Genomic DNA, 54,508 nt, shown 5'->3' with positions numbered 1-54,508 from the left:
ATTTTCCTTCCTCCGCCACTAGAAGGAAATTAGACCTTGCCTCAGTTTCCCCCTTTCATTTCTGGGTACAAGGCTCCTCCCCATCACTCAGACCGTCAACTATCCCTGCTCCTTTTAATCCAGAGGAACGGCTTGCCTCCAGAAGTTGTGGGTGCTCCAACACCGGAGGTGTTTAGGAAGAGATTAGACAGCCATTTGTCTGGAATGGTATAGGGTCTGTCTCCTGCTTGAACAGGGGGTTGGACTAGAAGACCTCCAAGGTCCCTTTCAACTCTGCTATTGTGTTATTGAAGGTCATGCTGCTATCATGCCTCGATTGTTTAGTCTCTGCACTTGGCAACTTCCCAATTGCCAAATCGGATGGCGGATCCTGTGTTTTTTTTTCTTCCTTTCTCCCCCTGCTTGCAAACATTACAGCCTCCAAATACCTTTTAGACTCCAGCTCCTATCTTTAGCAAAAGGGGGAAACCCCAAGTATTCTCCAGAGTTCCCTTCTTCCTCCTCTGGAAAGAACCAGTTTTTCCCCTTTCCCCTTCTTTTTCTCTTCCTATTTCTCTCTCTTTTTGCACTCCCCACCTGTTTCCCTTTATGAGAAATCAGGTAGCTTCTATCCGTAATCTAGTTCAATCGCCATCAAAGCAGATCCTTATTTCCCCGAACGTGGCTGAAACCAGGAAGATCCCTTCCGGATATGGTAGCCGCGGTGCAGGATTGTCAGTGGGTTAAAGATTTCTCTTCGAGGCAACGATGGGCCTTGCTCACTTCTTCCCGGCAAGCGTGTCTGTTCAAACCCTTGAGAAATAATGTGAACCTGCAATTAGTGCAGGTTCGAGTCCCACCAGGCTCAAGGTTGACTCAGCCTTCCATCCTTCCGAGGTAGGTAAAATGAGGACCCAGATTCTTGGGGGCAATAAGCTGACTTTGTAATAATGCCGCTTGGGGTGTGTGTGAAAGCCCTAATAAGCAGGCATATACATAGAATGAAGGCTACTGCTAAGTTTGTAAAGCCGCCCTGAGTCTTTGGAGAAGGGCAGGATATAAATGGAATTAAAATAAATAAAAATAAAATAAAAAACACACTTTCTCACCAGGTGGGACGTCTTCGTGATAAGTGAGGTGCGAAACTGTGGCCAGAGGGTGGGAGGGGGAGCAGGTAGGACGAGGTGGACATGTTTGCAGCAAGTTTTGTGGGCTTAAAAATGTGATGTTTGACATCCTTGGGCAAAGCATTTTCATTTGCTGTCAGAAATAGTCAATTTACTGGGGAAAATTAATAATAGAATAGAATAGAATAGAATGGAATGGAATGGAATGGAATGGAATAGAATAGAATAGAATAGAATAGAATAGAATAGAATAGAATAGAATAGAATAGAATAGAATAGAATAGAATAGAATAGAATAGAATAGAATAGAATAGAATAGAATAGAATAGAATAGAATATGGGAATGGGAATAGAATAGAATAGACAGTAAGAAAATAATGAATAGAATAGAATAGAATAGAATAGAATAGAATAGAATAGAATAGAATAGAATAGAATAGAATAGAATAGAATAGAATAGAATAGAATAGAATAGAATAGAATAGAATAGAATATGGAATGGATATAGAATAGAGATGGAAGGGACCTTGGAGGTCTTCTAGTCCAGCCCCCTGCTTGAGCAGGAGGACCTATACTATTTCAGACAAGTGACTGTCTATCATGTCACCCCTGTTTCTTCTTTTTCCTAGACTAGCCAGACCCAAGTCCTGCAGCTGTTCTTCGTGTGTTTTAGTCTCCTGGCCTTTGATCACCTTAGTTGCTCTTCTCTGAACTTTTCCCAGAGTCTCAAGATCTTTTTTTGTAGTACGGTGACCAAGAGTACGGTTTTTCCATTCCCATTTCTGTTGCCAAGCAAAGTGGGAGTTATACGAGTAACTTTGAACGGTCACTAGAGGAATCGTCCTAAGTCATTTGCATTTGCAGCACAATCCACAAAATATCTCCACCGGGATATTTATGGCGTACACAATTAATAGAGTAATTTTCATTTATTTATTTATTTATCAAATTTATCTGGATGCTGCCCATCTCACGAGAATAGACTCCGATCCCCTCCCCCCCCTGCCAAAACTAAGCCGGTTAAAACTATTGTTGTTTGTTGCCTGAACTCTTCCCCTAGTTGCACGAACCCCCGTCAGCGATTTCTCTGTACCCACTAAATACCTACAATTTGGATAAAACGTCTCTTTACCTCTGTGAGCATTTTAAAACATTCCAAATTCTTAAGGATGGGATGTTCCCCCCCCCCAGCCGCCCAACCACTTTTGGCAGAGAGAACAAAGCAAACCAGCTCCTTCAATCTCTTTCTCCCCCTCACTTTCTAAAGAGGGCTCGGAAAGAACCACATGCTGCCTTAGATCACTTCTCCCAACCACTTCTCCACTCAAGTACCCATTATTATTATTGTTTTTTAAAGTCAACGTCCTACCTCTTGTTATTTCTCCTCAATTCTCCCCCATCGCTTGATCCAGGCAAAATAATAATAATAATAATAATAATAAGTTGGAAGGGACCTTGGAGGTCATCTAGTCCAACCCCCTGCTCAGGCAGGAAACCTTATACCATTTCAGGCAAATGGCTGTCCAGTCTCTTCTTAAAAACCTCCAAACCGATGTCCCTAAATATGGAGCAAAATGCTTTATGTCTACCCTGTAGAAGTGGAAGGTGGTGTGACAGACTTTACAACAATTCCTAAGGGTTGCAGAACGGAAGACCAACTTTATTGTTTCTCTCTGCAACTTTGCAAGCTAGAACTTGTAAGACAAACCGTATCTGAACATCCGTGGTGTTTCTGGGGAAAGCGAGAAGACATCCTTGGAGGGGGTACCCAAAGTCCATGGAGAAACCTGACCATCCCTTCCTCTGCCAATTTTTCTCCTCCTGATGTAGTTCTAGATTTGGTTGCCAACTGGTGATTGGTTGCGACCGTATTCTTGCATCCGCTGGCCTAGATCATGATGTAGATCCAGTTGATGGAAATACATATTTTCAAAACATTCCTTTGGAAGATAGTGGTCTTCTCTAGGGTGGTGAGAAGGTCCAGAGTTGTGCAGTCAATGATTTTATGTCCCATACTTTATTTAATATCAAGGTAAAAGGTAAAGGTAAAGGTTCCCCCGCACATGCGTGCTAGTCGTTTCCAACTCTAAGGGCCGGTGCTCATCTCCGTTTCAAAGCCGAAGAGCCAGCGCTTGTCCGAGGACGTCTCCGTGATCATGTGGCCAGCATGACTAGACGCCAAAGGCGCACGGAACACTGTTACCTTCCCACTGTAGTGGTCCCTATTTTTCTACTTGCATTTTTATGTGCTTTCGAACTGCTAGGTTGGCAGAAGCTGGGACGAGTAACAGGCACTCACTCTGGTACGCGGCACTCGGGATTCGACCCACCAAACTGCCGACCTTCTGATCGACAAGCTCAGCATCCTAAACCACCTGCAAATCTTTTTTTTGTCCAACTTTCAGGGAGACGTCCAACCTCTCAAGACATGGGGACGATTGAAATAAAACCCAGTCTTCTCGTTGGCCTTTTGTTCACTTTGACACTTTTGTGGCACAATGCAGGTGAGTTAATTTAATTTTGTTTTCCATCAGCTGCTTCCCTGAAACAGAACAAATTGCTGCACCGTCTCCAGAAGTGTCACCTCCATCATCCACTGAAGGGCTTGCCAAGAATGGTAGAGGAGCTGGATGGAAGAAGATTGACTATCCCTTTAGCACAGTGTTCCCACGGATGTCACCCAGAATCCCAGGCAGAATGTGGGAATAATTGTTCTCTCCTGTATTTTCTCTCAGTCTTCAATACTACTCTTTGCATGAGTTTCTCTTTCAACCCTCTCCATCTTTTTTTTAAAAAAATATTATTAAATAGACACAAGGATGTTAGCTTTCCCTCCTAGGGAAGAGGAGGGAAGGTTAACATACTTACGATATTTAATAATAATATTTGAAAGAAAAAAAAGACGATTTAAAAAAACCCTGTTAAATCCCATATATACTTAATGTGCCTTTTTGGAGGATCTGAATTAGAGACTATAAGACCACATTTGATCTGAACAGTTATCTCATGATGTCTGGGATGAGATCTGTTTGGATGTTGGCTTAAGTGATATTTAATTAGATGGAGGATCGAAAGCGGTAGTGTCACGTTTTCCATCCATTAGCATGGAGAAGTAGGGGAGAGACATAACCTAGCTAGAAACAGCCTTGGTTCTTTCAAGAGGCATTAGGGTTGACTTTTGGCAGTCCCCATTGAGCAGAATGCGGTTTGAAAGATACTCACTTGAAGTAATGGTTCAGTAGCCAAACCTTTTTGAAGAAAAGAGACTGCAACTGGATTTTCAGTGTTGATTCCACTGGCCCTGATTTTCACTGGAATTCAACTTTGTTCTTAGTCATCCTATTTTTCCTTGCCTACTTTATTTCCAGGTGCCCAAGAAAATATACGTTGGGAAATTCAACGTTATGACGGCTGGTACAACAACCTCATGTATCATAAACACAACTCAGCAGGTGAGAAAACATGCAACCGATCCTCTAAATGCCCAACCTAGAGGAACGGTTGGTTATTTAAAGCCGAAGTTCTCAACTTGAGTTATTTATCTTAGTGGGCATCTTCTTCTCCAGAGAGCCTTGTTTTTGCATAAGGGGTCCAAAGTAAGATAATTTGAGCCTGGTCATTTGTGCCCTGAGTGAGAACTAAATTCAATGATCCATAAATGTGTTTTCTTGGCTGTCCAAAGTAGTCTCAAGGAACATCTCATGATCTTTCTGCCATATCTTGCTCCATTCCCACCTCAAAGTGACATGCTGATTTCTTCCCCCCATCACCCGTAGGTTCACGGTTATCACGTCTACTTCCTGCTAATTATGCAGATGGGGTATACAAGGCTCTGCAAGAACCTCATGTACCCAATGCCCGCAGGCTTAGCAATGTGGTGGCCCAAGGGGATTCGGACCTACCTTCTCAGAAAAACAGAACAGTGCTTGGCGTTTTCTTTGGTAAGTGGCCATCTTTTGACCCAGACATTCCCTCATGTCTTTGACCCTTTCTGGAAGAGAAAGCTTTTGCTAAGCATGCTTCCACCAACTGAAACTTTGATCGTGATCTTGGACCTTAAAAGAAGGTCACACCTGCTGGTGGATTTCTCAGGAACTCTTTCTGATGGGGAAAGAGGTAAAATCAATGCAGCGTTATTTTCTCCAACTGTCATGATTCAGATTATTTTCCACCTGAACTCAGTTCTGGAGAAATCCTTTAAGCTTAAAAAAAATGCAACTTGAAAAAAAAATCAGAAAATGCATCATTTCAAGCAAATGATACAAGAACATAAAAAGAAATCCTTTGGTGCATCAAAATCCTGTTTGAAAGGAGGGCCTGAAGGGTTCAAAGCACTTGGACCATGTGCGGCAGAAATAGAGTGCAGAACGGAACTGAATTCTGCCCCAGAAGCCAGATAAAACTAAAATCTGTTCCCTCTGGATTTACCCAGAAGTCAACTCCTTCCTCCAGCATTATGCAAATCTATGCAGTCTTTAAATCTTTATACTGTTAGTTCTATTACTCTGATTTCTTAATTCTAATTTTCAGCCTAGAAGTGAGACAACTTTTAAGCCTTGTGGCATATATTGATGCTTTTCTTCTGTTTTCATTTCAGCCTTCTGTTTTCCCCGTAGAGTCACTGTTGTGAGAGGGGCAGTTGTATAAATTGTTAGATAAAGAAAGAATTCCACAGGCTGGCCCAACACAACATGCTGAGCATGAAAAAGGCCAGTCAAGATTAAATTAGCCAAGTTTTGAATGTTTGCAGACACACCCAAGAGATTTGCAATAGACCTGTTTAAGTATGCTGCGTGTACGAAGTATACTATTATGTAAACACATACAACAAAACACACACAAATACGCACACATACACAAGCTTATTCAAAGCACTGGTCTAATATTTTTTTTTCTTGGTGTTTACTAAAAATTGCTTGCTTTACTGGGCCTTCCTTCCTTCCTTCCTTCCTTCCTTCCTTCCTTCCTTCCTTCCTTCCTTCCTTCCTTCCTTTCTTTCTTTCTTTCTTTCTTTCTTTCTTTCTTTTTCTTCCTTCCTTCCTTCCTTCCTTCCTTCCTTCCTTCCTTCCTTCCTTCCTTCCTTCCTTCCTTTCTTTCTTTCTTTCTTTCTTTCTTTCTTTCTTTCTTTCTTTCTTTCTCTAACCTTCTTGGTTTGGGGTACCTGGCAGGCTTCCACGTGCTGGCAGAGATTTCAGAAGCCAACAATCCAGGCTGCCCAGCCGAATTCCTCAACCTGCAAATCCCACAAGGAGACCCCGTCTTTGACCCCGGCAATTCTCAAGAGGTTACCCTGCCCTTCCAGCGGATGAGTTGGGCTGGAGGAACAGGCCGAAGCCCCAACAATCCCCGAGAGATGGTAAAAATGTCCTTTGCTATCTGTGCCACCTCCCTCCCTTCCTCCCTCCCTCCCAAGGTAGAATTCCAGGGAAAAAGGCAGGAATTGGGGAGGCAGAAAGTAGCTGTGACGGCACTTCATGGGAGATTGAGCCAAATTCTGTCTCCCGACGGGTGGAATGCTCAAGATTTATTTGTTTGACTCTGGAATAGTTTTTTTAAAAAAACAACAACTATGACTCAAGGACCGCACCTACATTTAAGAGGCAATAGAAAAGGCAGATGGGGCTGAAATGAGTCGAATAGTTGCTACAGCAACTTTTGCAATCTGCCATTTTCTGGATCTGCATTTCTCAACTTGGGCAACCTCGATGTCAGCACTGCTAACATCGGATGTTCTTGCTTTGACAACATTGGAGATGCCGCCATTTTCCTTCTTATGTTTTACTCTTAGAGTTAGAATTAGGTGATACTGGGAGGGAGGAGGAGGAGGAGGAGGAATGTGCACGGGAGTTTAGCTAGACATAACAATACTGAATCTAGTGTGTGAACCAAGGTTATTGAAATAAGAGATGATAAGAATTGGTTGACTGGAGAACTGGAGGGAGAGCCTGCATTTCAAACCAATTGAAGAATGTGATTTAGGACTGTTAATTAGAGGAGGGAATTGTGCTTTGATACTATGTGCTCAGGGGAGGGGAAATCAGATTTTGGCTTCGTCTATGTAAGTGCCGATGCTATGCTTCTCGATTAAAGATTCTTTAAGGTAAACAAAGCCTCGAAGTTCTTTGAAGAGCTTCATCTGTCGGAACCATGACACTTAAGATGTGTGGATTTCAACTCTCAAAACATTAAGTGTGTTGCAGTCTAACAGGAGCAGGTGTAAGGATACTTACAGGTGGTCCTTGACTTACAACCCTTTGTTTAGCGATCGGTTGAAGTTACAACAGCACTGGAAAAAAGGGCCTTGTGACGGGTACATGCACTAAACCAGCAGAATCACACAATCACCATTTGCAAGCTTTCCCAGCTGGTTTCTGACAAGCAAAATCAATGGGAAACCCGTTTGGCTTCATGATGAGATGACTCACTTTGCAACTGCAGTGATTTGCTTAACAATGACGGGGGGAAAAGGCATCATAAAATCGGCCACAACTCACTCAGCAATTGCCTTGCTTAGCCATGGAAATTCTGGTCCCAGTTAGAATTATAAGTCAAGGATTATCTCTAGCTGGAAAACATTTTTTTTTCTTTGAAAACATTTTGCTTCCCATCCAAGAAGCTTCTTCCATTCTAATGGATGCAATCCAGTCAGTTAGAACGGAAGAAGCCTCTTGGATGAGAAGCAAAACGTTTTCAAGGGAAAACAAAAAACCAAGTCCAGTTGGTTTTGGGGAAAGCACCTTTGGGACAACCATGACCTGGATGATCCATAGCATCTCCATAGACATTAGGTCCAAATTTACTGAGCTTTGACTATCCAGTGTGAAGTTGCTATCTTGAGACACCTTATCACAGGGCTCTTCAAACTTGGCCCTTTTATGACTTGTGGACTGGCTGAGGAATTCTGGGAGTTGAAGTCCACAAGTCATAAAAGGGCCAAGTTTGAAGAGCCCTGCCTTATCAATTGATCCAATTCCAGCAGTCTGGAGACTGAACAGGAGTTAACGGCTCTCCTTGCTCTCTCCATCCCATCTTCCCTTTTGTTCTCCGACAGGTAAATGGGGTGACTGGCTGGTTAGATGGAAGTGCCATCTACGGCTCGTCACATGCCTGGAGCGATTCTCTGCGGAGTTTCTCCCGAGGAATGTTGCTTTCTGGAAAGAGACGTGGCTTCCCAAAGCAAACGGAAGAGAACAGCTTAATGTGGAAGGCTCTCGACCCATCTACAGGCGAGGGTGGATCACAAGGCATCCTTGGTAAGCAAGTCTTCAAGAGGCTAAAAGAGAGAGAGAGAGATGGGTGGAACCCAAGAGTATTTCTTTTTCCGGTCTTTGTTCAGTTTTCTGTAATCAATAATCATGGAAAGTTGGGTGTGTACTTGAGGGCACTAGAATGTTTGGAGGTCACGAGCAACTCAACTCTGTTGTGCTAGACGAGCTTCCTTGATAGGGGATGATCTCTGAATATATTCTTCCATCAGCATCTAGTGTTATTCCCTTGTCCTTTCACCAAGGGAAGAAATCTGGAGGTCAACCCAAAATGTAGTGGTCTTTTTCCGTTACATTTTTGCGGAATATTATATCATCATCATCATCATGATTTTTATCGTGTCTTCTCTGGCATCTGGCCATGAGGATTCACCTTGTTTTTACAGGTCTCTTAGGTTCCTTTTAATGATTCCTTCTCCTCCTCCTCCTCCTCCTCCTCCTCCTCCTCCCTCCCTCCCTCCCTCCCTCCTTCCCTCCCTCCTTCTTCCCTCCTTCCCTCCTCCTCCGCCTCCTTCTCTCCTCCTCTCCTCCTCCTTCGCTCCTCCTCCTCCTCCCCTCCTCCTCCTCCTTTTCTGCTTCTCCTCCTCCCCTCTTCCTCCTCTCCTCCTCCTCCCCCTTCCTCCTCCTCCTTCCATCCTCCTCCCCTCCTCCTCCTCCTCCTTCTCTCCTCCTCCGCCCCTTCATCCTCCTCCTTCTCTCCTCTTCCTCCCCATCCTCCTCCTCCTCCTCCTCTCTCCTACTTCTCTTCTTTTTTCTCCCCCCCCTCCCAGATTTTGGAAATGCCAAAGGAAATGAAAACGTCTTCCTGCAAGCCATGAGTATCATGTGGTTCCGCTATCACAACCACTGGGCAGAGAAACTGGCCAAGGAGAACCCTGGCTGGTCAGATGAGGATTTATTTCAACATGCTCGCAAGAGGGTCATTGCCATTTACCAGGTAGGTAGAGGATGGAGCAGAGCGAAAAAGAGAGGCAATCCCATTCGTTTCATTTTACACTGTCTTGTGATCTTCTCATTATTCTCCTAGAATGTCGTGTTTTATGAGTGGCTGCCCATCTTTTTGGAGAAGACAAGCATCAGAAGTTATGAAGGTGAGGAACAGCAACAGAGCAGATGCCAGATGGAAAAAGTCAGGAGAGCTGCAGTGGCTGAATAAAGGGAAAGGAAGATAAAGGGTCTTCTTGTGAATATAAAGAACTGCCTTAGCCACATTTCTCGTGATTTTATAATTTTATGTAGAGAAGGCTGGAATCCATTATCATCTCTCAGCCTGTATATATTGGCAGTTATCCAGGTTTTCCCTGATAGGGGAATGCTAAATCGCATTTGCTTTCTAAGTTCTTCCATTTAAAACTCAAAACATCACAGGGAGTTTCAAGGCACTCTCTTCTGTACATCTTCTTAGCTTCAGTAAAATCCTTCTGCTAAAGGATTTCTTGCCCTACTCTCTGTGTTGTAGGTTACAAACAGCATGTGGATTCTCGGATCTCTCCGGAATTCCTTGTGGCTTCTGCTCTCTTCCTTGGCACTAAAGTCCCATCTGGAGTCTATATGAGGTAAGAAAAGCAGTTTTTAAAAAAAGAATGCTAGTGAAGTCAGTATTGAGATATGACTATAACTTCAGTATTTAAGAAGGAAGGAAGGAAGGAAGGAAGGAAGGAAGGAAGGAAGGAAGGAAGGAAGGAAGGAAGGAAGGAAGGACAAGGGAGACTGTCTTTGCAGATGGAGCATTACTAGTATTATATATCTCATACAACATCAGTGTCTCTTCCCCTCTTGCTGTCTTTTGTCAAAGGAAGTAGGCAATATACTGACCCCGCACAGAGAACCCTACTCATATCATTTTTTTAAAAAAAATCTTTTTAGGAATTCAAATTGTTCTTTCCGAAACGTGACTGACATAAATGGAGAGACCTCTCCAGCCCTCCGCCTATGCAACAACTACTGGAGCCGGCAGGTAAGGAGCTTCAGAGCCCTACAAGAGCAATTAAACATACATTTCTAGCTGAAGGCACTCAAGAGATAGAGCTTGCAAGGAAACGTCTTGGAGACATGGAATTGTGGTGTCCTATCATGCAGAAAAAAATACAACTCAAAACATAACCCAGGTACAGCATTTGAGTTGCATGCAATAGTCCCACATTTCAACCTTCAGCATCTCCAGATAGGACTGAGCGGATCACCTGACAAAGGTCCTGGACAGCCTTCATCAATTTGGAAACGCTAGAATAGGTTATTGGTGTCCCTGCTTCGTTGCAAGACACCTTGTTGTACCTGTAGTTCACTTGGTGTTTTCACAAAGGTGGGTGTCTTTCCCAGGGACCCAGGACACTTAAGCAGTTGAGCCCCGATAGTTCCTATCACTGTCAGCATTGCTCCAAAGATCAGATTTAGTGCTGATTGCCATCTTGGAACTGACCAGGTAAACTTTGCAATTGACATGTAGCTCAGGCTAAGTGTTTTTTGTCTTGGTCAGAATCCTAACATCCAGACAGCTGAAGATGTCGATGATCTTCTTCTGGGAATGACTTCTCAAATTACCAAGAAAGAAGGCAACACGGTGGTGGAAGATCTCCGAGGTATATCTTTCCATCCATTTATTGGTTCTCCCTTTTGATGGCTCCCCCAAAATTGCAGGAGGTTTCATTCCTTTGGCAGAGCTGAGGGAGGGGAAAAAGTACTGTAACCTCAAAAATTGGGGGTGAACTTTCTTTGCTTCCTATTTGGGGGGGGGGCTTTCAGTTAATTGGTTGGCTTTTCTTTGTTAGGATTCCTTTGTTCTTCATGTGGACATTCTTCCCTTTTGCCCCACTATGGATGTTCTGTCTTGTTCTTCTTAAGATTACTGGTACGGGACGGTGAAGTACTCTCGAATGGATTTCGTGGCGAGTTGGATCCAGCGAGGAAGAGATCTTGGGCTATCTACCTATAATAAAGCCAGAGAGTTCTTTGGACTTCAGCCTGCGAAGAAATGGGCAGATATTAAGCAGACGAACCAAACGGTACCGTCTCACAGGAGCTAAGATGGACATGAGGCGGGATGGAAGGCAGACAGAAAAGCAGCATCCTGTCCATTGATGGCAGGCCTACCATGACTTCCCCTTAAAGCTTAAACATATGTAGAAGCCCAGGGTTGAACTGTGGGGTCCTTGATGCTCTCTGAGCTTGGTGGTTTTATTCAGGACATTTGATTACCCAACTAGGTAATATCATAGCAGTGATGATATTACCTAGTTGGGTAATGAAATGTCTGGAAGAAAACCACCAAGCTCAGAGAGCACCAAGGTCCCCACAATGGACATATGCAAAACTTTGACCTAACACCACATACATCTCGATCCTTTTTCAGTCCCTCACCAGCTTAAACTTAGGCTCATCCTATTTTGACCCCTGCCATGTGCATTTATAACAGGTGAACTCTTCCAACGGATATAGACTTCAGCAGAAAAGAGTTCTCAACTCTAATTTATGTTCCTTAAAATTCCCAGTAGGTAGGAAATAGAAGCTAATGAAGCTCGGTCCTCTTCTCTGTCTTCTATTGGAGATAATGGGGGGCAAAAACAGTGGAGATAATCTGAACCAGATCAAAGCTCTGGAATCTACTAATTAGCAATAGCATTTAGATGTATATACCACCCTAGAGCATTTTGCAGTACTCTCTGGGTGTTACGCTGTCCACATTATTTGCATATTGCCCCCAATAATCTGGCTCTTCATTTTAACCAACCTTAGAAGGATGGAAGGATGAATCAACCTTGAGCTGGTCAGGCTAGGACTCCAGGCTGTAGACAGAGTTTGCCTGCAATACCACACTTTAACCACTTTGTCACCACGGCTCCTATTCCCTCTTGAAAAGCCCATTTATGCAACCGTACTGATTTTATTCTGGCCACAAGGGCCTCTTCCTGTTTTGTACCTGGTACCAAGCAAAAAGGGGACAATGCTTTCCCCCCACTTCTTTTAACTATTCAAGTACGCCCTCCACTCGTTCATCCTGAAACCAAATGGTCTGTTTGCTCCTCTAGATCCTTGAATTAACCGCAGACCTGTATGGGGACAGGCTTGATATCCTGGAGCTTCTTCTTGGAGGGATGCTGGAAGAGGATGAGGCCCTTTTCCGAGCCATCATTGAGGACCAGTTTGTTCGCCTACGAGATGGAGACCGATTCTGGTTTGAAAACCCCAAGAACGGGTAAGACTTCCTATCCAAACAACCTTTTGATTTAAGGCTTGCGTTTCTGTCCTTCCTTTCTTTTCTCTGGGGACGTATGGTGAGAGTGTGGTCCTCCTTCTCTTCTTTTGATTCTCACAATGCCTCGAAAAGACAGTTTGGGCTGGAAAATGGTGACTGATCCCAAACCCACTCAAAATATTTCACGTTTGAATGAGGATTTGAACTTCAGCCTCCCTGTTCTAAGCTGGCATGCTAAGCATAGCCTTACAATTGTGTTTATGCTTAACGCAGAGAAGATCCCACTGAGTCTTGTTCATGCCTTTTGTAGGCTATTCACTTCTGAAGAGATTGTGGCCGTTAAGAACACAACCCTCCATGATGTCCTTGCTGCTGTCATGTACACAGAAAATATCCAAAGAAATGTCTTCATCTGGAATAAAAGTGGGTAATGGCTTACGTTCTTTGGAGATGCAAGGGACAAGACCAAGTCAAGGCAATGTTTGGTACTAAACCTCTTCACTGGTCTCCATATCTATCCCTGATCAAAATGGTGCCATGATGAAGTTCTGTCTTTTCATACTTGCTTTGCAATATTGTACACCAGTATCCAAGGAACAGAGTTTCTATTATGAATCATAATTGCGTTTCGGTCTTCCCCCTCCCCTGTTGCCAGTGGCGTAGCGTGGGGGGTGCAGGGGGGGCCGGCCGCACCGGGCGCAACATCTGGGGGGGGCGCGCTCGCTCGGCGGCGCCCCAGTCGCCCCCTCCCCGCAGCGCTTCAGCGGAGGAGTTAAGCGCAGAGTTTTTGCGCCTAGAGAGGAGAAAGGGGGGCTGGGAATCCAGCTTCCTGCCCCTCCATCTCCCCTTCCTGGTCTCTCGACGCCTCTTACGCCAGGGCTGCGGAGGTTCCTGGCGGGGGAGGGGCGCCAGGTGGGCAAGGAGGCTCTGAGAGGGGGAGGGCAATCAGGAGGGGGGAATCCCCGGGGGGGGAAGGGGAGGAGGGATTCCTGTGGCGGGGGAGGGGTGCCAGGTGGGCAAGGACGCCGCGAGAGGGGGAGGGAATAGGAGGGGCGGGGAGGAGGGATTCCTGGGAGAGCCAGGTGGGTTTCCCCCAGTTGCGCCCCCTCCCCTTCCGAGTCTCCGCCTTTCCTCGTGAGTTTTTCTGCTCCGTGGGAAGCGCTGCGCCTTCGCTTCTCCTCCTCCTGGGTTGCGGCTTCCACGAACGGCTCTCCGATCCCCTTCAGATCCTTCCCCCAAGACCCCCTCCTGCCCCGCAGCCCCACCTCTTGGCGCAGCCCGGCTCCCCGCCTGGGAGATCCTGGTGTTTCCCGGAAGGTTGGGCACCCCCGTTCCCATGTTCGGAGGAAATAAAATAATTTTAGGTCAAGTGACAGGTCTGGGAGCTCTAATTGCCTCCACTTCTCTGAGATCGTTCTCAAAACAACTCAAATGCAACTGATTGATGTTGAAAGGACAGTGGGAGATCCAGGGAAGAAAGGAGGAATTTGTTTTATGACTTTTACAAGCAAAATGTTAGAACTGGATTTCCCACTTCTGTACCCACATGGCTTTTCAGTACCGTATTCTCTTGGAGGAAAAAATAAACCCAGGAGTTTCTCTTGTTGACTATCAGAGTGGGGCAGTTGACAGATACAGAAATGAGCAGGCACTGTGTAACTTACTGTAAATAAGAAGCTGTTTGAGGCTTTATAGAAGTAAAATAGAATATAGATTATTAACAAAGTGCTTTGACATTTTAACTTTGCTGTTGGTTCACCTGTTAACTACTTTGCCTCTCTATCTACCAAGTAGATTAAGGTCAAATTGGTTGTAAATAGAAGTAGAACTTCATAAATTTTGGGCCTACTTCGTAAGGGAAGGAAAGTAATATTGCTCCAATATATTTATGAATATTCAAGTGGAGGGGAATAATATATGTAAATCTGGTTTTGTCTTATTGATGCACATATTTTCCTTCTATTTGAATGTTCTGTATATCCTCCGCTGCGCCGCCCGCCTCCTGGCACGGCCTCGGGTCCCGGCGCTTCTGCCGCACGTGAGGGAGGGGATGCCGGACCTTCCCCCTTTTCCCGGGGGAGGCATGGGTGGGGGGTGCGGCGGACGCCCAGGATGCGGGGCTCCCTGCGGCAGACTCGAGTGCTAAAATCCACGGGTTAGGGGGCGCAAATTACTTGCCTTGCCCCGGGTGCTGACAACCCACGCTACGCCACTGCCTGTTGCTACCACTGCTGTGCATGCCTACGAACAAATCCATTATTTTTTTACTCGTACTAGAAATATGGGTTAGGATGCTGAGCTTGTCAATCAGAAGGTCGGCAGTTTGGCGGGTCGAATCCCGAGTGCCGTGTAACAGAGTGAGCGCCTGTTACTCGTCCCAGCTTCTGCCAACCTAGCAGTTCGAAAGCACGTAAAAATGCAAGTAGAAAAATAGGGACCACTACGGTGGGAAGGTAACAGCATTCTGTGCACCTTTGGCATCTAGTCATGCCGGCCACATGACCACGGAGACGCGCTGGCTCTTCGGCTTTGAAACAGAGATGAGCACCGGCCCCTAGAGTCAGAAACGACTAGCACGCATGTGTGGGGGAACCTTTACCTTTACTTAGAAATATTAGAAGTCTTTCAACAAAGAGAAAGAAGACAAGCTGCATCTCAAACATTGAGTACCCGCAGTACACATAGAAAATTCTGGATTCATTATCTAAAGTAGGGATGGGGTGGAGGGAATGAAGCTAAGAGTTTTGGACAATAATTTAGGATTAGACATAAATAAGAACGTTGTTTTTCCTCAGACAGAACCTCACAGTGTACTCTTCTCCGTTCATTTTTTTCAATACTGGCAACTCATCTTTTGAATGCAGCCTTTGTGTAGAAAAGGCTCACGTCACATCTGTAGCAATAGTCCTGGTTCCAGAATGGCAAGAAAATGCAGGTGATTGACATCCCGCCCCTTTTACCTGTCTGCAATGCACCTTAAAGAGAAGTGGGGTGTTCATTACCTGCTTGCACCTGCTATTTTGACGCCAGTGACCGTCACTGGTTTGGATAGAACATATGGACAACTTAAGTTTTGTGTAGCATCCGGTTCAACAACAGTCCTGTCCTGCCTTGCAAGTTTGACATGTAAACATTTGTAAAACATTCCTCTTGGTTCAAGAACAGTTTTATTAGGTCTGGTGTTGAATGCCCAAATCTCCTCAGTTTGTTATTACAGCATGGCGAAATTTCCAGAGTTACAACATACCATCCTCAAGTCCAACCCTTGCTAATCCACCTGACCTAAGAGCTCACCCATCTGCCTGGTACAGAGACAGGGAGAGAAAAGCAATAAATTCACCTATGCTCAAGTGAGCATCATAGCTTTTGGATGGAGCTCTGGGCCAATTATTATTTTACCCTGATGGACAGGGAAACCAAACCAAACCATTGTTACAAGAGGTGGGTCTGGCTTCAAACCACAGCAGAGTAGAAAACTACAGGTAGTTCTTGACTTACAACCGTAACTGAGCCCAGAACTAGTCGTAACTCATGATGTTCATATTAAGCAAGTTACCCTGTGACTGCTCCCAATTTCACAACCTTTATTGAGGTGATCATTGTTGTGATTCAGGGTCAGCCTGTGGGTTCGGCAGTTGGGTCGGACGACTCAGAGGAGGAGGGGGGTGTTGAAGACCTTGCTGAGGGGGTTGAAGATCTTGCTGATGATAGCCCTCAGGCAGGCCCCTCCCACTTGGTCACCATGGAGACCCAGCTGTGTGAGCCTGACAGTGTGGATGAAGATGACCCACAGCTGGCCCTGTTCAAGGATGCCCGACACAGAAGGCAGTCAATTAGGAGTAAACAGAGGAAGGCAATGGGGCTTCTCGGAAGGAGGCAGAGAGAAGCCACGCCCTGAACTCTATATAAGGGGAATGTCTGGGAGGGCTGGTTTGCTGAAGGCAACCGCTCGGATGGTTCATGTTTCTTAAAGCTCCTGTTTCTTGGTTCGTGTCTTGTTTGTTTTTGTAGCTATAAATTTGGCAGGCATAATTCCAGCCTCTTGCCGGTTGTAAAGGGGTTGTCCCTGCCTTTTCTGCAGGGCCGGTAGCAGGCTGGTACAGAACAATCATTAAGTGGATGCTCTGGTCGTTAAATGAGTCCATTTTCCCCAATGGGCATTTTCCTTAGGAAAATGGACCTAAATGCCAGAAACCAGTAAAAACCCCAGGAAATCAATGTGCTACGGCCACAGGAGGCAGCCAAGGCCATAAATACGAGCTTGTTGCTAGGCGCCTAAAATGCAATCACATGACTAAGGGAGGGCAGTGGCCATTAGAACTTTGAAAACAGGTCGGAAGCCCATCCATTGTAATTTTGAATGGCCGCTAAGCAACCAGTTATTAAGCAAGGATCACTGTACCTGTATAGATATATTTTCTGTGTCGCATGAGAAAAGTACATCTCCTTTCCCCTTGTTCTGTCCCAGCCTACATGAGTCCTTGTTATGCTCACAAGGAGAAACTCCTCTTCCAAGAAACAGGAGGAACCACAAGAAAAAAACAACCCCTTTTATTCTCATAAACTGGAGTCAATGTCCAAGGCAAACAAACACAGTCCACAGAAACTCCATCCTCAACAAAAACAGGTGCCTTTGGCAACCAGCACCTCCCACACCTTCCCTTTTATAATTCAACCAAGCCGTGGCTTCCTAATGCCTTCTCCTTTGCCTTTGGAGCCGCCCCATTGCATTCCTCTGTCCTACTCGCTTCTCTTGCCTGTGCTTTCGTGCATCCTGGATTTGTCCCAACTGTTCTTCATCACAGTCAAACTCAGGCTCCCAGCACAGCTGTGTCTCAGCCTGAGCGCGAGTAGAGGGGCCAGGCTCCTCATCCGACTGTAAGTCTTGGAGCTCCTCAGAGCCTTCCTCTGACTCTAATGTCACTCCAGGCCCCTCCTCCTCATCTGATTCCTCAGATTCAGCTGCCGGATCCACTGGCTGGTGAGGAATCACAGCACCCCTGTCATTACCACTTTCTATAGAGCAGACATGTCAAACACAAGGCCCGGGGGCCAGATCCGGCCCGTGAAGTGGTTTCATGTGGCCCGTGAAGCCATCCTGGAAACAGTGAGGGAACGGCCCCCACTGCCTTGGCCCTGGCCCAGAGACCCTCCTTCTGCCAAAGACCCTCAGATCTGTCCCACTCCTGCCCAGGCACCAATAGGCACCCTTGATGCGAACGATGTAGAGCTGGCCATGCCCACCCAGTAGGCCATATGCACTCTAGCCACACCCACCCAGTAGGCCACGCCCACCCAGGTCACACCCACCTGGCCCCTTGAGGGCAACCGCAATGCTGATGTGGCCGTCAATGAAATTGAGTTTGACACCCCTGCTATAGAGAGATGATCGAGAGCATCCTGTCATATGGCATCACAGTCTGGTTTGGAAGCATTACTGCTTCCGATAGGAAGGCTGTACAGAGAGTGGTGAGGACGGCAGAAAAGATTATTGGCAGTTCACTTCCTTCTGTCCAGGACGTGACATATAAGCGTTGTTTGAGCAGGGTCCGCAGGATTGCCTGGGACACGACACATCCTCTCCATGACTTGTTTTCCTTGCTACCTTCTGGGAGAAGTCTTTGTGGTCTCCAAAGCAGAACATCCAGATTCAGTCACAGTTTTGTTCCATTCAGTGTCAACCCTGTGAACTCTCAAGCTTCCTCTTTCTGTTATGTATTCAAAATGGACAGTGATTAATATTTATATGTTACTTATATGTGAGGGCGTAGGTTTATACACGTGTTGTATATTGCATTTTTAAATGTGTATTGCGTATGTGTACGCTTTTTGAGAGCAAGCAACACATTTTCATTTTTAATGTGTGTCGGTGTGCCCACAGTTAAAAAAAGTGACAATAAAGGTTATCTTATCTAGAGAGTCTTAAGAAACTTGGCTGGAGGGAGGAACAAAAGGAATTAAATTGAATGAAGCTCCCTGTCTCATTGCATTCTCCTCCCACAGGTGATCCATGCCCCCAGCCCAGGCAGTTGAACTTGCAGAGCCTCCCTTCCTGCAAACAGATGACCGTCATAGATTACTTCAAAGGAAGCGCTGCAGGCTTTGGAATCCTCATCGCTGCCTTGTGTTGCCTGCCTTTAGGTTGGTTTCAGTCCAGATTTGAAGTTTTCCTTTAGGTTCCAATGAAGAGGTTCAACCGTTGACATGTCCCGGGAGTGAGATTGTTGAACACTGGAATCAAGCATCGGTATAAGTACAGGTAGTCCTCAACCTACGATCACAATGGATCCCGACATTTCGGTTTGCTGAGTGAGACATTTGTTAAGTGATATTTGGCCCTGAGAACCTTAAATGCTGTCTCTGAAGAAAGGAAAGACTGAGAGAACGAGAAGCAGTGTGTATGGACTTGAAAACTTTGGCCAGTCCTTAATTTTAGCCCCTTTGGGTTCCACTATGCCCTCTGCCTTTTAAGCTGACCAGGAGGAGGCTATGGCACCAGAGGTGACTGAGAGTGTCGTAGAATATGCAGGTAGCAGGACCATTGTCCAAAAACAGGGGTGGGGAACCTTGGCTCTTTTATGACTTGCGGACTTCAACTCCCAGAATTCCTGAGCCAGCCATGCTGGCTCAAGAATTCTGGGAGTTGAAGTCTACAAGTCATAAAAGAGCCAAGGTTCTCCACCCCTATCCAAAGAGGTGGAGAAGTCTGTGATTGGTTATCTCAATAGCTTTGAAGGATACCAACTTGGAGAAAAGTAGCATGAAGTTATCAATGTCGTGAGCCAAGAGGAAGAATTTCCTGGTTCCTAACAATCCTCAATGCTCAAGACTGGCATCTGTGAATGACTCCAGCTGTTGCAACATCAGCCAGTGCTTTTCTTATGTTTTTGTCTTGCAGTGAGCCTCTTCATTGCCTGGATTGTTGCTTTTTTCCGGAGGAGATCTTTCCGTAAGTTACAGAAGAGGCAAAATCCCACCGCTCATCCAGATGTATCTGCTGAGGGAACCCAAGGTGAGAAGCAATTCTCCCAGAGTGTCCGCTACTCAAAGATTCCGTTCAAACACAGTACGAATCATATGTCCAGTTCCTGGAGAATTTTTATCTTGATTGCTAATCAAAAACAACTGCACATTCTTGTGATCTATTCACTGGGGTTATATTATTGGGTTTACATTCCAGGAGATGGGAGAGTGATGGAAAAAAGTTATGAAAACCTGGTTATATTGGTATAAACAGAGGCATTGACTTTAACAACCTAGGTATCTTTAAAGACGATAGAAGATTCACTGGGGAAGGAGACTTTGATTGTTAGAAAATGCAAGGCTAATACAGAGTCTTCTTTCCCCAGCGCTTGAATGGCATGGCTTCAAGACAAAGAGTTCACTTGTCTATATCCAACTGAACGAAGACAAAGTGATCAAAGTGCTTGATGGCAAGCTGGCTGTGGTTCGCAGCATAACCCTGAGAAGCCAGCAGAAAGTGGAGACCATCATGTCCCACAACAGAGGCAGCAGGACTATACTTCTGAAGATTCCTAAAGAATATGACCTGGTATGTAGCAAGAAGGATGACGGCCAACTATTTATGTTCTGGTTTATATGCTGGAAAGGTTCCCATCTTGCCTTTCTGTCTTCCACAACTTCTCAACCCCCAGGAACCTTAGGAAAACTAAAAATAGCATCCAGGATTATTTCCATAAAACCCATAATTTTAGGCCAGCTATTTAACGGCAATAGGAATAAGCCTGGAAAAGCTATCCATGGTCCATGTCACCATGGAGGAGACCCCGTTGTAAATAGCTAAGTCATTAGTGAAGTCACAAAAATCTAAACTATTCTGAATAGCTTAAGCGATGTCTTAAAGATTAAAATATGAAAGAGAAGAATAGAACAAGGTTGCCTTTTAGGTGCTGGAGTCTTGGGTGATGTAGGAGAGAACATCTCTAATTGTCTGAAGATTCTCTTCCTCAGCTCTGAATGCCTCTTATCTCACTGTTGTTCTTAGGTGTTGCTGTTTAAGGTAGAAGCAGAATGCAGGGACTTCCTCGGACATCTGAAAACCTACTTGGAGAAAAATGAATTGTCTCTCCAAGTGTCCATGATGAGTGAACAGCAGCTGCTGAAAAAGGCAGTAACCAAAGAGCAGAGAAAAGAAATCCTGGAAATTTTTTTCCGGCATTCATTCGCTCAGGTAAATGGGGAAGCTGATCCTTCTCCTTCACCTCCTCCTCCTCCTCCTCCTTCTCTTCTTCTTCTTCTTCTTCTTCTTCTTCTTCTTCTTCTTCTTCTTCTTCTTCTTCTTCCTCCTCCTCCTCCTCCTCCTCTCCTTCTTCTTCAATTTCTTCTTCTTCCTCCTCTTCTTCAATTTCTTCTTCTTCTTCTTCTTCTTCTTCTTCTTCTTCTTCTTCTTCTTCTTCTTCTTCTTCTTCTTCTTCTTCTTCCTCCTCCTCCTCCTCCTCCTCCTCCTCCTCCTCCTCCTCCGTCTTCCCCTTCTTCTTCCCCTATTTAATTTGTACCATCTGAAACAGTTGTTTTTTTCTCTTATTCATTGGAAAACATGGCATATTATTGATTTCTCATCTATTGGAACATTGCGTACGTATGTTGTTGAACAAGAAATAAAGTCAACTACCTAATGTTGTCCAACAATGATTTTATTACCAGTTAGAATGAGTGACATCTCGACCAATCCTGCTCTGGTAATTTAATGTTATATCCTAGTTGCATGGTAGGACAGCCAGTGCAAGAAATATCCTAGTTTTGTTTAGAGTGTCTTGTCTTTCTGATAAAAAGTGAGTGGACTTCCTTCCTGGTGGGAACGTGATCAGTGGCCTTACTCTTCCAGGTTCTACACATTGACAGATTAAACGCTGGAGAACTCAGTTTGGAAACATCTCAAAAAGCCAAGGAAGCCTTAAAGTGTGAACTGAGCCGCGCTGAGTTTGCAGATGCATTGGGTCTCAAACCCCAATCCGTATTTGTGGACTCCATGTTCTCTCTTGCCGACAAAGATGGCAATGGGTATCTCTCCTTTCGGGAATTCCTGGACATCTTGGTGGTTTTTATGAAAGGTGAGACTTGAGATTATTCAACTGTAAGGGGTGGGATGGAGCTAACCACAGTCAAGATCTCAACAATCTGGCCCCAAGCTGTATGTGTTCATAGCATACACTTTACTAAATCAGCTTAAAATTTACAGCCGCATTTTTATGATCAGTTAAGCTTAGCCTGTGTTACATGGGATTTCTGTTTTATTTTGAATGACTGTTTATTTTTTTATGCTTCAGTGTCTCGTGCAACTTGAGATTGATTCATTTGATAACCATGTCAGCCATGTTGTGTGAAGGCAGCCCTAATATTTGATACCCAACTGAATTGTGTAGGTTGATATTCTGTCAGTTTATCCATCCACTGATGATGAAGAGGATGGAAGACAGTAGAGGTCTTTCCTTTCAGTTCCAGAAACAAATGAATGGGGTTAGTGAAAGGGGGCAGGATACTTTGCCATCTTCCTGAGAACCTAGAACAAGGACTGAAGGTAGATGCCACTATTATGGCAGGGTCCTGTAGTAGAGTCTTAATCTTGAGCCATAGGAAATGTGAAGAATGTGTTAGCTTTTCAGCCAACAGGACAAGCTTCAGGGTAATGAGATTTTATGGATATCCATCAGCACAATCCATGGACTTTTGAGTTGCTACAACAATGTTGTATCTTATCCCCCACCTTTCCTCACCACACTGATCATCTCAACACTCTTTCCTTCCATTCTGATTGTCCTAACAAGAACAAGAAATGGGCTTCAAGGATCTTTCCAAATATTGGGGGGAGGGGGGCTGAGTTATGCTGACGAGGCATGGTCCTCTCTTCCTCTCTCAACCAGGATCCCCCCAGGAGAAGTCCAAGCTGATGTTTACCATGTACGATATTGATGGAAACGGCTTCCTTTCAAAGGACGAATTCTTTCGGATGCTGAGGTATGTTCTCCTGGTTTGGACGTGGGGTGTTGCTTTTGTTATTCTGACAGATTCTTGGTGGAGAGATGCTGGAATTTCTGTTTGCTAGAATGGTGCATTGGGGGTCAGGTTCCTCACCTGAAATTCAGTGTGCATACATCTTGGGGGACATTGCCACCAGCCATAAAACACAATCTCACAACCCACAGCCCAGCATTTTGGAGGAGGTGAAGCTACATGGAAAATCATCCCCTAGATTTGCAGAATAGGACTGATCTTATTGCAGCCAGTGCTTCCACCCATCCCATAGTATTTGTACGTTCATCTGAGTCATGAGTAAAATTTGTGTGCTATCAACCATGCTTCTTCAATTCAAAGAAGACCTTGCCATAGACCAGAGGTCCTCAAACTTGGCCGCTTTACAAGTTGTGGACTTCAACTCCTAGAATTCCCCAGCCAGCGTCCCGTAGACTCTTCAGTTCCCCCATCAGTTGTCTTATCTCAGCAAGGCTTACTTCCTCTTATCTCTTCCTCTAGATCCTTCATCGAGATCTCTAACAACTGCCTCTCACGGGATCAGACTGAGCAGGTTATCGAATCCTTGTTCAAGGAATCAGGATTCCAGGATAAGGAAGAGCTCACCTGGGAAGATTTTCACTACATGTTGCGGGATCATGACAATGCACTCCAGTGCACTCAGCTGTGCATTAAAGGTCAGCAGAAACCAAAAGAGACAGCTCGCATGAAGCCTTCCAGTTGGGTAGGAGCAAGGAAGCCATACTTTGGGCAGCAAATAACAGCTCAGGATCTCCAGAAGTAGATGGTCTCGTTCTTATTATATTGTGCCTCTTTCTCTCATGGATCATTATGTATGATGGAATGGAATGAGGAAGTGGATCCTCAGGAGGGAGGGGTGCATTCCAGGTAAATAAGAGGCAACTCGGCCCAGATATCATGTGTGAAAGAAAGAGGGTGGAGATGGCTCCTTCCTATTAGTCCCGCCTAGAGTATATTGTAGAAGCAGATAGGAGAGTCTTCAGACTGGCAAGATTCTGTCTTTAGGTGTGGACTCAGCTTGGAAGAATCTCCATGCATTATACTTGGTTTTGGACCTGACACTATAGGAAAGAAACCAACAAAATGTTCGCAAAGTCAATAGTATCTTTCTTGTCCGTTCTCTAACTCAGGGGTCCTTAACTTTGGCAACTTTAAGACTTGTGGACTCCACTCTCAGAATTCTGGGAGTTGAAGTCCACAAGTCTTAAAGTTGCCATGGTTGGAGACCCCTCCTCTAAGTCTACTAGGTCCTTGGTGGTCATCGATAGAACTTTGTTTTCTCTCCTCCTCCCAGGAGTTCCAGAGAGACTCAAACAAAATGAAATCAGTCGTGTGTCCTTCATTAACAAGGATCGAGATAACAAGTACGTCATCTCCCAGTTACTCACCTTCTCACGCGTGCTTTCCACGCAGGTTGCCTGTGTGGATTTTAGATGTGACCCAGGTCCCAGTTTGCCCCCACCACAAATCACAGTTTCTTTGCAAAGATTTATGCCCTGTTTACACTTCCCACACTCTGCCCAATCCTTGTGATCATGAAGTAACCAGTAATGAAGAGGAAATAAATATTCATTCAGTGGGGATCAATATGTACTAATGAATATAGAAAACCATGCGGGCCAAATTAGACATTCGTTTTAAGACTTTTATATTGACCTGCTTGCAAAAAAATAGATCACAAGCTGAACTGTACTAAGCAGAGGATGGGAAGATGGCTTTAGTAGAAACCTAAGCGTAAAACAAGTTTAAAATACTTTTAGGAGTTCAACCAGAAGTTTAAGCATTAAAGAAGCTTGGAAGTTCCTATGTGGTAACCTTGAAAGTTTTTCAACTTTTTTAACAAATCCACCAAGTTCTTTCCCATTTTGTTGACATGCAACTAATTGGGAAAACCTCATGAAGAACCACTTGTGAAGTATTATGACGGTTATTTCCACATACAGAAATAGAATATCAGAAGGGAAGATTTAATAACTTCATCTTTCCTTCTGTATTTACTTTTCTTCCTGGAGAATAACATTTAAACTTAGTGAACTCTGCTTTCAACTAGCCCCATCATTGGGTTTCGAAAAATAGGTGGTTCAGTTAGATGATAGTGACATGCAAAGACAGGATTTAGAAATTTTGCATTTTTCTTGCCAGAGAAGAGAAGAAGTACCTCAGATGCCAAAATACCTTGGCTGGGCTTGGATATTCTAATTGGTGGATATGTGCCATAATCTTTAGATGGCTTGATGTAACTTGAAATGACACCATTCAAAACAGCTTACAGTAAATCAGGTTATTAATGGGATACACACAGTCCCAAATGCAAGGTGCTTCAACAAGAATAAAATGAATTATGTGTCATTGGGACTTGACCCTACCTTTAAAATAATACAGGGAGAGTTTTGGTGGGGAAAAAACCCCATTGCTATGAAAAGGAGTTTTTTTTCCAGTGAAACGTAGACAGAAAAGTCACGTTTGTGCTCCACCCTTGAGACTGGGAGTTGACTAGAAGCCAACTCCATAGAAAATTTAAAGCCAAAACTTCTGAAAGAAAGGATTGGCTGGCATTTTTCATGATGATTTTAGAGTTAAAGTACGGTCAAACCCTCAAGGCATCTTGCTCGCTTCCAACATTATAGACAGAGTGGTCCTCTTCAAAAGCTGATGATCTGTTCCCTCATAGTTTCCTCCTAACTCGAGAGATTCCTCTGATCCCGGGTTCAGACTGGCTACCTGGCGAAGGAATAGGACAAGACTTACGGAAAAGGCAGGGGAAAAAGTAAGTATGTGCAATGTGTAATGGACACTCATTCTAAACTTGAACGATGAACTGTCCATCTTAACCCTACCACCTTCTCTGAACATAAAAGGCAGTGAAAATGTATTGAGTATGGGCTGGCAGCTCCAGTGAATTATTGGATCTTGTTAGGCACATAAAAATAGAAATGAAATAATATCTGTGTCGAGTTTTGGTTGGAATGGCACCATTTTTTTCAAAGCAGAAGCCATGCTGGATCCGATCCAAGACGTATGCGCTAATCTAGCATAGATATTTCTGAGAAAGTCAAGGGCAGATCACAGGTAATCCCACTTCTGGCAAATTCATCTCTGTTCCTGTAAAAGTATCTATACAAGGAGATGAGCAGTTATGTAGGAGGAATCATATTCATTAGGAATTGTGGCTAGGACTTGTAATTCATCATATTTATGAAGATCTGTGGTCATCACCCTTCACTTGCTGCAAGTCATTCATCACCATAGCAGAACTAGCTACTTCAGAAGGAAAATGAGCAAGAAGCTACAAGAGACTCACAAGTCTGGAGAGCGCCAACGTTCCTTTGTGTTGCCTAGTTAATCTCCATAATTCAACTCCAGTGTACACATTCCGAATTCAAACAATTGTCAGTTCCATAAAAGCGTAAACACCCTTCAGCTAGTTATCTCTGCAGCTTACTCATGTATGTTTTATTGATTTTTTAATTAATTTCACTATCAAGTGACTGGGTACCAATGATCCCGATTATCAGCATCTGTCTGACTTAACCTTCATTATTTCCATTGTACACTTTATAAACAACTCGTTCTGTTGTTAATTTGTTTACTATGTGGTTAGTTTCCAGGCAACATAGCAAGAATAGGCTCTGAAACAAATCCAAACATCATTGTTGTCTTTTGTAGCAGCAAAGTCCACAAGAGTGATGCCACCAGCATGACAGCAGTGGAAATACAGGCTTCAGGGATGGCCTCAGGAGGCTCAAATACCTCTAGATACTCCACCCCGAATTAAGAACCAGAGGTGTAGAATACTAGGGTAGGAACAACTGGGTTGGCTTCTCCAGATCAACTCAAGTTGCTATGGTGAAAAAAAAATATCAACGTATAACAGAGTTGGAAGGGATGTTGGAGGTCTTCCACTCCAACCCCCTGCTCAAGCAGGAGACACTATACCATTCCAGACAAGTGGCTGTCCAGTCTCTTCTTAAAAGCCTCCAGTGATGGAGCACCCACAACTTCTAGAGGCAGGTCATTCGACTGGCTAATTGCTCTAACTGTCAGGAAATTCCTCCTTAGTTCTAGGTTGGTCCTCTCCTGAGTTTCCATCCATCGTTTCTTTTTCTGTCTTCAGATGCTTTGGGGAATAGGTGGAACCCCTCCTCTTTGGGGCAGCCCCTCAAATATTGGAATGCCGCTATCACGTCACCCCTAGTCCTTCTTTTCATTAAACTAGACATATCCAATTCCTGCTATCATTCTTCATATACCAGGAAAGCATTTATGGGAGGAAAACAAAACAAGTTGGTAAACCTTTAGGTTTTGCATGTGCTCAAAAATGCTCTTGTTCTCTTGCAAAGGTATCTCTGGGGGATCTTTTGAGGTCAGGAGGCTCTAACGAAAAGCAAAGTAGGTCCCCATTTGCCTGAAGCTGGCTCACTCACTGAAATATTGAGGAATTGTGGGGAGGGGATGTTGTCGAGCAGATTTTTCTTTCATGGTCTTCCAATTGAAATTTTTCAAGGTTTTCCTGAGTTATGGTTTCCCACATTCCAGATTGGCCTTCCCAGAACCTCATTTGTACACAGAGGCACGGAGGGAGCGGTACGAGAGGAACAAAGTCCACCAGAAGATCCAGCAGTTCAAGAGGTTCATTGAGAACTTCAGGCGCCACATTATCTGCGTGGTGATATTCTCGGCCATCACCGCTGGCGTCTTTGTAGAAAGGGCATATTGTGAGTTACCAGCCTACTTAGCACCACCGAACCGGCTGCTCAGCTCAAGAGCTGGCGCGGCTAACTTTATTCAGAACCCGACATCCTCATGCCATGAGGAAGGAGAGACATCCGTCTCCGGGGCAGGCAGGCAGTGGCAGCCACCACTAAGCATACCACGTACGTATCTCCTTGCAGCACAGACTAATGCAAGACACTCCCGCTGCAAGTAGAGCTGCATAAATGGCTAACAAGGGAAGTTTGTGGCCAAACTTCCTGGTATGGCTTTTGTAGTGGCTGTTTTAATGATGCAGATCTGTAGGAGATGGGTCATAACTTTACTGGCAAAGCTGCGGTTGAACCATTCAAGATCTGAGTATCATCCTTGCAATCTTCCCATAACCTAACCCCTCCCCATTGGACACATAGGTAGAGATCTGGAGGGGAGCTCCAGATCTGTACACATCACTATGTGCTCCTTAGAGTCTTAGACCCCTTTGGTCTTGCGTTGCCATGCCACTTATGGGGCATGCAAGCGTGTTTATCATCTGAGCATGTTGGAGGTGAGATGCAGTTATGGGACAGCAGATGTACCTTGAGGCTGCAGACCTGTGTGTGGACTTCCTCCAAAACTTTGTGTCCCAAAGTGTCTGCTGGATGGTCAATTGTATCGGATAGACATGGTGAACAGGGAGGAATCCCGTCAATGCTGCCTCCTCCCTTTAATTTCCCAATCCTCCAATTGAAACAGGAATAGCATTGAATCCAACTGGGTTGTAACCTGCTCCCACTGACCTCTTTATTCTGAGTTGACCTCCTTTTTGGAGATGGCCTGGTCTCCAGCACACCACCGGAATGACACAAACAAGGTCTCAGCCCAGAAAAAAAAGTGGAGTAACCCAGTTATGAAGGGTTTTGTCCTAATCTCATCCTTCGGGACTCGCTCAATCCATTCCCTTTGCAGATTATGGATTTGCATCGCCACCCACGGGCATTGCTGACACCACTTTTGTGGGGATCCTGATCTCTCGCGGGGCTGGCGCCAGCATCTCCTTCATGTACTCCTTCATCTTACTCACCATGTGCCGAAACCTCATCACATTCTTGCGAGAAACCTTCTTCAATCGCTACATCCCTTTCGACTCTGCCGTGGATTTCCACCGATGGATCGCGACAGCAGCTTTGATCTTCTCAGGTACATCTAAACAGACTGAAATGGATTGAATATGTGAGTAGCCAGACTAGAATGTGGCGATCCTTTAAAATGGTTTGTGGTTCAAGCAGGCAACTAGATTTGACCTGGAACAGAATGGTAAGTAATAGCTGAAATTAGGAACCCTAGGCACTCTTTGAATTGCAAGTAGTCCTCAACGTACAAGCACGGTTGGGACCAGACTTTCCATAGCTAAGTTAAGTGAGTCACACCCAACTGTACAACATTTGTTGTCAAGGTTGTTATGCAAATCACTGCAGTTGTTAAGAGAAGCACAATGCAGCAACCATGGAAGATACATTCCTGTTGACAAGCATCTAGATTTTGATGACATGACCGTGATGATGCTGCAACAGTCATACGTCAAGGACTGCTCCTAAGTCTCTATTTTCAGTGTGGTTGTAACTTTGGATGGTTGCTAAAGAAACAGTTGCAAGTCAAGGGCTACCTGCAGGGCACTGTTTAGTTTTGTAAGGTCAGCGTGATGGAGGTGACACTTTTAAAACAACCAAGTCTAATTTCTCATCGCTGCAACTGTGTGACTTTTGACAATGCAGGGCCCAGTAAAAGTGCAAGGGAAATGATTGACAACAATAAGGGAAATCAACTCCAGAAAAATCTGGTTTTTCAATTTAGGGGATTTTCTAGCAGTCCAAACCGAAAATGAATCACCTAACGTTTCCTCTTGCCAATCAAAGTTGATTAGTCTTTAAAAACTCAGATCAAGGAAACTACAAATGTAATGTAAAAACAAAAATAGGTGTGGAATATTTCTATTTTTGTAACATCTGAACTTTGCACAGTTCAAAGATGTATTTAACACCGTAGCTTGTGATCTCACTACAAAGTTACATGGCTATTTCATCTTTTCATTGTTAGGTGTGATTGTTTTTTATAGCTCCCTATCATAGTTCCAAGACAGGAAATGTTTAGCGTAGTTAAAAGAGATTAGAAATTGCGATTAAATCTGGTGACACAGATACCTAACTTCACTGTCCTGTGTTTCCTGTAGTTTTGCACACCTTGGGCCACGTTGTGAATGTCTACATCTTTTCGGTGACCCCTCTCAGCATTTTGTCGTGCCTTTTTTCTCACGTATTTATGAATGATGGGTGAGTAAAGAGTGTCCCTCTGTGAATGTAAGGATGCAAAGAAATGAGTTCCTTAACTCTTAAGCTCCAGGTGGCTGGAGAAAGAATGGAAGCTCTTAATTCTGTATGATTCAGAAACCCAGTGCATGGCTTAGCACAGGGGTCTCCAAACTTGGCAACTTTAAGACTTGTGGACTTCAACTCCCAGAATTCCCCCAGCCATCCACGGAAATTCTGGGAGCTGAAGTCCACAAGCTTTAAAGTTGCCAAGTTTGGAGACCCCTGGCTTAGCACAATGTATGAACCGGGTTACATTGTGGGTTGTTCTACTGAGAATTGCCCCTGTTTTGTTTTTCTTTCCAGATCACAATTTCCTCCCAAATACTACTGGTGGTTCTTTGAGACAGTACCAGGTAAAAATCAAATATCAAAGGCTTTTGGTGACCAGACTGCAGTTAACATTTGGAGATAGATGAACATCTAGGAAAGAACCCAAGCGGGCTGGATTCCAATTATTCATGTCGTCTGAAGCTGATGGGGGGCATAAACGGAGTGTTTGCTTTTTGTTTAGTACATTGAAGCTATTTTAGAGTTTGCCTTGGAGTGTGTCCTCAGATCAGTTCTGAAGAAGTGACTTTGGGCTGAATGGAACATTGGAACTTCTAGCATTGGCTCTATTAAAAACTGTGATTGTGTCATAACGATGACATAAGGAGCAGGGTATCCTAGCCGAAATGATGCAGACGCAGTATTTGTGTCATTTGCGCAATGCTGTGTCATCACTTGACCTATATAGAAAGCTTCAGGTTGTCCACCTCTGAAGTAGATGGAGATAACGGTGAAACAAGACAACATAATGGGTTCCCTTACTTCAGTTTTTTTTATTTTTATTTTATTTTAATCCCATTTATATCCCGCCCTTCTCCGAAGACTCAGGGCAGCTTACAATCTAAGAAGCACAAAACAATGTGCTTAGCAGTAGCCTTCATTCTATGTATATGCCTGCTTATTAGGGCTTTCGCGCGCCCCCCCAAGCGGCATTATTACAAAGTCAGCTTATTGCCCCCAACAATCTGGGTCCTCATTTTACCTACCTCGGAAGGATGGAAGGCTGAGTCAACCTTGAGCCTGGTGGGATGCGAACCTGCACTAATTGCAGGCAGCTCGTGTTACTTAAGGAGGCATTAGCCCACTGCTCCACCAAGGACGTTCCCTCTCTTCTCCTGGTCTTCTGCAGGCATGACCGGCGTGCTATTACTGGTCATCCTTGCGATCATGTATGTATTTGCCACTCATTATTTCCGACGAATCAGCTTTCAAGGATTCTGGATCACCCATCATCTCTATGTGGTTCTCTACATTCTGGTAAGTAACGGTTAAAGCCTATGATAATTCAGAGACACGAATCGTCCACAGATGAAGGAAGATTCATACTATTCACATATATACCAGGGATCTCCAAACTTGCCAACTTTAAGACTTGTAGACTTCAACTCCCAGAATTCCTGGCTGAGGAATTCTGGGAGTTGAAGTTCACAAGCCTTAAAGTTGCCAAGTTTGGAGACCCCTGGAATATACTATCTTCATACCATATATGAAGAGGGATAAGAGTTTAACAAAAAGAGCATCATTTGCAGATAGAGTTGAAAAAGAATTAAAATTGAAGTTTTACTATTATTGATTTGGGGGGTGCTACTGGTAGAGCTTAATTTGAAGTAAGTTTATGAGATCCTGAGGACTTCCAAACTATCTTTAGATGCTTTTGCTCTTTGTGAGTTATCACAGAGAAGAATTTCCCCTTCCCGTCCATGATCATGGACTAAAATGATGTATAATATATTTCCAGGTGATCATTCACGGTAGCTACGCTTTGATCCAACAGCCTCGCTTTCATATTTACTTCATTATCCCAGCACTCATCTATGTAACAGATAAACTCATCAGCCTTAGCAGGAAGAAGGTGGAAATCAGTGTCATTAAGGCTGAGTTGCTCCCTTCAGGTAATGTTGCTGTCCTGCACAGTCCTTCCTCTTACATCAAAGACAGTATCTTCTACCTGAGTATCCTCCCAACATGTGGATTTCAACCTCCAGAATTCTTATCAATGGTCCTGCAGCCTGGGAGATTATGAAAGCTGAAGGTCATGCATCTAAAGCATGTCCATTGAGTACAGTTGATCTAAAGAGACTTGCTAATGCTGTGCAGGTTCTGAGGTTTTGCTTGATAAAAAAATTACAGGAAAGCAGAAGTTGCCTTCAAGCTTTAGGTTTTTGTTCAGCTGAACAAAGACGGCCTTCTCTGAAAAAAGAGGGAAAACCCCAAATATCAGAAAAGCCTTATTTTTATATACCTTCTTTGATTATATAAGAAGGTCACCCAGCAAAGATTTCGCCCTTTAAGGCTGGCACACTGTAGATGGGAAAGGAAGAAAGCAGAAGTAGCTAAAAATGTTCCCTTTTGGGTGTTTCCCCCAAGACACCAGATGTTCCCGGGTGGGTTAGGATGTTGGGTGTTTCCTTTGCTGTCCTTTTATGACCTTGCATTCGTGGTTCTGCAAGTGGCCAGAGATAGCGGGGCCATCTGCATCTATTCACAACTGATACTGTCCCCTAAGTCCAGGTCAACCCTAAGACCTGTAGACCACATATGGCCTGGAGAAGTATCTGGGTGGTCCAACATGCTTGTTGCTTCTCAGTGATTACCCTCTAGTTTAGGTCTGTCTTATCTGTAATTTGCTTGTACACAGTTAATTGTGAATAGTACTGTTGGTTTGGCCTTTCATAGCAAGTACTTTTTTTCCCATTGATTCAGGGGTCACCAACCTGCAGTTCCAGAGACCCCAGGATTTTGACTACAGGTCTGGACAATGGGTACGGATTGCATGTTTGTCACTGGGGACCAACGAGTACCATCCTTTCACTCTGACATCTGCTCCCCATGAAGACCTGCTCAGTCTGCACATCCGAGCAGCTGGACCTTGGACAACTCGCCTGCGGGAACTTTACTCACAGGAAAGCATAGTAGAGATTGGCAAATATCCCAAGGTAAAACTGGATTTTGTTTTGCCTCGCTTTTCTCCTGCTATAGATTTTAGTAGAGGACACAAATATGGCTGATCAGCATCAACTACCACTTTTCTGGTTCCAACATTCACAGGGCTTTTCTTCCCACCGCACCTGTAAATACTTAACAAATATGGAATCCTATCCTTGGTGTACTCAATGGAAACATCTGGACTCCATTGTCCAAACCAATAAACTTCATTATTTCCCCCTGTTTCTTTGTAGCTCTATCTTGATGGCCCATTTGGAGAGGGACATCAGGAATGGAACAAATTTGAAGTGTCAGTCCTGGTGGGTGGTGGCATCGGAGTGACCCCCTTTGCCTCCATCCTTAAAGACCTTGTCTTCAAGTCTTCCGTTGGCTCCAGGATCCTGTGCAAGAAGGTGAGAATGGACAAACAGAGGTGTGGTTGGGCTACTGTGTACTCACTGTGATTGTGTCAGCGTTTGTATCAACATCAGGTGGTAGGGCTTCTCTAACAATAAACTGCATTACTTAAAACAGATAGTGGAGATGTAGACTTTGCTATAAGTACTTCATTTTACCTTTCCTAGGGAAAAACTGGCTCATACATCTGAATTAAACTATTGTATTTCCAGAGGTTTGGGGTTTTCTTTGACAATTCTCCAATTCTTTTGACAAAAAGTACAAAAGAGTGGTGTTTCTCAACCTTAGAGACTTTAAGATGGTGGACTTCAACTCCCAGAATTCTGGGAGTAGATGTCCGCCCATCTGAAAGCTGCCAAGGTTGAGAAACATTATGTTAGAGGAAAGAGCACACCCTAAAGCAAGGTTTAATATTAAAATAATAGCAGAACCTATATCTGAGACAATTGTTTACAAATGTATACATTTTGGACAAGAGGATATACATAGAGAGATATATTAGGAATGTGCATGGAAATGAGTATACATTTTCATGGGATTGTTAAAAAAATACAATTCACATTTTGATACATAACATGCTTATAAGCATTATAGGCTTTCAGCAATGATCATGGCCTTTTTCTTGGTCTTCCAAGATCTACTTCATTTGGGTAACCCGTACACAACGGCAGTTTGAGTGGGTGGCCGACATTATCCGGGAAGTGGAGGAGAACGATCAACGGGACTTGGTCTCTGTCCACATCTACATCACCCAGCTGGCTGAGAAGTTTGATTTGCGCACCACCATGCTAGTAAGTCCCCACATGCAATTTACTTGCAGCTCTATAGCTAGGCACCTTCAAGAAATAAAATTCAAGAAGTCAAGTTCTCATCCATTAACCTGAAGTGTTATTAGCAAGAGTACAGAGGTTGAGTTTTGTCCAAGAGCATCTACCAGTTCTACAATGAGTCCAAAGGAATTGGGTATGCAGAATTAAAAATTGTGCAATTAAGAAAGGAAGGTAGGATAAGGTTGGCCAAATCAGGAAGCCTCCAACTCATCTTCATCTTGAATATGACATTATTGAGTGCCTTTAAACAAGCCATCCCCGGTCATCTTGGGTCTCCTCATTTTCAGTCTGGAACCAATGTTTCTGATTGTACCCATGAGTCTAGTTCCATAATGGGAATCAATAGCTTCATGGTGACTGGATTAGTGGTTGGTCCCTCAATGGAACAGAAGTTCCTTCTCCTCCAGATCCCCAACAGCTCTGTTCTAATGATTGGTTGATCTCTTTCTAGTACATCTGTGAACGTCACTTCCAAAAGGTCCTCAACCGGAGCTTGTTCACAGGCCTGCGTTCCATCACCCACTTTGGACGACCACCTTTCGTGCCCTTTTTCTGTTCCTTGCAAGAGGTTCATCCTGAGGTCAGTGACAAACTTTGCAGGTTCAGGAAGGAGGTGAAGACTGAACTTCTATGGATTCAGCGATGATCTGTTGCAGACAGGACAATGTTTGCCTGGATCACAGGGAACCTCAGCTATGTAGCTGAACTTCTTAAGGAGCTTCCAAAGGTTCCGTGACCCAGCTCAAATTATTTGACAGATATTGCAGAAGGAATTCTTCCCATCTCTTTACAATTAAAGACAGAGGAGAAATGTGGTGGGAATTTTGGAAAAATGTTGCCTTTTGCCAAGGCTGCTCATCCATGTTACTCCTCTAGAACAGGGGTCCCCAACCTCCAGTCTGTGGACCAGTACCAGGCCGTGGCATGTCAGCAACCAGTCCACACAAACAAGCAAAGTCCCATCTGCAGGATGCAGGCAGCACACAAAACCACACACCCTCTGGTCCTAGGCAAAACCTTTCTCCACAGAACCAGTCCCTGGTGCCCAAAAGGTTGGGGACCTCTGCTCTAGAGCACTGTTTTACAAACTTACCAACTTTAATGAGTAGACTTCAACTCCCAGAATTCACCAACCATTATGCTGGATGGGGAATTCTGGGACTTCAACTTCAACATGATGACTTGGGGATTCTGGGAGTTGAAGTCCATTTATATTAAAGTTGTGCCAAGTTTGAAAAACACAGCTCTAGAAGTTAGAACCGGGGGGGAAATTTAATTATTTCCCTCATTGGTTTTATTTTACTATTTTATTTTGCATCTCTGTGATTCTGAGCTGGTTTTTTTTTATTGTTGTTGTTCTCAGGTCCGGAAAATTGGTGTTTTCAGCTGTGGCCCACCTGGCATGACCAAGAACGTGGAGAAAGCATGTCAGAAAATCAACAAGCGGGACCAAGCTCATTTTATACATCACTATGAGAATTTTTAGTTATTCTCTTTCTAAGACTCTGTTGTGAGTATAGAGTATAGAGGTCACCGTTGGCTGTGTTCCTTTCTTTCTGTCAACTCGGCAGGAGGAGAAAAACAGCCTCATTTTCAACAAGGTCGTGGACAATAACTTGTAGATGCTTAGAAAGCCATACTTTTTGTCCTGTCAAGAACTTTAATTGAGGTCTCATGGTTGACAATGATAATCGAGAACCCATGTTTGGCCAACCCCTGCAGTCTCAAGTCTGCACATCTTGGAAGAGTAGTCTGAACAACTACAAAACAGAGTGATATGATATCATTGACACTAAGGCAGCCCTTTCATTACAAGTGCAGACTGGTTCAGCATTAACAGGTGACTAAACATCCTAGATTACAGCTTTGTAGCACTCCCTGTCAATTATTTATTCAACATTCCTCAATTCACTCCAACAATTATAGTCCCTAAGTTGGACAGAGATGAGTTATTCTTCCCTTTAACCCAATTTAACCTCACTGTTTATCATGGCAAGCTTAAACAGTGTCTTGTACCTTGAGTTCTAGTAGCATGTTTGGACCTGTTGGATTTAACTTAAGAGGAAGCCCTGATTTTACAGGTGACATTGGCCACAGAGAAGCAGCCATGATGGATAGATAATATAAACATAGAGTGGAAAATCCTATATAGAAGTATTTGTCTCTGGGGAATCAGATGCTGGGTCAAATAAAGGATACCCAGCATGCTGGGGAATTCCAAGCATTGAGGTCCACACGTCTTAAAGTCTATGGAGATTCTCAGTCATCCAAGTCATGGTTGCCCCAAGGTGCTTTTTCAAGAGGCAACTGGACTTCGTTTTCCTTTTAAGATGTTTCACTTCTTATCCCAGAAGTTTCTTTTGAAGAACTGAAGAAGCTCCTTGGATGAGAAGCAAAAGGTCTTCAAGGAAAAAAAGACAGTCCAGTTGCCTCTTGAAAAAGCCCCTTCGGCACATCTGAAAGTGTTTGAGGTTGAGAAACACTATTCCAGAGGATTGTTTTTTTCAAGTCTACAGCCTAACTCACACTCCTGGAATCATTTAGTAGATTCCCACTCACGTACTAACCACGTTGAGCCCTGCTTAGACCAAAAGATACAGTAGATATTATTTTTTCTCTTCTACCTTTCCAAACAGTTCTTTTTGTGAAAGGAGGAAAAAAAATGGGGAAGTTGCAAGTGTTCTTGTATCTGCACACTATAAAATGTTGAGGAGGTAGTAGGGTTTATACACTGAAGTTTAATGCAGACACTAACTCAGAAAATGTAGCTACTAATGTAGATTAGAACTTGACCGCTGTTAAGCTATATCACCGAAGGTGGTAGAAATCACAACATGAGAGAATTCTTAACAAAGCAAACTCTTCATGGAGCAAGTTATTGATGGAGTCTTTTAAAGGTTGGTTGATTCCTTTAAGATTTGTTTCATTAACTTTGGCTTAACTGATGGAGAACATTAAGTATACAGTATGCACGTTCGTATGCAGTGCTTATATTTCACATTTGTTTCAACTGGAACGTATGTTCTCTTGAATAAATTTTTTGTTAGTTTTAACAATGAATTCCAGGAGTCTCCATTTATTTTGTATAGTCTACTAGTCTGGTTTGTTTTTTTCATCTGTTGGGAATGATTGAGGTTCTCCCAAACATTTGACTGCCACCCACTCTGCTGGTTTTCCAAAGGGTCCTGGAGATCTGGTTCTTTGTCCAGCCCTTGGCAAACACATCTGCCAAGGTTGAGATATGCTGGACTAGACTGAAAATTAAAAGCTTCCAAGGGGATAACTGTTAATGAATTTATTTGTGCAGAGGTCTCCTTGTGCTACCAAAGAGTTGCACAGACAAGGAAGGGCACTGAGAGCAGTAAAAGTCACACACAGAAATACACTGAGTTCTAAAAGCAAAAAGTATTTTACTTTGAGGTGGTGTAAAAACAAAAATGCACAGTCAAAAATAAACAGTCCAAGTCATACACAATAGCAACAGTCCAAGGAGTAATCCAAACTACAAAGTCTTCTTACCGGTCCAGAGGTCAATACACAGTTCAGGTTTACAACAGTAGTAAACCAACAGCAGAGCAAAAACAGTAATAGTAGAGATCAGTGAATTCAGAGAGAGAGAGAAGCTACTTTCCTAGCTTCCTCTTATGGCCATGAGAACACTTACACACCCATTGGCCAATTAACAACTTAAAGACATAGCATTATGGTTAATATATTTTCAACCCAACATTGTAGGCTAGCACCATATGCCTAACATTCTCCCCTTTGGGTAGAATAATATATAACTCTTACAATCTTATGCACATTCTTTCACAATTAGCATTGTGTTTCACAGCACTTTGTACCTTCGTAAAATGGTCTGCAATATTTACATCAGATGGACAATACTCTAAATGTATTAATTTATCTTTGACACATTGTCTGACATTTAAATAACGAAGATCAGTATGTTTAGATCTTGTTCTTACTGCAGCATTATTAGCCATCTTTATTGCAGCTTGATTGTCCTCATACACAATGAATGGATCATTTACATTTAAACCCATATCTAACAATAATTGTTTGTACACTAGCAGTTCTGTACATAACACTGATAAACATGAAAATTCAGCCTCCATTGTAGATAAGCTTATGTGTTTTTGTCTAATAGACTTCCATCCAATCAAAGAATCACCCAACATTACAGCCAACCCTGAGGTAGATTTACGACTGTTTGAATCAGAGGCAAAACTCGCATCTGCATATGCAGTAAGGATTAACTCACGATTTGGCTCTAAATATAACGAGTAGTGAATAGTTTGCTTCAAATACCTTAATACTCGTTTAGCTGATTGCCAGTGTCTAACAGTTGGATTATTGTTGTACCTAGCTAATTGATTTACACAGTAAGAAATATCAGGTCTAGTCCAATTACTCAGATACATAAGACTTCCTATCAAAGATTGGTACATAGTCTTATCAAATACAGGACTCTCAACATTAGTGTCCTTAAAATCCATAGCCATCGGAGTTTTAGCTGGTTTACACATTTCCATATTGTATCTCTTTAATAACTGAGATATTTTACTGGCTTGTGACACCTTAAAACCCCTATTTGTTTTCACAATATCTAACCCCAAATAGTGGCTAATTTCTCCAAGATTTCTAATTGTGAATTTATTTTGCAATCTTGAAATGATAGTTTGTGCTTCTAACTCAGTTTTTGTTATTATTGCAATATCATCTGTGAATAATAAGAGAAAAGATAATGCTCCATTGTGTTCTCTTCTAAACAAACAAGGATCAGCATTACTGGCTACAAAACCTAATGCACTCAACTCATTAACTATACATTTATTCCACTCATAGCCCGATTGTTTCAATCCATAGAGGCTTTTCTTTAATTCCCAACAATCATGGTCTCTATCACTGGTCAATCCTGGTGGTATTCTTAAATAAATAGTATGTTGCAATGGAGCATGTAGATATGCAGTTTCAACATCTACATGGTTAACCATATATTGGTTTTTAGCTGCCCATACTAAAGCTGCCCTTAAAGTAGTTGCCCTCAGACTGGGTGCAAACACCTCGTCATAATCCTCAGTAGTTTGGGCAAAACCTTGTGCAACCAAACGTGCCTTATGGGTTACAGTTCCATCTACACCTTTCTTTAACTTATATATCCATTTACAACCTATAGCTTGCTCACCAGGTGGCAGTTTTGCTTTCTCATAAACGTTAAGATCCTGCAAAGACTTCAACTCCCTGTTCATTGCAGCTTTCCATGATGCCTGTTCCTTTTCAGGATACATCCTGATCTCATCATAGTTAGAAGGCTCTACACTAACTTGACATACTATACTAGCTTCATAGCGATCAGGTGGATGTCTGATGCGCGTTGAACGCCAAGGAATTACAGGGCTTTGAATTTCTGACTCCTTTCCTTCCTCTGATTCATCTATTATCTCCCCTATCTCCTCTTCATCTTTTATATTTACAGGAGAAGTATTATCATTACTAGTTACATTATCAGAGGAGTCCTCAAACACTAGAGGATCAGTATTAACAGTTTCTTGCTCTAACCTATCCCAACCAACGTGCTCAAGGAATTTTGCACTCGCACTGTTATATACATTAGTTGTGCCTCGTTCCCAGAAACGATATGATCTATGGTTAGCTTCGTAACCTACGAAGTATAATTGCCTAGCCCTATGTTGGCCTTTACTCCTGAGTTGTGCAGGAATGTGGACCCAAGCTGGGGTGCCAAATGTGTGCAGGTAATCAAGGTTTGGTCTTCTACCATGCCATATAGTATATGGTATTTTACCAGTAGAAGTATTAACAACTATATTCAGAACATGGTTTGCACATTTTGCTGCCTCCCCCCACAGTCTATCTGTTAAGCCTGAATCTCTTAACATGGTTCTAATCATGGCTTGTAACGTTTGCCCACGTCTCTCAACAAAAGCATTATGTTGAGGCCTATAAGGAGCTGAACGTTTATGCTCAATGCCAGCTGATTGTAGCATATCAACAAAGCGCTTATTTGTAAATTCAGTACCATTATCAGTAATTATGCACTGAACCTTTCTCTTTGTTTTTCTCTCCACGAACTTCAGCCAGTTTGCAAATTGTTGGAAAGTATCTGCCTTTGACTTAAGCAGATAACAAAAACCATAACGAGAGTAGTGGTCCAATATACTTAAAATATAACATGACCCTCCTAAACTTGGTTTCATGGGTCCAATTAAATCAGCAAACACAACTTCCAAAGGAACAGTTGTTTTGAAGCCGTTTAACCTGTTTGCAGGAGTTACCTTGCTCTTTTCCTGATTACAGGCATTGCAATTCAAATACTTACTACATGGCTTCAGTGTAATTCCCTCTACTAACTCAACTGTTTTACGTAGTGAGTTAAAGTTCACATGCCCTAACCGCCTATGCAATAAATGTATACACTCATCATGTGGCTTCTTGTTCTCACATAGTGAGTTAGCTTTAACTGTACTAACCTGGTTACTTGTGAGAACGAATAAACCATTTTTCAAATTAGCAGTTACACAGGTTCCATTCCTCCTAATAGTGCATTGCTCCCCTCTGAATGTTACCACAAACCCAACTTTAACCAATTCCCTTACAGATAACAGGTTGAATCTTAGTTTAGGTATATATAACATAGGTAACTGTTCATCAATGCATGGACAATAGGAATTACCTTCACCAGAGGCCTTCATCCTCCAACCGTTTGCTAGTGAAACATATTGGTTGCTGTTTTTCATATTAACAAACCTCTTTTTCTCTTTAGTAATGCATTGTGAAGCCCCACTATCAACAACCCACAATTCATTATTTCTGGATGTTGGTTCATCAGAAATAGCCAAACCAATGCTCTTTTTAGCCTTCCCACTGCTATTCACATTCTGTTTTTTACCCTTTCTACAGAATTTGGCTATATGCCCTCTAGCCCCACAAGAATAACATTTCTTGACGTTGTAAGCAGTGGTGAATTGCTGCTTCTCTCGTGGCTGTGTCTCTCTCAGCTGGTCTCTGTCACGCCTCCTTCTGGACTCTTCCAGCAGTCTCCCAGTAATGTTAGTCAATGTCAGTTCCTCTCTGGTCAGGACTTCCAAAGAAGAAACATATCCATCATAACTCTCATCCAAAGATGACAGAATAATGTAGACCTGATGCAACTCTGAAAAAATCAGCTCCTTTTCATGAAGCTCTTGAAAAGTTGCCTTCATGTAATTTAAATGGGTCAGCATATCTCCATTCTTCTGCAGACGAGTCCTAAACAGCTTACGTGTAAGGTGTATATGTGCACCCACACTGTCACGAACATAAAGCCTTCGCAAAACATCCCAACACCTAGCAGCAGACTCCTCACCACGAATATGGACAAGCTGCTGGTCATTCAGTGTTAGTCCAATAATGCAAAGAGCTTTCTCATTGCTACGTTTAAAGTTGTCTAACTTCTTTGCATCCTCTTCGTCATCTGGATCCCAAGCAGTAGTATCTGGTGGGTTATTTACAACAGTCCATAGTCCTTCCTTGCACAAAAGCAAGCAGCATTTTGTGGACCAGGAAACATAGTTTGTCCCATCCAACCGGGTTATCCAGGAGATGCCTGACAACTGTTCTTGTGCCATTTTACACCAAAAAGCTAACACAAACTCAGCTAGGAAAACTGTGTGTACTTACTCTCAGTACAGGCCTGGGCCCATAACCAGTGTTATGGAATTTGTTTGTGCAGAGGTCTCCTTGTGCTACCAAAGAGTTGCACAGACAAGGAAGGGCACTGAGAGCAGTAAAAGTCACACACAGAAATACACTGAGTTCTAAAAGCAAAAAGTATTTTACTTTGAGGTGGTGTAAAAACAAAAATGCACAGTCAAAAATAAACAGTCCAAGTCATACACAATAGCAACAGTCCAAGGAGTAATCCAAACTACAAAGTCTTCTTACCGGTCCAGAGGTCAATACACAGTTCAGGTTTACAACAGTAGTAAACCAACAGCAGAGCAAAAACAGTAATAGTAGAGATCAGTGAATTCAGAGAGAGAGAGAAGCTACTTTCCTAGCTTCCTCTTATGGCCATGAGAACACTTACACACCCATTGGCCAATTAACAACTTAAAGACATAGCATTATGGTTAATATATTTTCAACCCAACATTGTAGGCTAGCACCATATGCCTACATGCTGATATAATTGGAAACGACCAAGGGCTGAACCCCCCCCCCTCAACTATATCCTGAAATGTTATGCAAAGATGCATATCTTTAAATCAGTTCTGAGAACCAGTCTGATGCAGTGGTTCAAGGCCTTGGCTGCACAAGTTCTTCTCCTGGTTCCATGCATCTGGGCTGGAAAAAAATCTAGGCTATCTCACCACTCATCCATTCTACCCAAAAGCAAGGAAATAGCAAACACTCTCCAACATTAAGGTTTCAGAAGCCCTTATAAAACAGAAGAACACTGACACCCACTAAACGCCACTGAAGATGTTACCTAGCCTGGTAATGAAACATTTGGAAACCAACCCACAAGCTTGAAGAACAAACCTTCATCCTACACCCGAACTACAGATATCACCCCTATCACAACTTTCCAACATTCTTCCTTTGAAACCTCATCAGACCAGCCTCAGCTTGAGCCTCTAAGAAAGAACCACCCTTAACTCCATTTGTTGAGGAAGGTATAGTTTACTAGAGGTCAAGTGAAATTCAACTGATATTCATATGCCAAAATGCCCAAGTCTAACTTTCCTTCCCTACGGTACCTCCCCATGGTGGCTCCCCCAATATCCAATTAAATTCAAGGTCCCTTCCAGCTCTATTCTATTCTATTCTATTCTATTCTATTCTATTCTATTCTATTCTATTCTATTCTATTCTATTCTATTCTATTCTATTCTATTCTATTCTATTCTATTCTATTCTATTCTATTCTATTCTATTCTATTCTATTCTACTTTGCTCTGCTCTGCTCTGCTCTGCTCTGCTCTATTCTATTCTATTCTTCTATTCTGTTCTGTTCTGTTCTATTCTATTCTAATTCTCTTCTATTATTATCTTCTCTTCTCTTCTCTCCTCTTCTAATTCTCTTCTATTATTCTCTTCTATTCTATTCTATTCTCTTCTCTTCTATTCTATTCTATTCTATTCTAATTCTAATTCTAATTCTCTTCTATTATTCTCTTCTCTTCTCTTCTCTTCTCTTCTCTTCTCTTCTCTTCTCTTCTATTATTCTCTTCTCTTCCCTTCCCTTCCCTTCTAATTCTATTCTATTCTATTCTATTCTATTCTATTCTATTCTATTCTATTCTATTCTATTCCCATTCCCATATTCTATTCTATTCTATTCTATTCTATTCTATTCCCATTCCCATTCCCATATTCTATTCTATTCTATTCTATTCTATTCTATTCTATTCTATTCTATTCTATTCTATTCTATTCTATTCTATTCTATTCTATTCTATTCTATTCTATTCTATTCTATTCCCATTCCCATATTCTATTCTATTCTATTCTATTCTATTCTATTCTATTCTATTCTATTCTATTCTATTCTATTCTATTCTATTCTATTCTATTCTATTCTATTCAAGCGTAAGTCAGTATGTGGTTGTATTCCATTCCCAGCCAGTTCACCTTGAAACCACGTCTCAGGAAGAAGCAGTAAACTTTTCATTTTCCCTGGCTCCTCCCCCATCCCACCCAGCCCCTTTAGAGTTCATGGCTATCTGGCACTGAGTGACAGCAAAAGGCAAGCTTGAAGTGGCAGCTGACACTTCGGGAGCTTTGGTCAATTCCCCCTTGAGCTGGTCTCCTTCCTGGCAAAGACACCTGCCCTCTCCCTCCTCTGGGCTCTTGCTCAAGGCAGCTGCCCCCTCTTCAGCTAATGCCAACTTTGCTGACTGAAAAAGTCACTTCATAAGCCTGGAGGCTCTTTGCAGGAAGACAAAGCTATAATTATTGTCTAGACAAGGCAGCCCTTGCTTCAGAGCAACTGCTGGTTGAGCTGTTTCTCCTGAGCTCTGCAGAAAGACACCAGATCAGCTCCCGATAATCCTTTCGAATCCACAAGGTGAGGGAAGGGTTAGACTGGGACCGAGAAGGGGCTGTTGGGCGCTTTCACACACAGGATTTGTGACTTGGCTTGTCATCGGAAGATGGAACAGGTAGATCTCTTCCACTTTGAATTGTAGTGCCAAAAAAAAGGCAGATCCATGATCACAGCACGCATTGGAAATCGGGGTGTGGAGTCACAGCTGAAAGAAATCCCACAATCCTGCTCTTCTCTTTGGAGAATGGGGCAATTCTTACAAACTGGTTGCATAGAACTGGATCTGGATTTATACTCACTTGTAAAGAGGTCTGGTCTGGGGTAAAGAAAAGACTTGCAAAATTTGGGAGAATTTGGGGTGGGTGGGCTCAGAATGATCTTTCAACAGTGTCCAGAAAGGAGTTTGAAACATTCTAAAATTCATCCCCTGGTCACTGTTTCTCCATAAAGCCAAATATGTCTTTCCTGTATTTAAGTTATATTTAGGTTTATATTTGCATTGTAGCTGTATAAATGAACTCCTACCAACGTCATGCAAATCCACTTTAGTATATGAGGTTTTCCCCCTTTCTTGCTAAAATGTATACGACACAACCAAAGTCAACTTGAGTCATAGATAAGAGGTTTTTAATGGTATGTGGGAAAGATCTTGCTCCCAAACAAGGAAGAAATTCTAATGTTTGGCTGAACAATCTGATGCCAGGAGGATGGGTAGGGTGGATGGATGGATGGATGGATGGATGGATGGATGGATGGATGGATATGATGGTTGGATGGATGAATATTTATTTTATTTATTTATTTTATTTTAATTCCATTTATATCCCGCCCTTCTCCGAAGACTCAGGGCGGCTTACAAGCTTGGTTGGATGGATATGATTTATGGATGAATCAATGGATGGGTGGGTGAGTGAGTGGGTGGGTGGATGGATGGATGGACAGATGGATGGACAAGAAAGATAGAAAACTTTCCCTGGCAAAGACAGCTAAGAACAAAATACATACCGGAATCAGATAAAAAGAATGGATTAAGTCCTCATTCAATACCATTAAAGCAACTTAGAAGGCCAACCAAACTGCCTCCTGAGGGGTCCATTGGAAAGAAGCACCAGCTCTAGCTTGGTGTAGATACTCAAGTAGGTGAAGCATAAATGATTTGGACCAGCAGGCTGTCCTGCTCCATATCATCACCCAACATGTCTTTGAGGGTCTGTTTAGCGCATCGAGAACATATAGTCACCCCATCTCTTTTTCTCTTTTTTCCATCAGCAGGAACCAGTATCAGGGTTTAGGCAGCTTCTGGTATTCAACATTCTTCAACTGGGTTGGGACGTTTTTGACAGAAAGCAATCTGGCACATAAAATGTTCTTAAACTTAGCTGTGAGGTAAATGCCCTGCGATTCAAACTCAATGCAATGCTTCCCTGCAATGTTAATATTGACTACCAAAGGAAAAGATTTGCATATAGAGAGTTGTTATTAATAGCCTGGTTCACATTTCTGCATAAATCACAAGTCCTGTGACATTTATTGAGGCGATATTGATCCTTACTTATCACAGAAAAAACAGTGAGTAGGGCTTGGTTTATTTATCCTGTCTCAAGCAAAGTATTTACAATGAAGTTTTTCAAAGTATATAACCAACTGCCCAGCCCAATAAATTCATATCTATGTTTGGCAAAGCTCACCATGAGATTGATCTGGATAAACTCCTTGACAGGTGTTTTCTTCCTGCAGAAAAGTGAATCATAAGGCTTTTTCTTTTAAAAAGGTTGTTTTCCTTTTAGAATGTTGAAAGTATTTGACCCAAAGACTGGTGTCCAGTCAGCCCACTTTCTCTCAGAAGATGCTAACTACAGTTGCTGATGTAGTAGTAAAGGTAAAGGTAAAGGTTCCCCCACACATGCGTGCTAGTCGTTTCCGACTCTAGGGGCCGGTGCTCATCTCCGTTTCAAAGCCGAAGAGCCAGCGCTTGTCCGAGGACGTCTCCGTGGTCATGTGGCCGGCATGACTAGACGCCAAAGGTGCACGGAACGCTGTTACCTTCCCACCGTAGCGGTCCCTATTTTTCTACTTGCATTTTTACGTGCTTTAGAACTGCTAGGTTGGCAGGAGCTGGGACGAGTAACAGGCACTTACTCTGCTACGCGGCAGTCGGGATTCGACCTGCCAAACTGCCGACCTTCTGATTGACAAGCTCAGCGTCCTAACCCACTGAGCCACCGCATCCCTGGTGTAGTAGTAGGAGATCACTAAACTCTGAAATCCAATATTGCCCAACGTTGGGAAGAGCGTTTGTGGTGTTCTTCTACCTCTGTGAAGATCTGACCTGGAAAGTCAACACAACCCAGGTGGCTAGAAAGGCCCAACAGAGGCTTCACTTTCTTAGGGTCTTGTGGAAGAACAGGGTAGAACAACGGCTAATGACCCTCTTTTACCGGTCTATTATAGAGAGCGTCCTCTCGTATGGTATTGTGGTTTGGTATGCTGGTCTGACAGCCGCGGACAGGAAAGTATTACAGAGGGTAGTGAGCACAGCACAAGACATTGTGGGCTGTCCCCTGACACCACTGGATGACATTGCCAGGGCTCGTTGCCTTGGAAGAGTGAGGAAGATTCTCAGGGATGACTCACACCCTGGACGGTATCTCTTTACTCTCCTACCATCCGGTAGGAGATATAGGAGTATAGCCAGCCGTACCAATAGGCTGAAAAATAGCTTTTATCTGTGGGCTGTTAGGCTTTTAAATGGGATATAATCTCTGTGAACTTATGCAGAATTGACTTGGGAGGCCGGTGTGTGGTGTAGTTGGTTCACATGGTGTGGTAGGATGGAGGGTTTGTTGTCATTGTGTGTTGTGGGGAGAGAGCACGGGGGGAGGCTCAGCTAATCTCAATGTACACATGTTGTACTTTGACAATAAAGGTTTATTATTATTATATCAAAAGTGGATTCATTGCTGAGCAAGACAGTTAGTTGTTGTTTGCCCCATTTCTTGCCAAAGTTCTTAAGTGAATCACTGCAGTTGTTAAGTTAGTAACCCAGCTGTGAGGTAATCCAGCTTCCCCGTTGACTTGACTTGTCAGAAGATTGCAGAAAGGGATTACATGATTCTGGAACATTGCAACCGTCATAAATAGGAGCCAGTTGCCAAGTGCTTGAATTTTGATTACATGACCGCAGGGATGCCCACAACAGCCATAAGTGTGAAAAATGGTCATAAGTCACTTTTCCAGGGCTGTTGTAACTTTGATCCCTAAAATGGTTATAAATCTAGGGTTACGTGTACACAGAACATTGCATTGAGTGTTGAATTGTGCTTGTCTCAATTGCTGTGTGTGCTTTTACAGATCTCATACCTCGATCTCCCAGGAGAAAAATCCGAACATTCAGAAAAGAAAAACCCACTCCTGTTCCATAATACACCGGACATGGTTTTTTGAGGCTTCTTAACAAAAGCTGAAGAAGGGACGCGGTGGCTCAGTAGGTTAGGGTGCTGAGCTTGTCGATCAGAAGAGAGAGAACTTTTATAAAATGTTTTATAGATGGCATTTAGATCCTAAAAACCTTGCAAGTATGTATCCGAACTATCAGCCAAAATGTTGGAGGTGTGGTGGCGAAGATGCAACATATTTTCACATATGGTGGACCTGCAAAAAGGTTAAGGCTTTTTGGATAAAAATTTGGTGGAATATGCAGAAGATCTTGAAGCAAAGGATAAAGTTTTGTCCGCAATTGTTTTTGTTGGGCATAATTACAGATGCTACTGTTGTGGACATTAAGTTGATGTTGAATTTAATTACAGCAGCAAGACTTTTAATAGGCCAATATTGGAAGAAGGAGGAACTGCCGACTATAGAGGAATGGACTCTAAAGGTTTCTGACCTGGCGGAAATGGCAAAGATCTCGGCTTATTTGAAAGATCATTCGCAAGAACGTTATATTATGGAGTGGAAAAAATGGATTGATTAAATCCAGAACAAATATGGGACTAAAAAGTTTCATTTAGCATTTGAATAGGTCTTCCTTTCTTTGTTCTTTTTTCTTTCTTTTTATATGTAATATTAATATTGCTTGTAGTTATCTTATATGAGCTAGAGAGCGATAGATTTAAGAGTTTATTGTTGTTAGCATATGGATGTTTATGATTGTTCTTTGTTTTTATACCTTGTACTTAGCTCTGGGAAGTCAGGGGGGGAGGGGGAAATGGGGGAGGGGGAGGGAGGGATAGGTAGGGTTGGGGGGAGGGGGGGATTGTTAAAGATAAAATGTACTCTAAAACTTTTCAATAAAAAAAAAAAAGATCGGCAGTTTGGTGGGTCGAATCCCGAGTGCCGCGTAGCAGAGTGAGCGCCTGTTACTCGTCCCAGCTTCTGCCAACCTAGCAGTTCGAAAGCACGTAAAAATGCAAGTAGAAAAATAGGGACCACTACGGTGGGAAGGTAACAGCGTTCCGTGCGCCTTTGGCATCTAGTCATGCCGGCCACATGACCACGGAGATGTCCTCGGACAATCGCTGGCTCTTCGGCTTTGAAACAGAGATGAGCACCGGCCCCTAGAGTTGGAAACGACTAGCACACATGTGCGGGGGAACCTTTACCTTTACCTTTAATGAAAGCTGAACAGGGAACTGAACAAAGCTGTCTACTGATTTGCTAGACTCCTAAGCTGCATGTATAAACTACCACTTATTTTCTGAGCCTCACAGCTCCCCAGCCATCTGAGATATGTGTGCAAAGTTTAAAAAACAAGCCTCCCCTAATAATGTCTGCCACCTAGTAGTGTCATAAACCACAACAAAGTATCGCAGATCTGTGAGCAAGTTTAGCCCTCTTTTCCTGAAATGTTATATATAACAAGGCAGAAAAACACAGGGCATAAACAACTGTGCTCAAATTTGCCCTCTCCAATATTGCAAAATGAATCACTGGCAAGGGACAGCAGGCACCGTGAGTAATAACCTTGTGTTGGAATTGGAAAGATGACATCTAAACAGCGTTTGTGGGTTCCAGCCCTTGTGGGAAGGCATACACATCCCTCCAGGGCAAATAACAACAGTAGTAAAGGAAACATTTATTCATTCGTTCGTCAAATCATTCATTCACAACCTAATCCTCTAAGTTCAAGTCCACCCTAGGCATGGAAGTTTCCTGGTGACCTCAGGCCAGACTTTCCCTGGAAATTGAAAGCTCTCGGAGACACCCACCATGCTGTGCCAAGTTGCAAACTGATTTCACAATTCTGCATGCGTGGAATTTCCCATTTGCATTTTCAAAGCCCTTTTTGCATCTTATTCTTTAAGGAAAGTCAACAAGGAAATTGGTGGCTTTACAAGAAATTGTCAAAGTCCAGCACTGAAGTAACTCTAGACAAATGTGGGGGAGGATCCCTTCAAGACTTAGCAATGGAATGAGATGGGCCCTGAGGCCTCCAAGTTATCTTGCTGGGCTAGATTTTTCAACAACTGCAACCACAACAGCAACAGAGGAGCGTTGCCTTGAACCCAACCCCATTATTTCTTTTCAGGGCCAGGATTCTGCTCAGAACTAGGCAAAACAAAACTAGGAAATCTCTTAACTACTGAGGAACTCCAAAGATTGACCTTGCAAATGTAGCCGAGATTCTAGCATTTCTTTAGAACAGTATTTCCCAATTTTGACCACTTGAAAATACAGGAAGTTGGCATTAAAGTCCACACATCTTCACTAAAGAATGTAAGGTTTTGCCAAGATTCTAGCATTTCTTTAGAACAGTGGTTCCTGAACCTGGCCTCTTAAAGATGTGTGAAATTAGCATTGGAATTCACCCGTTGCCAAGTGGCCAAGATTCAGAAGCACTGCCTTAGACACTCAGGACCAGACCAAGGCTCAACCTAGACTGAAGAAGATTTTAATTGCAGATTAAGGCTCTAAAAGTGACTAAACCAAGCACTTAAATATAGACAAGAACTGAAATACTAATCAACATAGGTCCAGAATAGGGGTGTTGTCCACCTGCAAATTATGTGGCTCATTTCCCACCTGGAATAGTGTCATTTGGCAGGCTGCAAGTTCTCTATTCCTGCTACAGATGCCACCAAAAAAAGGATGATGTGATCCAGACATGCCTCTCTCTTCCCCCAAGGAAAAATCCTGTGCCTCAGTTGGGGTTTTAGGAAAACTCAGTTACTCGAATCTCTGATAAAACACATCTTCCTCCCCTGCTAAATAAATTTGCAGGGTACAAAACACATATATATATATATGCCTTATATATGTCTAGTTTAATGAAAAGAAGGTCTAGGGGTGACATGATAGGGCTGTTCCAATATTTGAGGGGCTGCCCCAAAGAAGAGGGGGGGTCAACCTATTCCCCAAACCACCAGAAGGCAGGATGAGAAGCAACTGATGGAAACTAACCAAGGAGAGAAGCAACCTAGAACTAAGGAGAAATGTTCTGACAGTGAGGACAATCAGTGGAACGACTTGCCTCCAGAAATTGTGGATGCTCCAACACTGGAAGCTTTTAAGCAGAGATTGGACAACCATTTGTCTGAAATGGTATAGGATTTCCTGCCTAATCAGTGGGTTGGACTAGAAGATCTCCAAGGACCCTTCCAACTCTGTTATTCTGTTATTCTCATTAAGGAACTTATTCTATAATTCCAAACACTCTTCATTGGAATAAATAGGAATCTTGTGACCAAATAAATATGCAATAGGGACACGGTGGCTCAGTGGGTTAGGACACTGAGCTTGTCAATAAGAAGGTCGGCAGTTTGGCGGGTCGAATCCCGAGTGCCGTGTAACAGAGTGAGCGCCTGTTACTCGTCCCAGCTTCTGCCAACCTAGCAGTTCGAAAGCACGTAAAAATGCAAGTAGAAAAATAGGGACCACTCCGGTGGGAAGGTAACAGCGTTCCGTGCGCCTTTGGCGTCCAGTCATGCCAGCCACATGACCACGGAGACGTCCTCGGACAAGCGCTGGCTTTTCGGCTTTGAAACGGAGATGAGCACCGGCCCCTAGAGTTGGAAACGACTAGCACGCATGTGCGGGGGAACCTTTACCTTTACCTAGTGTATACTTTACAGAAGCTTGACTATCAGAAGGGAAACATACTCGGAAATAGTGAAGAATTGCCTTTAAATGTTTGGATTAGAACACTGGCTATCTGCAAATACTGCTGGAATGGTGATTATTGCCAGCGGGACCGTCCCACCCTTACACAGAAGCAAACAGCGCCTCAAATGACAAAGACCAAAATCTGAAAAGAAAGTGGGTAGAAAAAAAGCATTTTATTTATTTCCTTGGAATTTCAAACACGGCTTAGAATCAGCTTGAGAGGAACCAACCCATGAAAGACATTTCAACAGACTTAACAGAAGCTTCTTTCTTCTTTTATTTGCTCAGGCAACATAATTTTTAAACGAGGAAGAACAAATGTGGCATGAGCGAAAGTTCTCCTTGGGGTTACCATATTAGCCTCCTAGAGAAGACCCTGGACATTGGGTGGTGCCAATGGCTGAGCAGGAACTTAAAAAGTTCTTCACCTGGAACACTTGTCTACCTGCCACAAGGGGATATGCCTTTGTGTCTTTGTGGCATGTGTCTACATCCCACAAGGGGGCATGGCTTTACAAGGAAGTGGTTCTTGTTCTAACAGTAAGGGGTAAAAGCATCGCTGTGTGTTACAAAACCAGGATGTTCAAGTACAATAGTTGTATTTGCAGAGGAACTGAGCACCGGAGTAACCAGGATACTCTTTCCACATACATACACAAATATACATCCATAAAACAGTTAGGGCTAAAAGAAGTGTAGCAATGACATTGTTCAAGGAACTAGTGGTACCTAATAACCTATGACCTCCATATTCTTCAGGAGATATGGAGGTAGGATGGAACTGCAGCAGGCTTCCAGCATCACTTACAAATATATGGGAATGAATGAATGAACGAATGAACGAACAAACGAATGAAAGAACGAATGAATGAATGAATGAATGGAGGGATGAAGGAAGGAAGGAAGGAAGGAAGGAAGGAAGGAAGGAAGGAAGGAAGGAAGGAAGGAAGGATTTCTTAGGATGGATTGGAGATTTGACAGTCCTACTTTCTATGCCGTTCTACCTCATTCGCACGTTAGACGATCTTACAAGATTACAGTCCAAAGCACCCAACAGATATCTGTATGTACCCACGTCTACATGTAAACTGGTCTAGAACATCATGCTAACTCCTGCAGGAACTTCTTAACTGATGCAAAGAGTGGGTAGTGGGTTCAAAGTCTGCAGTGGCTGAAACAAGTGGATTGGAGCAATCATGCAGGGCTATTGCTTCAAATTCTGACGGATCCACACACGTCCATGTTTACTAAATGCGAATGCTAAGTTGGAACCTTCAATCGTGATGGCTCACGTATGAAGTCCTGCCCTAAACCCGATGCCTTTCAGATGCAGAGAGGTGCATTGTGCAGAAAATTGGACATGGAGACCTAACTTTGCAGTTCTGCAGTGGTTCCCATTACACGTTTCACTTTTAGTGGCACAGGTCATTTATTCATGACTTCAGGATCTACTTTTAGGTTCAAGAGAGTCCAGTTTCCAAACAATTTGCATAATATTTGTTTCCTTGACAAAGCTCTATGTTAAGTTTAAGGCTTTGATTGGCTTTGTTTACATTTTCTTCTCCGTGGACTTAATCCTCCCTAACAGGAAAGTAGGATGGAATGCAATGCTTTTTTTTTTTAGGGATTCTGGTCATGCGGGTCACATTTTAGCATAATTTTTATCCCGATCCCTTTCTTGGTTGCCTCAAATGCTTCTGTTGCCTTTTCCAAAGGGAAACGGTGAGTCACCAGTGGCTGCACATTTATTTTTTTCGATGCAAGCATCGCAATCGCCATGGGCCACCTGCAAAGAAAGCAGAAGGCAAAAGGGAATTAGAGACACCCAGATGATGAAGATGATGATGATAATAATAATAATGATAATAATAATAATAATAATAATAATAATAATAATAATGATGATGATGATGATGATGATAATGATAAAGTTAGAAGGGACCTTGTAGGTCATCTAGTCCAACACCCTGCTCAGTCAGGAAACCCTATACCATTTCAGACAAACGGCTGTCCAGTCTCTTCATAAAAACTTCCACTGTTGGAGCACCCACAACTTCTGGAGGCAGGTTGTTCCACTGGTTAATTCTTCTAAGTGTCAGGAAGTTTCTTCTTAGTTCCTGGTTGCTTCTCTCCTTGATTAGTTTCCATATTGCTTCTCATCCTGCCTTCAGGCGCTTTGGAGAATAGCTTGACTCCCTCTTCTTTGGGGCAGCCCCTGAGATATTACAAGACTGCTATCATGTCACCCCTCACCCTTCTCTTCATTAAACTAGACATACCCAATTCCAGCAACTGTTCCTTATACGTTTTAGCCTCTAATCCCCTGATCATCTTTGTTGCTCTTCTCTGTACTCTTTCTAGAGTCTCAACATCTTTTTTACATCGTGGTGACCAAATCTGCATGGAGTATTCCAAGACATTGTAAAGTGGTATTAATACTTCACGTGATCTTGATTCTATCCCTCTGTTAATGCAGCCTAGCACTGTATTGGCTTTTTTGGCAGCTGCAGCACACGGCTGGCTCCTATTTAAGTGAATGTCTACTAGGACTCCGAGATCCCTCTCACAGTTACTACTATTGAGCAAGGTACCCCCTGTACTATGCCTGTACCTTTGGTTTTTCTTGCCTAAATGTAGAACCTTACTTTTTTCACCAAAGAATTTCATTTTGTTAGATAGCAGCCAGTGTTCAAGTCTGTCCAGATCCTCCTGTATCTTAAGCCTGTCTTCTGGAGTGTTGGCTATTCCTGCCAGCTTGGTGTCGTCTGCAAATTTGATGAGTTCCCCATCTATCCCCTCCTCCAAATCGTTGATGAAAATGTTGAAGAGCCCTGGGACACTCCAGTACACACTTCCCTCCATGTAGATGCAGTTCCATGAGGACCACACGCTGAGTACGGCCGGTCAGCCAGCTACAAATCCATCTGGTGGTGATGCTGTCTAAGCCACATTTTTTTATCTTATCAAGTAGCTTGTGATCTACTTTATCAAATGCCTTACTGATGTTATGTTCAAGATATTAGATGTTTGTACAATAGTGCTCTGGTTAAGCACCAAATGTTCTGTACTGAAATTATCTGTATTGTACAATATTTTCTATCCATTTCAAACCTGCCCACACCCTCTTGATAAAAGCAATGCAGAATGTGTACCGTATTTCTTTAGCCACACAATTTTTTGATGACAGAACAAAATAGCAGCTACACAACGTTGTTTGAAAGCCTATTGTTCTTCCTTAGGGTGCCCAATGGTGAACTTACCGGATTTCAACTGCTGTCTGGGATTGACATTTTGTTATATTTTAATTTTAAAAAAAGGTTGGCAAAGTCTTACAACATCCCATGGTCACAGTTCTTGATTCGGTGTCCAAGACCAATAAAATATCATTTCCCCACCCCCTCAGTATGAGGAAAACAAATCACTATTTGCTCCTCTAGACGCATGAGGAATACTTACGTATTGCAGTATCTAAATATACCACGGATGTCCACCTCACGCACCGCT

The 54,508-nt window shown here is 43.1% G+C and overlaps 2 protein-coding genes across 3 annotated transcripts in view; one reads left to right on the top strand and one right to left on the bottom strand.

The window, feature by feature from the left end:
- Positions 1-3,534: 3,534 nt before the first annotated feature.
- DUOX2 (dual oxidase 2) lies at positions 3,535-35,338 on the top strand (the record flags this gene model as incomplete). Its single annotated transcript, XM_081337608.1, has 33 exons — positions 3,535-3,610; positions 4,475-4,558; positions 4,883-5,047; positions 6,275-6,462; positions 8,158-8,359; positions 9,142-9,308; positions 9,399-9,462; positions 9,831-9,927; positions 10,238-10,328; positions 10,848-10,950; positions 11,213-11,373; positions 12,397-12,563; positions 12,874-12,986; positions 18,567-18,704; positions 19,462-19,575; positions 19,913-20,115; positions 20,569-20,754; positions 21,409-21,634; positions 22,445-22,538; positions 23,055-23,230; positions 23,869-23,938; positions 25,246-25,341; positions 27,111-27,289; positions 28,233-28,463; positions 29,494-29,593; positions 29,936-29,985; positions 30,810-30,937; positions 31,419-31,572; positions 32,384-32,616; positions 32,860-33,018; positions 33,658-33,813; positions 34,304-34,432; positions 35,216-35,338. The coding sequence occupies 33 exons, from the start codon at positions 3,535-3,537 to the stop codon at positions 35,336-35,338; spliced, it is 4,623 nt and encodes a 1,540-aa protein (XP_081193734.1).
- Positions 35,339-51,166: 15,828 nt separating this feature from the next.
- The window catches only part of SORD (sorbitol dehydrogenase), a 17,781-nt gene continuing 14,439 nt past the window's right edge, over positions 51,167-54,508 (bottom strand). For both annotated transcript variants that reach the window (XM_081337164.1, XM_081337165.1), the window contains 2 exons: positions 54,461-54,508; positions 51,167-52,790 (listed from right to left, as the gene is read on the bottom strand). The exon at positions 54,461-54,508 is cut by the window's right edge and continues 74 nt beyond it. In XM_081337164.1, coding sequence (XP_081193290.1) covers positions 52,625-52,790; positions 54,461-54,508 — 214 coding nt within the window. In that variant the 3' untranslated portion in view covers positions 51,167-52,624. The remainder of the gene's footprint in view (positions 52,791-54,460) is intronic.

This window comes from Vipera berus (genome assembly GCF_964194415.1).
Source record: "Vipera berus genome assembly, chromosome: 12".
In the NCBI taxonomy this organism is placed as follows: Eukaryota; Metazoa; Chordata; class Lepidosauria; order Squamata; family Viperidae; genus Vipera; species Vipera berus.
Note: the sequence above shows the minus strand (reverse complement) of the source record. Positions and strands in the feature narration are given on the sequence as shown.